Here is a 72,089-nt window from a genome sequence, read left to right on the forward strand (position 1 = left end):
CCACCAATACATTCCAATACGATTTAACGTGGTCAAAAATTCCTCTCACGTCGGCCAATGCCGATTTTTCAAAGAAAAGACTTGCCAACTTCATTGTGCGAATACATACACAGAACATGTGGTTGATATAACATCCATTGACACAACTATACACGAACAAAGGCTGCACATTTTTAATATCTATAGACTGCCATTCTAAAGATGCAATATGTTCATAACTTACCTTCAAAAGATACTCATCATAACTTACCTTCAAAAGATACTCACAAACAAACTCCTCCATAATTATAGTAGGATACTTCCACATAAACATGGGCAAGAACTCACCAAATTCAACTAAATTAGAAATAATGTTGTGTACTTTTGAACACAAACTAAGCTTCCAACATCCTACAACTATTTATGGATCCCATGTAGACCACATCTGGAGTGACATGCCCCTACAAGCATTGCCTCATGAACATCATATGCTTAATGGACAGACCATTCCATAACGTATGCGTACATCCAATAAGACATCCCACATTACAACTTCATCCACAACACAAGTCAGGGATCCCCACCTTGTTTTAAACACACTCCCACACTAATTAATAGGAGTTTGCATTTTTGCATGGCAAGTGGAAAAATAAACAAGGTGAATGATATTTAATCATTCATAAGGCCTGCCCAAGATTAACAAGATGAATTTCATTCATGTGGCCTGCCGTGAGAGAGAGAGAGAGAGAGAGAGAGAGAGAAGAAGAAGAAGAAGAAGAAGAAGAGAGAGAAGGGGGGAGAGGGCTTGCCTAGAAAGAAGAAGAAGAAGAGAGAGAGAGAGAGAGAGAGAGAGAGAGAGAGGAAGGAGAAGAGAAAGGAGAAGAAGAAGGAGAAGAGAAAGGGGAGAGGGGAGAGAGAAGAAGAAGAAGAAGAAGAAGAGAGAGAAGGGGGGAGAGGGCTTGCCTAGAGAGAAGAAGAAGAAGAGAGAGAGAAGAGAGAGAGAGAGAGAGAGAGAGAGAGAGAGAGAGAGAGAGAGAGAGAGAGAGAGAGAGAGAGGAAGGAGAAGAGAAAGGAGAAGAAGAAGGAGAAGAGAAAGGGGAGAGGGGAGAGAGAAGAAGAAGAAGAAGAAGAAGAAGAGAGAGAGAGAGAGAGAGAGAGAGAGAGAGAGGAGAGAAGAAGAAGAAGAGAGAGAGAGAGAGAGAGAGAGAGAGAGAGAGAGAGAGAGAGAGAGAAGAGGGGGGAGGGAGAGGGTAGGCCAAAGAAGATGAAATCACTAAATGCATGCATCCCTTACAAGGAGGATACTTGGACCAATCACCTTAAAATAAAAAGAAATGTCTTACAAAATACCTAGTTTTCCTTTCTTATCACACATCTTCACTAAGGCCTTCCTATGGCAAGCCAAAAAAGCAAACAAAAAGGAAATGGTGTGGAGAAAGACCGAGAGAGAGAAGGTGGTAATGATGTATAAGAAGACTTGAGGAGATAAAGGAGAGAGAGAGTCAGCCACTTTAAAGTATGCCATTAATTCTAAAAATGCAAGGTTGCTAAGGCTAATAATAAGGCTAGATGTATCTGTCAAACTAAAAGTACTACTATCCTCGGGAGGATAGGCTTCTTCATCTTCATCTTCATCTAATCATCCGATTTCATCCTGTGGATGCTCACCAAAATTGTGCTTTCATGTCCTTGCATTCTGCGAGGTCTTCTAGGCTTTCAATTTAGAGCCCCTTCCATTGCAGCCATATGGGTGTCGAAGAGCAAGATCCGGCGTCGTTGGAGTGGAGCCCCAACTCTCCTGCTGTTGCTGCTCATGCTTTGGAGAATGATCCGGAGATAGATGAGGAATCCGCCCTGCAATGGCTGCTCGCTCCCCCGCACACTAGGATGCAGGTTGGGGGCACCGAATTCATCTGGTGCCGCGCGGTGAGCGGGGGCACGGGTATCACCATCCTTGGCTTGCTCTTGTCCCGCGCGCTCGATGCGACCTCTCTGCAAGGAGCCATCGACAGGCTACAATCCCGGCATCCTCGTCTACGTCGGTCCGGATTGGTGTGGATAGAGGGTAGGCCTGCTCTCTCCGTCAGCCCCGTTCCACGTTGCGAGTGCTCCTGCTGCAGTCGAGGATTGTGAAAGTGCAGAGGCGAAGGACAACAATAGCCCGATTGAATCCACCGGATTTCACAGCTTAGCAGAAGGTGAGATGGTCGTCGAGAATAGTGAGGAGATGGATTGTGAGGAGGAAAAGCCTGACCAGTGGCTGAGGCTGGTGGAGATGGAGCTCAATACCAACGAATGGCCTGAACAGCACCACTGCTTGGATCCAAAACCCATGTTTGACGTGGTGCGGCTCCACAATCTTCCGCAAGCCCGCTCCCTGCTGCTCTTCAGATTGCATACCGCGGCTATCTGTGATCGCACGTCCGCGGCCACAATTGTTACCGAATGATTGCACGATGTCTGCTCTCAATCGGGGCTATCCATTGAGAAACATGCGATGTTACTGGAGCTGCAGACCTTCTGGGCAACTCGCTTGGCTCCCGGCGCCATGCAGCATTTCTCTTTCAGAGCAAGCCCGCCATTCGGAAATTTTCTGTCACACTCTGAGCGTCGACCATACACAAAAAGCTCCTGCAGGTATCCATGGCATCAATCTGCGGTATGCGCTTTCTTTTACTGAAGATCACGATTCACGTTCATCGTTTTTATCCCACGTAGTTTCTTTGAGTCGGGAAGAAACGTGACATTGATGGTGCTTCTATGGGGCACATGTGCACGCGGCACAAAACTAGTAGGGTCCGGGCTTTGCGTGCAGCCGGGTTGAAAGCCACGGCCGTTTTGAAACAATTAGGTTGTCGCATGGTGACGCTCATCGACTGTCTCGCAACATCTCGGATCCCATTCTGCAGACTTCGACATTGAGTCCACTAGTGTTGTATAGCTCGCAAGTCTCTAAGGGTAGTTACACACAGCCAAAGGGTGCCCTAGAGGTACCCAACTTGTGGGCAACCAAGAAAAGCTTTGGAGAGTGTTCAAAGGGCGGGGGGGTTACACATCGCCCAAGCAAGAATCTTTATAAAAAGGGAGCATTTAATGGGAAATGATCGTGTACTTGAATCTAATTGGTTGAAAAATCGGTGCCCAAACTTGGGCAGCCAAAGTTGCCTGCCCAAGAAATCTCTTATCATGGGCATGAGGTGGCTGACTCAGCTTTTGGACTCCCCTAAATTTTTGTTGTGTGTAAAGGGGGGAGGCACCCATCCACACCAATGGAGCATCCTGATTGGCTCCCCCCATTTATGATGGGCAAGCACTCTTTGGTGTGTAAAGGGCTTAAAAAGCAGGTAGCTAATGCTATGTTTTCATGATGGTGTCGATGCAAGCTTCTACCACTTGGCCATCCTCAACACGCATCAGCTGAACGAATCGGAGGAGTTTTGGAAACTGGCCAGAAAATGCTCGAGCGCATTGGAGATTGCGATGAGGAACAGGAAGCACTTCACCGACATGGGGGATGTGAATTTTCTCATGTGCTAGGTGATTCAGTTTTCACAGCTCACGCCCTCGGCATCGTTGAGGACATCTCTAATGGTGGTGTTCGAGGAGCCTGTGTTGGACGAAATGGAGGAGCTCAAGAAGGTTGTGGGTGTGGAGGACTACATGGGATGCTCCTCCATCCATGGCGTCGGACCCAACATCGCCATCTTCGACAACATCAATGGAGCAAGGGGCTCTCAAGAGCACCTGCATCTACCCGTCTCCTCTCCATTCTTGCACCCAAATAAGTAGTGATGTCGAGAAGGCCATCGCTCTTGCCCAGCATGGAAAAAGGCACTAATTGAAGGCAACATATTTAGACATGCAGCAGCTCGTTGCCAATTTCATGTCTAGGATAAGGGGGATATTTCTACCACTATATTAGAGTAGTACCCCGCGCTACCGCCAAAGCTTAAAGGGTCATTGTTTGCTTGGGTGTAGCCATTTTTTGTGAGATTCAGGGACTTTTCTGTATATAGGTATCTGGCATGACCCATAACGTATGCATTGCTCAACAGAATTCGACAAACTTTGTCTTCAAGTTATAGCACACATTCCAAACTTGAACATGAGACCAAAAAATAATGGAATAAGGATTTGGAACGAGATCGTTAAGCATTACAAGTACTATATTGCATGTGATCATTCAAAAGTACACTACGTGAGCTTCTCCTCGACCTAAGCACACACCTAAATGAGAACATTAGGCATGGATTAACGGGCCTCTAATGTTGTGCTAAAGTGATGCACGTCCCTTTGAGGGCATGCTCCATAACTTTTTTTTGATTTGTTGAAAACCAAAACGGATTGAAATTTGAGAATCCAAACTAGTGGGACTACTGCACGATGGTCTTAAAACATTGATAGTTATTGGTGTCTAGATTCACCCTAAAATAGAAGAAGTTGAAAATGTGCAATTTGTGCATGTGCAAAGATCTATTAATAAATCCAACATTATTTACAATTTTGAATTGTTTCTTTTTCCATGCACTTGCTTGTTATATGGCTCATAAGCATGCCAAAGGTCATTCCATTTTATAATACACAGGATCAAACCTGATAGCGTCCCCTTTGGCCTATTTGTGTTTTGAAGCATTTGAGGCCACATTGCACTTGTTTGGGATATCCAATTCTGCTGATGTATATCGCCGGAGGGGAAAAAACCGACGGCTGAAAATTTTGCTACTCCTGCGAATTTTGAATTTTCACACCTCTTGCCCGTCAAATCTTGGAAGATTAAGTACCTGCAACCTGCCCTCGCCCTGCAACCTGCACGCGCCTCAACATGACCTTGTGTTGTCTTTCGTTTGGCATTGTCATCTTTTGGGTAAGTTATCTTCTATTCTTTTCCTGCCTCACAATCTAGCTTCTCTCTATTTTGGTTTGACATTGCTATCTTTTATTGATCATCGCCATAGCAACATGTAGCTCGCCAGGAGAAGAAGACAGAGGCTATGAGACAAGAAAGCTGAAAAGCTTGGTCAGGGTACAAGTAACAGAATACTCCTTGCAAAGTAGCAATAGGAAGCATTTGCAGATACACGCATTTGATCATTGCCATCAGAGCGAAGAGCACGAGCTTCGATGTCACGATTGGTGGTAGCATTCGAGAAAGCAACATCAGGCCATTCAAGTGAATACCAGTCTCGAGTCTTCATAAGATTTACCCTGCACCTTAAAGTTCATAGAGTGACAACCCTACTGACATCTTGGAAGATGCACGTAGAGCTAAAACAATGCCTAATCATCCCAATCCGAGTAGTCTATGGCTTCAACAGAACGCAAGAAAAGGAGAGACAACCAAAGTGTAGAAGTCATTGCAATAGTGGTGAGTTTTGGCACAAAAATACAAGAGTTTCTCCAAATAACAAGGACATCTGTAGAAAGTGGATGGGACGCAAGATGCTTGATGAGCACATCATACACATGCTTGATACAAGGGAGGGTAGTGGTTGCCTAAACCATCCTGGTGGTTGTTTGTGATTAAGCTTTGGGATAGTTTACTTGTTTCATTTCTTGATACAACGTAGGTCAGTGGTTGCCTAAACTAGCCTGGTGGTTGTTTGTGATTGAGCTTTGGGATAGTTTAATATGCTGGCTTGGACTTAATGTGATTGTCCTAAACTAGCCTTGTGGTTGGAATATCATGCAACCATGGCTGGTTCAACTCAAACATAGAACCAGACTGGCTTGGACTTAATATGACTGTTCTAAACTAGCCCAATGGTTGGAACATCATGCAAAACTCAAACACCAGTTATGTGATTGTCCTGAATCAGTGTGGTTGAATAGAAAGTAACAACAATATAGCTCACAACAGAACAAAAATATATTGTTATTTAACTTAACCAGCCCGGTGGTTGGAACGTCTTGCAATTGTGGCTGGTTCAACTCAAACACATTGTGGTTGAACATACATTAGCTCAATGGTTGAAATTATTGTATTTCTTAGTACTTAAATTGGTTAAATTTAATTTCCTACTATTCGATTCATATACCACTTAATTTCTAGACTAGGATGGATTGGATTTAATGTGATTGTGATTGTCCTAAGCTAGCTCGGTGATGTTTCAAGTCAAATGACACTATCTGATTGAAATTGTGGTTGAACAAAAATAAAGAAATAAAAAGCAATATATTGGTATAGAAATGAAAAATAATATATTGTTATTTTCTAATTGTGAAATTCAAAAATGAAAAGCAATATATTTGTTATTGTCTAATTGTGACCATTAGGCTAAACTAGCCCGGTAGTTGAAATAGTGATTGCCCTAAACCAGCCCGATGGTTGAAATTGTGACTATGTCCTAAACCAGCCTGGTGGTTGAAATTTTGATTGTCCTAAACCAACCCGGTGGTTGAAATTGTTTTGCTTTTCTAGTATCTTGTTATATATGATTGTATTAAACTAGCTCGGGGGTTGAAATTGCTTTGTTTCACGTAGGTTGATTATTTTAATTAGACCGCGTTTTCGCACATACTGTATTTTGTTTTGTTTTCTTCATAGTAGTGCAAAAAGGGGGCCTGCATGTTGGATCAGCAGACGGATTGTATCTCAATTTTATGGATTAGAATCCTGACATTTCAATTGCATAGATGAGCTTTGAGCACTGGTATGTCAGGAAACTCAAAGACATGAATGTTGTTGTTGCCAATTTGCAAAACACACCATTAGGGAAAAAGGGAACTCATTTTGGGGCCCTGTAAGAAATTCACTATTTTTTGATTTATTTCTCTCCTAAAAGACCTCAAAAATAGTAAAATACGGAAACGTGGCTCAGATTTGTCAGTAAGGACTACAGAACTGTCAATTCAAAAAGGAATAAGATAATCTTTTGTCTGACTAACACGATTTTGTATTAAATATCCTCTTAGATTTTTTTTTGTTTACCAAAGATTCCGCATCTCTTTGGCCGACGTGTGCAGGTCTTTCATTAAGAGTCCATCACTGAACTTAGTGATTGCAAGTTTTCAAAATATTCACATGGATACCGCCACACTTCCACGATTCATGTTACAAAACGACTATGAGATTGAAAAACAAACTTCGCAACCTGAGGAGCACAAAAAATGGCCGATACTAGTGAGTCACTATCTGAGAAGAAGCGATTACACCATCTTCACATCGACTTGGAAGAACAATATGCTCCAGCACAAAAAAGACGAAAGGATACGGTGCTGAATGCTCAACAGCGGGAAAATATGAGAAGAGAAGGGCTTCAACATATTGACTTATGGTGCGACGGAAGCATATATCCAAAATGTCAAGTAAAAAACTCTACACCTCCATTTGTCAATCCCACCACATTACTGAGGTTTGCCGGCGATGGACAAAATGGACTTCTTGGTTATATTTCAGCGCAATCTGCATTTGCGGAAACGTATAAAATGATGTACCTACAAGAAAAGGGGGCCAAGATGGAGGAGATAGCCATTCGTGCAAAATTGGAGCAGCAGTTGCAGAATGAAATCGAGGAGCATTCAAAGAGTAAAAAAGAATTGACAAGAGCAAGAAAGAAGAGAACCGTGCTTGGAGACAGACAACGTAGTAGAAAGATTAAAAACATTGCAAATTTGAAGGCTGGGACTGGTGGATGCAAGCGACGAATTCAGGAAGCAAGGTTAGATTGAAATTTATCATTTTGTATACTCAAAAAGGCTCTCTTCCAGACTATATCTATTTCGTTGATTGTCGCAAAATAAGAATGGAGGTGCTGAATAATATAGTCATATAATGTTGTTATTACAGGAAATTATTGGAGCCTGCAAAAGAAAATATGGACCCGAACCTTCTTCCTGTTAAACAAATGAAAGGATTGCTTTCTTGCGGTGTAGCAAAAGGTTTGATTGAGGAAAAAAAATACAAAACAGTCAAACGCAATGTTGTAGAGGACTTTGTATCTAATAATCAAGTTGATGGCACTATAATCCAAGAGGCTCTTGATGTTAGTGGAGTTAGCAGGAAGGGATATAGTTCGATTTTTCATGCGATATCCTCAACTTTAAAAGATCAAAGGATTAAACGAGTTTTACTGCCAAATCCAGCAACCATGTGGAGGATAAGAGGTCATTTGAATGAAAGTATAGATGAATTTATTGGGCAGTATATCCATATTGAAGAAATATTTCATGGTGTTAAAGGAACCACTGTGTATGATCCTTGGAACAATATATTTTTAGATCTGCAACAACTTCAAAAAAGAATGGTCGAGTTTTATGGAATAACATTTGAGGAGTGCAAAGGCATTTTGAAATTTGTTATCAAACTGGATGAGTGTGAGGTTGTAAAGGAAAAGAAAATGGAAAGAGTTACTATTACATTGATGAATGGAGCGATTGATACATCATTGACTGAAGCGAGTTCGAAGTATTCTAGTGTGCAGTCAGAGAAACACATATGGTGGTTAGGCTCGTTCCAAGTATGATCATGGGCTGTTTTATACTTGATTTTGGTCATTGTTTTCAAATCTGATATAGTAATACTTTTGTTTTCTATAATCTCGCAGGTGAAGACCGAAGACCATGAAACACTAGATTGGGTGTTTCATCACACGGAAATACCAACAATAATCAAAAGACGAGAATCTCCATGTTGCAGGAAAAGGTGATTTTCAAGTAGAGTGGCACATGGCCGGGGATCTTAAAACACTTAAGTGCATGTATAACATTAGTAAAGGAGGCAACTCAAAGTCTCCTTGTCTTTACTGCAAAGAATCAGCTCAAGTAATGGATTCAAAATGGTGGAAGAGAGCACCTAATAGAGATAAAGTTGACCCTGACTTCAAGGCCATTCTAGACATTCCACTATGTAATGTTCACATCTGCACATTGCATGGTCTATGTCGAATTATTGAGAAATTTGTATTTTTATATATTGGATTTGCTTGGAAACTCCGTCCCGAAAAAAATAGAAAGGATGCTCTTCAAGCATTAGAAAAAGTGTTATCCGATATAGGTCTGCATGGAGGAGATGTTCAAATCACAAAGGATTTTAAAAAGTCTACCAATGGCAAGGAGGTACCAATCAAGCCCTCTATTGGTGGTGTTAAGGCAAGAAGATTCTTGTCTCGACCCAAACACAGTAAGCAAGTAAGGCAAGGTAGAGCAGTTTCAAAGATTAATTATGGATTGTGGAAGCAAGTCCATAATGCTGTGAAAGATCATGAGGCAGATGGGGAAGCACGAAATAGGAAGGCAGAGGTGTGGAGGTCTCTTGATCAACTCTTCATGTTCTGTGACAAAGTAACATGGACAAAGAGTGATTACAAGAACTTTGAGGAGGCAATTAAACATTTTGGGAAGTCAATGAAAGACGCGTGGACAGCCTGCAATATAACTCACTACATGGTAAGGTTCTGTCTTTTTTTTTTACTTAAGTGTGATCCTCTTTTTTTTATTACTTACTATGCATTCTTATGTCTTACAACATATCATATACAACCACCTTCCCTATTTTGTCAAAAAGTATGGATGCCCAGCTATTTGGTCTACCCAAGGCATGGAGAAGTCTCACTACATGGCACGTAATGCATTTTTTAGACACACACAACACTATGGAGGGAGTCAGAAGGCGAATAGTCTGAAGGAAGTCTTCCAATGGTTTTATCGAGGCATACTACAAAGGCTGCATGCTAAAAGAAAAGTTGCTAGCTCCAAAATCAAGCTTGCTTTTCTTCTAGCCCAAAAGCAAAGACGAAGACAAGCTCTAGACAATTCAATTGCAGCAGAGAGACATAGACAGTGGAGGGAATCGAAGATATTTAGAAACCATAAATGGACAAGTAAACATGAATAGGACTCATTTGTAACTTATTGGGGTTATGTCCACATGTTTTCAAACTCATTCAATAGAATTTTTTTTAGTGGAACAAGTGACTCTTGGTGTTATGCATGAAAAAAATTTCAATGTGAAACATATGATCTGAACTTAATACAATTTGTTTACAATTTCAATATATTGTTAAGTTTAATATTTAACGACACCACTCTATGTAAATGTACAAATCATTTCATCATCAACTTATTAATCATTTATACAAGATCATACCAGATATCAAAGACTTTATACAAATCAGTTCAAATTTAATATAATGTTTGTGCTATATTCGATGACTAAATCCTATTTCTCCCAGGGCCTGTTCATCGGAACTCTCTTTTTGATCTTGATTGGAGTCTTTTTCTTCTTTATTGGCTTGATGTCGACTGTCTCTTTATCCTTTTCTTCAGCTCTCTCCACCTGTTCCTCTTCTTGGACTGTGTGGCCTGATGCGATCATGGGTGGCTCTCGAAACCTTACAAGCTGGTGTTTTCCATAGCCCTCTAGATATTTGGGGTCCTTAACACCACATGCTAATGCATAAGAAGTGTAAGACAAAAAGTAAGCGGTCCTAGAGGCCTGCTTATTCACATAATCTCCAAATATATCTATGGCAGACAACCTCTCTATCAAAATGATCTTTTCCTTTTGCCATGAAAGAGCATGTCCACCTAAGGCCCTGGACAAACATTTTAGGAAGTAAACAATGGCTTCTCCATTGTTGCTCAACTACCTATGGTAAATCAAGATCTTGGCACTGCCTAGATCATGAATATAATGAGCTGGGCCTGACATTTTGCGAAACCCAACCTGCCTGCTTCCACTTGATCTCTAGAGGAATGTGTCATCCTCAATTTGTAGCTGCAACATATCAAAGGATTGGAGTGAGACAATACACAACCTACAAAACTAAAGTTAAGCAGAAGTCAAAGTATATGATTTGAAGTACCTTCTCATTTTCATCAGCAACAAGCAGTTCATCTTTCCAAAGATTTATCCCTCTCCCTTCTTGTACAGCCTCTTCTCTAGTCTTTTCTGTGTATAGAGCTGAGAGATTCATAGCTTCCTGTGTGAGCTGGAAGGCAGCTTCATCTGGCTCTTGGAACTTTTCAGCCTCTTTGAAACAAAATGAAAGGGCCTCTACCGGATCAAACATTGTTTCCAAAGCCAGAAGTGATTGGTCATCCTCTATGCCAACCTCCTTGTCAAGCCTTGAAGCCTGGGCAATAAGGGAAATGGCATAGTCCTCCCTCAAATCAAACATACACTCTATATCATGGAGGAAAACATAATCCTTTCCACCAATCAACACACCTGGAAGCATGGGCACTGCATAGTTGCTGCTCTGAACATCAAAATCTTCAACTGGCTCTGCTCCCCTCAGAGTTTTATTCCTCAGTTGAACAAGGTCAAGAGCAGCCACTTGCAGCCCCTCATCCTGAAGGTTGATATCTTCTTCTTGCTATGCCATTTCAGAGCCCAAAGAAACATCCTCCTTTTCAGAAGCTTCAGATGTGTCTTCTTCTTCTGTTTCCTGCCCTTGTTCATCCAGGACTCCTGACTGAAGACAATGTACATGAGAAATGCCATGCTCTCCTCCAGCACTCTGCACTTTCTGGTGTGCAAAGTACAGTTGAATTTATAGTGATCAGGCAGGCTGTCAAATCTTCTGCTCACATGGTACCTCAGCCTGTCATTGGAGACAATATGATTAATGTGCACAAAAACCTTTTCACCTCCCACAATTCTTCCTGCCTCTGTCAGTTCTTTGAAGGCATCCCAATAGTCTGAAAGAAAATCTTTGTGTTGCTCCAGTACAGAGCTCATTGAGAACTCCATGTTGAATATACTATGGTATAAATGGAAGTTACTCTGAGCCTTGCATTTGTGAAGAAACTCAAACAGGAGCGAATCTGGAGAACTGTCCTCTTCTGGTTCCATTTGTTTTTTGATGGAAGAATCAGCACTCTGCTCCAGCCTCTTCTTTTTGCCTGTTCAAAAACTTATATACTATGAATTCTATATGCTGACATATGCAATCAGTGAATGCATTGTATATCACCAGATAATTCCTTCATGACATCTCATCACTCACCTGGTGATTGCTGAGGTTTTATTATAGCAGCAGAAAAGTCTAGCTTCCTCTTGAAAGGTGGGGCCTGGGAGCCAGCTGTTCCAAAACAAAAACATTTCTCATCATCAAGGAAGATCTCCACAGGGCTAAAGGTAGCAAATTAATGAGGTAGAAGTGAGAAACAAATAATACACAGGAATTTGCAGCAAAATGCGATATGGGCTGTTTAGAGAATTGTAAACCACTCTCCTCGCATTTTGTTGCAAATTCTCAAATTCTGGTCATGTGCATGTCAAATCAAGAACTTGGTTCATCTCAGTGATTCCTGGACACTATGATCTCATATGCAAGAGAAATAATGGAATGAGTGATACTATTCATGAGGAATGTGTCAACAATAGGAATTTGCAGCAAAATGCGATATGGGCTGTTTAGAGAACTATAAACCACTCTCCTCGCATTTTGTTGCAAATTCTCAAGTTCTGTTCATGTGCATGTCAAATCAAGCACTTGCTTCATTTCAGTGATTCCTGGACACTATGCTCTCATATGCAAGAGAAAAAATGGATTGAATGAAAATTTTCATGAGCAAGGAGTCCACAACAGGAATTTGCAGCAAAATGCGATATGGGCTGTTTAGAGAATTCCAAACCACTCTCCTCGCATTTTGTTGCAAATTTCTTCTTTCTGTTCATATCAACCTACAATCTAATTTCTGGGTGATTTACCACATTGTGGAAGAAGGATGGAGCTGAGTGAAGACATTGGGACATAAAAAATCCAATGGATGGAAGAAATAAATGTTGAAAAACATTGAAACCAAACTAGAACTCTGACCTTTTTTTTCCTTTTCCATGCTGATTGAGTTGCACTGGTAAATCTCCTGCTCTATCTCTAGCTTGAACCTTGCACTCTAGGTAACCTGGAGATCTGGTAGTACTGTCTTCAGGATGGCTGCAGTCTGGATGGAGTGTGCTGGGTAGGAAAGAATCAGAGAGAAAGGATCAGGAGAGAGTCGTGGCAGGGATGAGAGATTGGAATCCAGGGGAGGGAAAAGTGGTTGTGGTATTCATGATGAAATAATGAATGGCACAAGTTCCAAGGAATAAAGTGTACTTTCACACGTGCCAGATTTCAAACTCCAAGAGATCTGGGTCCCATCCACACGTGTGAAAAACGACTAGATTCCACACGTGTGGGATTTAGTGATTCTTTAATTCATTTTGCACTTCTTTGTGGTATCCTGTTTTAGAACTCTTGCCCTCCAGTCTCTGCTCTCTTACCTCCCTACCTCCATACTCTGCAGCATCAGCATCTTGTCCAGCAGCACAGAATCATCCTCAGCACAGATTACTCCTCAGCAGCACAGCACATCCACAGATAGACTCCAGGTCAGGAACAATGGGTTCTCCCCTTAGTCTCTGCAATCTTTTTGCCTAAAATAGAAAAAATACATACTGTATGGAAATGCATAGACTCAAACCAAGACAAAGAAATCACTGTAGGAAAGCAGATCTTCAAGTGTGATATTTCCATGTGATCTTCTTGAATAACCTCCATTCATACTGTATTTGGTTGGAGAAACATAGAAACCACTGTAGGAGTGTACCAGCATGTCATTTAGAAAATTTGCAGCAAAATGCGATGTGGACCTGTTTGAAATTCCAAACTGCTCATATCGCATTTTATTGCAAATTTCTCTATTTGGCTTCTTCCACCCCTGTGATTGCCTTCTCTTTGTGAGAACATGTTCTGGTTTTTTGACTTCCATAGCTGTAGTCTTCTTGCATAAACTCCATTCATACTGTATTTGGCTGGAGAGAGAAAGAAATCACTGTAGAAGTTCACCAGCATGTCATTTCAGAAATTTGCAGCAAAATGCGACGTGGACCTGTTTGAAATTCCAAACTGCTCATATCGCATTTTATTGCAAATTTGTCTATTTGGCTTCTTCCAGCTCTGTGATTGCCTTTTCTTAATGAGAACATGTCTGGTTTTGTGACTCCCCTTAGTCTCTGCAATCTTCTTGCCTAAAATAGAAAAATTACATCCTGTATGGAAATGCATAGGCTCAAACCAAGACAGAGAAATCACTGAAGGAATGCAGATCTTCAAGTGTGATATTTGCATGTGATCTTCTTGCATGACCTCCATTCATACTATATTTGGTTGGAGAAACATAGAAATCACTGTAGGAGTGCACCAGCATTTCATTTAAAAAATTTGCAGCAAAATGCGATGTGGACCTGTTTGAAATTCCAAACTGCTCATATCGCATTTTATTGCAAATTTCTCTATTTGGCTTCTACCACCCCTGTGATTGCCTTTTCTTTGTTAGAACATGTTCTTCATGTCTTTGATATCTTTCCAATCCTTTGTATGCAATTTTTCAGAGTGATGGCAAGAACCAAATCAACTGCAAGGCAAGTTGGCAAAGGACCAGGTCTTGCAGCAACAGCAACTGGGACAGGTTCCAAGAAGTTTAGTGTTCCTCCAAAGGGAAGAGCTTCACATGGCAGGAAGGGTAAGCCAATGAGCTTGCTCAAGCAAAAGGCCAAAAGATTGAATAAGGGTGCAGGTGTGCTTAGGGAAATAAGGAGGCAATAGAAAGCCATAGGTTTTGCAATACCCAAAGCACCCTTTCAAAGACTGGTGAGAGAAATTTGTGACAGTTGGAACCTTGGGTTCAGGTGGAATAGAACTGCCATTCTTTCCTTGCAGGAAATGGCAGAGGATTACCTGGAGAAATATTTTGAGGATGCAATGCTTGTAGCAGCCCATGCTCACAGGGTGACTTTGATGGCCAAAGATTTCAACACTTTGTCCAGAGTGAGATGGAGATATGACAAGCTGGTTCATCCTGTGGAATGGCAGGACATCAAAATGAGAGATATATTGCTAATTCCACCTACAAGGAAGGTCAAGGTTGATGAGGTAAAGGTTGTTGAGGTAACACACTCAAAGAACACCAGAGGGAAGGCTGCTTATGAGGACTCACTGAAGCAGCAAGTAAAAGAAACAAAATCTGTGATAGATGTGGAAACTGGAAAGAAGGAGCTACACATACATAGAAGGTTGAAGGAGCTGGGCCCTGATGTAGTTGTACATATTGAGGATGAAGTTTCAGTCAATGATTTTAATTTGACAAAACAATGCTTAGCAGCATTGGCTAACAAGAATGAGTATTGCTCAGATACTATCATTCTTGCAATGCTCTAGTAAGTGTCTTTAAATTTTACATTTTTTGCAAATCAATCCTCCTTGTAACTCTTTTATAACCTACCCTAATTATGTTCTGATCCTATGCAGCATGATGAGAAGCTGGCTTCATCCCTCTGTACAACATACAGTCCATATTGTTGATCCAGCCATTTCTTCTAGATTAAGAGATGCAAAAGAGACTCCCATGAGTATTTCCAGCTGGTTCAAACACTGCAATTTTGAAGTAATTGACATTTTGCTACTTCCATATCATAGCAGGTATGTGGGTGACTACTTCTTTTAAGATTCTTCTTTAATATTGGGAACTCTTGTAGCCTTTCATTTGCTTATGCTTTTTTCCTTATGCAGTGACCACTGGAGTTTTGTGTCTATTGACATCCAGCAGAAGCAGTGCTTTCTATTCAACTCTCTAAAAAACACACACAGAGAGCTGAAATTGTAAGTACTGTGTGTGCTTTCTGAACTCAAAACTTCATTATTTTGATACCATACTAACTAAATTATACATATTGCAGTTGTATTAGAAGGCTATTAGATGCATTGGATCATTGTCCTCCAAATGTCTCTCTGTTGGATTCAATAGAGCCATTAAGTCTAGAGGTAAAAAGTCTATTAAATGCTATGTCTTTGAACTTATTGAATAATTTTGTTTTGTGCTGATGCTCACAGTTTCTAACATTTTTTTCTAACTGTACAGACACCACAACAAAATGATTCAAGTAGTTGTGGATGGAGGGTGCTGATCAATGCAAAATATATACTTTCAAGCTACTTTGAAAAGGAACAGCCAGATCTGGTAAGGAAAAATACTTTTCATTTAGCTTGAATATAATTCATAATGATACAAAGTGTTCTAAATTATCCTCTGCCATTGCAGATGAAAGAGGATAGCTTCAGCCCCAACTATGTACATAATTTTAGAGCTCATACAATTTTGAGGTTTTTGAGCTATGCCTCCCCCAAACCTATTGTAGCAGCTACTGTGGAGCTGGGTGAAAGCTCTAAAGTACAAGAAGGTGTCATACACCTTGATCCCACATATGAAGCACCTGATGTTGAGGACCAGATGCCACAGGAGCAATCACAGAGTGCTGAGGAGGAGCAGACACAGGAGCAAAGACCTGCTGTTGATGTTGAGGAGAAGGTGGAGAAGCAGCAAAGAGAGGCTTCTGGGGCAGTGGAGGAGACAGGATGGAGCACGGACAGGATGGAGCAGCAGAGAGAAGATCCTCCAGAAAATGTAGAGCAGCCTCTGGATGAAACTGTACATAAATAGAAAATGGATGTTAGAAATATGTTCTACAGATTCAGCTAAACAATTCTGTACAAAATCTTACTTGATTGAATACAAAACCTTTCTTTATGGAGTATGTGTGATCTCAATTTTAAAATTTTCTATGTCTTTGCATTTAACTGAGCTCTCTCTTCTTCTGAGTAACTGCAAAAAAGCAATATGAATTAGAGTGGTAAATTAAACTAATAGCAATGCTTATAGAGACTAGGATAAATCAGATGGTGTACCTTTCTGTTCTTGTAGATAAATAAAAAGTCGTTTGAGATAGAACCTTCAGTCTCAAACAGAATGTCACTGCGTAATTGAGCTAGGGAGCAACATTCTCTTAACGAGATACTGGCTACCACATCACCATTCTCAAGAACATCAATATCAATAAGTTTATTTTGTGCACCAAACGACTCTTCATCTTGGTCCATTGGGACAAGCTTTGAACCTAGCATTCGACTGCGCTTGTAATAAAAAGAGAAAATAAAATTTTGTGATGCAACCATGTACTTCAGTTGCATAGAAGGTTGGACCACCTCACAAAACACTGAACTACATGTCTTCTTATCCCAACCTTTATCCAAAAATTGTGGCATGCATGCCGAATTTGTTGCTTTAACTGTGAGCATTGTTTTTGAAACCTTTACTGGAAAGGTATTAAACAAGTCTACAAAAACTGTGAGAGGCATGCACAAAGAAATTTTTACTATCCTAGTGGCAATATTGGGCCTCAGAGCTTTCTGTACTTCTGTAAAAAGCTTCGCCCTATATGCCTCTGTAACACTAGAATGTGGGTGAGGCCAATCCACCGAATTCCACGCCGGAAGGTCTTGTTTTATTAATACACCATGTGTGTTAGCTTTGTCCAGCAACTGATAAAAATGATCAGTAAAAAATATACCCGATTGAGCTAGCTCTGTTGCACATCGACCTTGGTATTGTTGTTCTCCTATCGATCCATGCAGAACATCTATAAATCCCAGAATACAATCGATGTTTTGCCATGTCTCATACGATGAAGGATATAAATATGAAATAAAACAACACAAGAATGTCAATAAGTTAAGAGAGAAAGCTTCATCTTAAAAATCCATACACCTCATGAAGGAAAAAACCACAATAGAAAAATATACAATTAGGCCTGTGTTGCGGAAGATTTTTTGGATAGTCTCGCAAGACAAGTTCTTTATGCATGTACACGTGCTGAATCAAAACTTCTTTCACGGATATCTTCCCTTTGGTGATTTTAAAATCTCGTACTCTTCCCTTCCACGATGCCAAGAAAATGTTTTTTGTCTGGGGTCTTTTTCTTTTGCTAGGTTGCATGAGCACCCATGCTCCTTTCGAAACACTAAACCTTTCCCAAGTTCCTTCTGTTTTGACTGTACTTGAATTCTCTACCGACGAAATAGAAGAAGCAGGTCGACGAGGTAAGGATGTTTGGTATAATTCTGCCTTCGTAGCATTATCATCCACAGAGCGTCTTGCACAAGAACGGCTGTGGTTTTGGTTCACCATGGAGATTTTCTGAATCTGTAAGAATAGCAAAGTAATGTAACTAAGATAACAATTTGAAGTTTCAAGAAAGAGAAAGTGGGCAAACAGACAGTTGACGAGAAACATCTTACTCTATGCCAAACAGGATCAAGGGAGCAGTTTTGGAAAAGGAAGGCAGTTGCACAATGAGGCAATGGTGTAGAATGGTAGACCTTTCGCACGAAAGGCGGCACAATATTTGAAAATTCAAAGGAAGGTGGAAGCGGGAAGGATCTTGTCAGATAAAATGTCAGTTTAGATTCTATCTTCTTGTCCAAAGATCTTCTACGAATAAAAAACCAATCTCCTCATTAATGTAGCACGCTTGTACTTACATAAAGTATTGTTTCTTTTTTCTATTTTCTCTTATTTTCGTGAATTTTCAACGTTACGTTGGCCTTCTATTGATTGGTTGAGAGGTTATTTTTCCAAACCGTAAAAGGCCCCAAAATGAGCTCCCTTTTTTCCTAATGATAGGCTCTGACCTGTGCAAGCAAGCTATGAATGACTTGAGATCAAGTCTTATTGGAGCATTGCTCCATGGGGATCTATGCCCATGTCTCCCCGATGAATGTGCAATCTGTAGGCAACTTGGATTCTCATCATATGTCCCAAACAACCACCATGCTTGTTTTTATGAATCCCAAATTATAGATGAGCTTTGAGCTTTGAGCATTGGAAACTCAAAGACATGAATGTTTGTTGTTGCCAATTTGCCAAATACACATAGGCTTTGACCTGTGCAAGAAAGCTATGAATGACTTGAGATCAAGTCGTATTAGAGCATTGGGGGATCGATGCCCATGTCTCCCCAATGAATGTGCAGTCTGTAGGTAACCTATGCACATATGATCACATGATGTTGAGCGTGATCTCTCAACAGAGGACTATAAGTCGTGGATTGGAATGCCGCAAGATGCCCTTGAGATTGGATTGCGGAGGCTCGGCCTTAGGTCTGCATCCAATCAATGTCTACTTGCAGACTTTCAGGGGTGCAAATCCATGAACTGAGTTCCTCGGGCTTTGTGATTTGCATCACATCATCATGCATTAGATAATTAGTGGACTCTGTGATGATGTGGCACCGGGCTTGAAAATTTAGTAGGATCGGATGGATAGCTAGAGTCTGTCTCGAGTCTGTAGCTCTGAGGGGTGGAGAAGAGAGAGACTAGAGGGTTGGAGATCTAAGGAAAAATATGACATTGCTAGGATGGGGTGATAGTGATCGGGGTTATGGTGGATGATTGTTTGCAGGGCATTAGGAGGGAGTGAAGTTGTGAGGTCTAGGTGGAATATGAGGTTTTGTGTGCATGGTGCGAGTGTGTAAGTGCGAAGTGCATTTGTAGTGCTTGGGGGATGGCGCGTGGTGTGAGTGTGTAAGTGGTGAGTTGTGTGGAGACCTCCTTGTACATTCTAAACTCCTGCTGCTCTCGGTCTTCCAAGCCTGATTCTTCTAATTGACCCAAGGTGCATTTTCGTTTGTTCTCTTCTTGAAGGGACATTGTCAATGCCCGTTCTTGTGCCAAGAGATCATGTAGTGTTTGGATCTAGCGTTCCTGGTTCTTATGTGTCCTGGCGTGCTGTGCCTCTGCTTGCGCCTTTGCTCCAATGCTACTTCGAGGCCAGACTCCACTTTGTCAGCCTAGTCCATAAGAGTTTGGACCAGGGATTCGCTGGTGGCGAGCTCATCCTTCAGCTTTGTCATTGCCAGATCGATCTCTTCAGCCTTTGTGCAGTAGTACTCCTCTGCTCTGCTTATGGCCGGGTGCCCTATAGCTTGGGTGGAACCATGATTGTGTGGTTGTCGTGCATGGAGAGCTGTGCTTGGAGGAGATTTGCTGAGAGCTATGAGGCCTGTTCTTGCCTCCTTTGTAAAATTTTTTGTGCCACTTGTGGAAGCTGCACCATGACTTCGAATAGGTTTTGTTCCATCAAGTCTGCACACGAGAGCTGCTCAGTTGACATGAGCTATAGCCACTTGGTGCCCAATACTGGGGCGTGCTGCAAAATTGTAAAGCCTCTACTAGTCTTGCCCATGGAGAGGAGTAGGTGCCGGTGATAAAGGATGTGGTCTCTTGGGCTGTTGCTGAGGCTGAGACATAGGGCATAGCCAGAGTTGCCGTCGTGGCTTTGGCTCCTGGGTGGAGGCCAATGGTGACCGTTTGGTCACCTAGGAGGCCCTCGATTATGATGGGCTCTTGTTAAACCCTTTTGTCCTTGTCCTGAGGCTTCTGGAGTCATAGTTGTCAGCTCAAGAATTCTTGCATCTAGCAGTCCTTATATTGCACGAGCAACTGGCTTGGGTCCAAATGCACAAGAGGCCGATCAGAGTGGCACTGGGCTCTGTCCTTGCTCGCTTGGGCTTGACCTCTGCTTGGTCCTATGGCGGACTTTTCGCCGAATGACAGGTGGATGCTACTTGAGCAAGTAGTATAGAATTAGCATATAGAGCATTGGGTTGCGGATGACTTCCTCGTGCATTTTGAGGTCATCCCTCATCTAGTTGCAAAAATAGTCGGCCCAATTTGTAACCTGGGGATCCACCAACCGTAATAAGATATTGGGTAGGGATGGACTGATGGTGGTCTATGTGCTTTACTTGTGTTAGCCATTGTAGGGATCTTGCCGATCTTTCCACCTTTGGCTTGTGAATGGTGGTGAAGTGGATTCGGCCTTTGCTCTTCTGTCGGTCGTACTGGCAGACCTTGCTGAGGGCCTCCGGCTTCTTTGTTGCATACTTTTTGCTGACCACCGGTAGACTGAAGGTGGCACGTACCACATCCTAATTGAGGTGATAGTGGTTGGCAGTGCTTGTTGCATCTCACAGGGTGCCAATATTGGTATTGATGTTGTACGCAGGTTTGCCACTCTACTCATGCCTACACCTCTTAGTGCATCTTGCACCTCCAGCTCCTTAAGTGCCGCATAAGCTACTGCTGTGTGCTAATGGAGGGTGTAATCGTGACCCTCGTAGGTGAAGCGCGAGTGAATGCCGCATGTGTCTAATTCTTGGACCCAGGCTTCTTCGAGCGGTGAGTGCATCTGAGAGCGCACGACCTTGTATTTGCCTTATGTGGGGCCCGAGGTGCACTTCCTTGATCTTGAGGGGGGGGTGCCTGCTGTTGTCGTACCCTCCTAGGTGTCCTCTCTCCTAGACACTTCCTCCTCCCCTTGCAAATCTTCGATAAGGAATTCGGAGGGCATGCTGATTGTTGCTAAAGGCGTGCTCTGAGAATCGGAGGGGCCAATGGCCTGTGGAATAGGGCAAGGGTGGAGTCCCAACTCACTTTTGAATTCAAAGAATTCATTTTCAGGATCCATGGGAAAGAGTGAGGGTAATTGAGTGATGAGGGAATCAGTGGAAGAGGAAGAGTGGGAGGATGTAAACAAAATGTGTTGGATGGCTATGGATTAGGGCAGGGGGCAGTGAGAATTCAAGGAAATTTTGCAAGAGTCTGGGGGAAACTACTATGGTGACGACCTAATGGGATAGGGTCTCTTTATATAGATTTTGTATCCCCACTACTGGTAGGATCTTCAGATGGCAACGTTCAGCGGGGTACAAGGATGGCAATAGTCAACGTGATACAGGGATGGCAACGACCAGTAGGATGAGTCAATGGTGACGGTTGTCATGATATGGGGATGGCGACAACTGGTGAGATATGGTTTTGGTCGCGACTAGCATGATATGGAGATCGCAATGGTCAGCGGGATGAGTTGATGGCGATGGTCGGCTTGATACGGGGATGGCGACAATCGGTGTGATATGGGGATAGCGATGACCAACGAGATGAGTCGATGGCAATGGTCGTCATGATACGTTAATGGCAACGACTGGCAGGATACAGTTTTGGCCACGACTGGTGTGATATGGAGATGGTGATGGTTGGCAGGATGAGTTGATGGTGATGGTCGACGTGATATGGGGATGGCGACAAGTGGCAAGATGAGTCAATGGCGATGGTCAACGTGATGCGAGGACGACGATGGTCGATGGGATGACGCTATAGCCACAACCAGCAGGATATTGACTGTGTAGAGAAGGGGGAGGGAAAAGAGGAGAAAAGTGTGAAGGACTAAAAAGGTGGGTGGGAGATAGGAACGAGTGGGGTGCACAAGTGCGGTGTGGAATGGATTGTGAGGCCAGCGTGCAAGATGGCAAAAAAAATGCAAAGGGATGTACTGACCCTAATCACCTAGTGCTGACCGTGGATGTGCATGTGTGTGTGTGTGTTTGGCAGTGACTTGTGGGCTATGGGTGCGTTAGGTGAGATGCCTGACTCACCTAGACCTGGACTCAATGATTATGAGGAATGCGGTGTGGATGGATGCCGTGTTGCCACATAGTGTGTTTAAAGCCACGTAGAGTAAGTGTCCAACTTGTGTCTTCATTTTGAGCTATCAAATTGAAAAAAAAAACCAAATTTGAAATTATATTTTCTGCAAAAAAAATCAAAATCTGTAAACGTTTTTTGAAAAAGCCTCATTTTTGCTAGTAATTGGGGGGGGGGGGGGGGATATCTAGAAAATCCCCATTTTGAGATATAAATTTCAAAATATCCACAAAGTAGAAATGTTTTCTTAAAAACCCTAATTTTTTGCTATTAATTTGTTTTTTTCTCAAATTTAAAAATATTTAGATGAAGGTGTGGCTTAAGCCACACCTTCAAAGGAATCCTTCTCTAAAACAACATATGGCGTACGCCATATGTGAATTAATCATTTTGCTCAGTTTTGTATATTTTCTCTAGATGAGCTACATGTTCAAAAGAAAGAGGAGATGTGGCATACGCCATATGTGAATTAAACATTTTGCTTAATTTTGTATTCTTTCTCTAAATGAGCTACATGTTCCAAAAAAAGAGGAGATGTGGCGTATGCCATATGTTTCACATTACCTTCATTTTGATTTTGGACTTTTTCCCAAAATCTCGCTAGAAGTTGGAAGCCTTCCCATAGCTTGTACTTGTGAAATGACTTGTGAAATGACTGACACTCTCTCTTTATATATTCCTAACCCTTTCAATAAAACTTTTCCTGCCCATCTTTCCCTCTCTTTTATACAATTTTTAATTTTTACATTTTTTTCTTTTAAAATGAGCTCCTGAGCATTGAAAGGATCTCAGACCTGAGCACTTTTTTGGATCATGGATGCAAGACATTGGCAGCTTTAACATTTGTGGGATTTGCATTTCTGCATGATTTTGCAAGCCCTCATTGGACAGAGTGAATGATGTAGTGGTGAGCAACTTCAAATTTGCAAAGATTGGGTCTGCACATTGCTCCGGAGTTTCCTTTCTCATAGCTCTATTGCAGTTTCCTTTCTGGTATCTTTGCCTCCATTCTCCCATGCTAGCACAGCATGACATTGCAATATATCCGAATTAAGACTTCTCATATGTTTTTACCTGGGGGATATCATAGACTCCATCCATTGCTAAGTACGGACAGTCCTCTTTGTATCAATGCCATCATTGTTAACTAGGAATTCAAAAGCTGTGGGCATCGACCCACCATTGTAGCCATTGTTGCTTTCTGTGTCGCAATCGATAAGCTCTTGCTCCAAGAGAGAGACGAGACATTCAGTTACAATCTAGTTGATACCTTCCAAAGCCCAACAACTGCCACATTGCCCATGATTCTTAATGTGATTCAACGCTCCTCTTTCCCTAACACATATAGAGTGCTATAAAGGAAAGGGTTAGATGCCCTAACCCTAAATGGGTTTGTATATATTCTACATTTTCAGCTAAATCTACTGTACATTTAGTCATTTGTGGTATGCTCTCTAGCTGTTCCCTCTCTTCTCATCTCCACTCTTCTCCTCTCCCCTCTTCATATTTTGTCATGGTATTAGAGCATGGTTCTGCCTTCCGCTAAGGCACCATCCTTCTTGTAAGTGTGATTGATTGAGAGATCGAGAGATTGAGTGTTCTTTCACTTCCGTTGAGTGATAGAGAAAATTTCATCCATTGGTGAGAGAATTCCATCCATGAGAGTTTGAGAGATTTCTGCTAATCTCCTTCCATTCGATTCATTGTTCTTGAAAGAAATTTATGACATTCCACTAGGGAGAGATTCTTCCATTGCAAAAGGAATTCTATCCATCGAAAGATTTTGAGTTGAGAGATCTATGGTGAGAGAGAGTGTTCATGTTCATTTGTACTTTGAGTGAGAGAGAAAGGTTTGCATTGAGAGAAAGAGCTAGTTCTTAGAGAGAAAGGGATCATGAAGTCTTTATTTTGAGACAGTCGAGAGAGATTTCTATATCAAGAGAGAGTTTCCTTGAGGAAGAGAGAGATCTTTAGAGCCTACAACAACAAAGGATTGCAATGCATCAACTAAGGCAGAATCTACAACAACTGCAACAATCGAACCTCTCGAGACTTAGTGCCAATGAGCTTTACATTGAGATGTCACTCTCAACTAACCCTTGATGATCAAAGGCCTCTCTACAAGCTACTAACTGACTCTCCACTCAACTGAATCGACCAGCTAGTAATCCAAACAAATCTCCAAGGCTCAGGGGATGATTGGCTCTAGCAAAATGTAACACTAGCAAGTGACTCAGCACCTTCAATTTGATTGGCAATAGAGGGGGTACCAAAAGAAGATGATACAACTGAAGGTGGAGGAGATAAAGAAATTGATACCATACCAGGACAAAAAGAGCTTCAACCCTTCAATGAAGAGCAGTGTGAGCATTTACAAAAACACGCTTCAAAGATTTGGGAAACAGAAGAGGAAGCAACAGGTCCTTGAAATTGTCCTTTTATATGGTGTTCATGTTTTCCATATGTTATCTTGCTATATTCTCCATATGATCTATTAATTTTGTTCCAAGGATCTTTTAATATTACTTGGAAATTTCTTCTATCTCATTGCCATAATTCAAACATGAACATATGTATTCTTGAATATGTTTCGTGATGAATGAATTAGTGTAAATTGTTGTTTCTATCCTTATTCACTTCATATGAATGCTCAATTATGTTTTGGCCGCTTGGCCAAATCTTTTCTTAGTGGGAACACTTGGGCAATGCTAGATAATGTTGGACTCCACTCTATCTATTATGCAAAGGTTTTTGACATTGTAAGGATATGTAGTTTTGGGGATTAAAATAACTTGAAAGGGTATAGATTCAATAACTTTAGGGGGATACTATGCATATGCTTTCTTTTTTTTAGTAATCCAATTTTGTTTTGAAAAAGAAAAACATGACTGCTTTCACTCAAACAAATTTCATTGAGAGCACACAACCTAAAGTTTGACAATTTGGTTTTCCAACTCAATCTTCAGTTTGTTTCTACTTATGAGTTTCGTTTCCTTGTTTATCAACAAATCTTAGCCATCTCAATTTCACATCGCTAGAAGCATTGCCTGTATATGTGACACCTAATTCAATGATTCATTATGTGCCTAATTTGAACATTAGCATGCAAGTTCCAAGCTCAACATGGTTGATTGAAAATGTTGAGGATGCAATGTCTGGAGTTAATGTTCCATTGACAAATGTGGATGCAAGCTTAGAAGGTAAAGGAGAAGATGCAATGTCATTGTATGAAGCCAAGGTACAAGAAGAAATCTTAGAAGATAAAGGAGAAGACATAATGTCACCCTCAGAAATAATGTCAAAAGAGGTGATAACAAAAATAAGACTAGCAGTGGTAATAGATTTGAAAGGGTTATTGCTCGAGCGTTGTTTTTCGAAGTCAAACAAACATGTGAGCTTGCACAATGGGAAGCATTGGCTTGTTCTCCATCCTAGGTGTTTAGAGTTTCTACAATGGTTGCTTGATCACTGCCATGTTGGCATTTGGTCCACTGGAGGAGAAAAGGGCATGGTGCAACACATGCTAGACACTTTGGAGCATCATGTTAACAGAAAGTTACATTTCTTCATGGTTTGGGGTGCGATGGCATGCCACAAGCATACAAAGAGTAGAATCATTCGACCAGATAGGATGAATGTAGAAGCGGAGTTTAAACCATTAATGAGAGTGTGGTGTTGTTTCAAAGAGGAATGCAAACCAGCAAGAACAGTGTTCATTGACGTTTCGCCTTACACGGGTTGTGTTAATCTAGCAGAAAATTGCATTTTCCCTACAAAATTTGATATAGATTGTGGTGATTCTACTTCATGAGTTATTACCGTACCTACAGATGCTAGATGATGCAGTAGATGTGCGTAGTGCCATCTCTTCTAGCAGATTTGGTCAAGCTCCGATTGTCGAAGGGCATGATATGTTCTATTATTTTCAACCAGTGATCCTTGAATTCAAAGAAGAAAACAAAGAAGTGCTCGAAAGGATGAATGTCGAATCCCATATGTCTACTCGTAGTTCAAAAAAAGACACAGAGAAAGGTATTGCTTCACCTATAACCAAAACTAGAGTGAGAGGGACTTGTCCTACTACAAGAAGTATGGTGCATGCTCAACATGTTACATTGAATGAAGAGGAAGAATGCATGCTAGGAAAAATTGCCAAAATGGGGCCGTTGAAAGATAGTGAGGCGAAACGCTTTGCTATGGTTCTTGGATGCAAGGAAAGGGGAATCACTGCTGATGCTGCAAGGGCATTCTTAGCCAACTTGATTCAATTTTATTGCATAGATAACCCTTAGTGAATCTGGGTGATCTTGTTAATCAGAGTTACAGACACAAATGCTCAGCTAAAACATTTGTACCTACATTTTGATTTATATTTGGACACTATTTGGTTAGATTCGATTTGCAAAACATTATGTTTCAATTTGTTTTGTGAAAGAATTAATAGACATTGAGTTAGTACCTTGTGGCAAAAATGCTTTGTGCTTTGTGATGTGAGTTTGTATTCCTCCACTAAAAGAATGATTCTTTGATTTTAAACATATGATAGGTGTTGCAGATTGTCCTAAAAAGTTGAAGAGCTATCTTATTACAAATTTTGATCCTGCATCACCTCAAGGAAGCAGCACAATTCCTATCCACAATCCTAGGGGTTAAGTGCGGCAAGAATCGATCCCTTTCACTCTGCACATTTGTTTTGCTGAGTAGGAAGCTAAAGCAAGACTGGATATAGCACTTAGTCATCTTCTTTACAAAGAAACTAAATGGTTCATCAGGCCAAAAATGTAAAATTCCACACTTATTGGCTATAATCATAAAAAAAGAGCTACAAGAAAGAGAAATGACTCTGCGAAGTAATATGCCATCCCTATGGCACAGTGTGCCCTTGGCGAGGAGAGACTATACTTCAAGCAACTTTGGATCGATAGGCCATGTAATTGTACCATACTTGCCAACCTTTGGATTGCTAGAGTGGTAAGAATGGAGAGAGTCCCTGATGTATGTGGTCATTGTAGGACTGTCCTCCAAGGATTTTAGGCTCTCATGCAAACTGCCTAGACCCCTTTGCTCTAAGTAAGATGTTGCTTCCTAGGAAAGAGCATAAGTTGATGTGGGTGGCCAAACAAGTTCCAATGACTAGGCCCCATCAATGGTTGTGTAGGCCAGTGGTGATTGGGGTGGCATTTGTTCTTCTTAGTCATGCACTGAATCCTCTTCAGAGCTATCGCTCTGGACCACAAATGCCTATGGTCACCGTGGTTGAGAGGATGTAGATGGGTGCGAACTCTGGAGGGGGTCTCATGGTTGAGGCGGTGGGCTCTTTCTACGCATCCTCTTTAGTGGCGGCATCTTTTCTGAACCTGCATCCATGTGCATGTGGTGTACCATTGATCATTAGATTGGTTGGCATGTAGATATGACCTTTCTGTGTGTGTGTGAGAGATCTTATTTTTATAGATGCTTTTAGAGTGTGAAATAAAAGTGTGTGGCACAATTATTCATGCAATCACCTATGTGTCTAAGCGAAAGCGTGTGAGTGCAGCCTAGGTTAAAATCGATTGATGCTACCTATATGTGCAAAGACATACATATGCAAGTGAGTGCTCGTGAGGTGCTCGTGCTATAATCTAATCCTAACTAAGGAAGACTTGGTTTCCCAAATCTTTATTTTTGTCGGGGATGGCTTGCGTGTTGATGTAGTAGCGCTTTAGTCGGCTCTCATTTATTATTGTGTTGAATTGGACTCCATCACTCTATAAAGCCCTCTAATTACAGGGCATCTCCATTCGAGGCGTTCAGACGAATCACCCAGAGAAAAGCTTTTTAAAAAAGTACATCATGCGATGCAAGAAAAAAACAAATATCCCAATAGGGAAAAAGGCAAACTCTTGTCAAGAGAGCTAGAGAAAATTCAAGGTTGAGACTGAAAATGACACCTCATCCCTATGGGGGACTTTGAGAAGAATGGGGGCCACTCCAGTCCCTGAAGAAATAGTTCTTTTGGAAGAGGTTGCTCATGAAGACCCATACATGCTCCCCAAATGACCACCAAGGTGTGTACCATATCTATGAGCTTATGAGAGAAGCATAAGCTCATTCTCTATTTCCGCATAAGCTCCTTCTCTATTTCCGATGCCTATGCTTAAGCATAAGCATAAGCATAAGCTCATGCTTATGCTCATGCATGAGCATGAGCTTATGCTCAAGTTTCCGCATAAGCTCATGCTTATGCATGAGCTTATGCGGAAATAGAGAATGAGAGAATCTTATGCGGAAACTCATTCTCTATTTTCGCATAAGCTCCTTCTCTATTTCCGATGCCTATGCTTAAGTATAATCATAAGCATAAGCTCATGCTTATGCTCATGCATGAGCATGAGCTTATGCTTAAGTTTCTGCATAAGCTCATGCTTATGCGTGAGCTTATGCGGAAATAGAGAATGAGAGAAGCATAAGCTCATTCTCTATTTCTGCATAAGCTCATTCTCTATTTCCCACTCTATTTCCCCCTTCTCTCATTTCCCCCTTCTCTCCTTCTCTATTTTCCCTCATCTCTTTCCCCTTCTCTATTTCCCCCTTCTCTCATTCTCTATTTCCTCATTCTCATTCTTTTCTTTCCTTTCCATCTTCTTTCCCTCTTTCCTTTCCCTCTTCTTTCCTTTCCCTCTTCTTTCTTCTTTCCTATGCCTATGCCTATGAGAATGCTTATGTTTGTTTTTGTTTTTTCTGTTTTCGTGTTTGTGTCTATGTTAGACATGGGATCACGTTGCTCATCCCCGACGAGTACGGACAGCCTCGCAGGAGGAGAGCTCACGATCTATATGCTCCAGAGGACTTTGATTCCTCTCAGGCGACTACCCCGAGGACTACCCCTGGTCCGACTCCTCTCGGACCTAGCACTACGACTACCCCTGGTTCGACCCTCTTCCACGTAACACTGCGACTACCCCTCGAGGAACTCCTTTGCTAGCTGTGCATGGCTTTATCGGGAGTCCCGACGAGTTTGTAGCACAGATGAGCGATGAGGAGGCAGCGAGATTCTTCTCTCTGCTCTCTCAGAGGACCTCCGCAATTCCTTCCCCTACACCGACGGGTGGACGTACTGCCCAGCCATCCCCTCGCGCCCCTTCGACCGCAGGATCATCACCTGCGCATGCCTCCCGCAAGGGAAGGAAGAGTAGGACAGGCGGCTCATGTTGTGCTGACTCGGGAGATGTAGACGACTCAGCACACTCACGCTCCTTTAGGTCTCCACTTGGTTCGGAGACACAGTATCAGTTAGGTCCCTTTCCCTCTCCTACTCCCACTGCTACTCCTCGCTCCGAAAGCGGTCGCGCAGCTTCCACTCCTTCACAGACTCTGCTACCGTCAGTCCCCCTTACTCATCAGGGGATCTCTCCTATCAAATCACATCTGCCGGAGAGATGATAGAAGATAAAAAGGGCAAAGCAGTGATGGCCGCCATGAGGAGGTTGATGAGTCATCACTTCAAGAGCGGCATAAATACCGATTGGCGGTATCAAGATGCCCAAAAGAAGCAGGCGGTGATCGATGAGTTAAAACAAAGATACCCTAATCTGCCAAATGTGGAGTTTAATGACAATTATATGCTCGACCGCATGGGTTTGGTCCTAAAGCATCGTAGATCAACCTTGCGTACTTCCATTACAAAGGGGTTGGCTAAACCCAGCTGGGCAGACAAAGCTGATTGGAAGTACTTCAAGAAGCAACATAGGGACCATACCGAAATGTTCGAGGGTCAGAGGAGGGCTGCGAAGAGACGGCTGGACGTCGTAGGTACTTCGCACTTTGGTGCAGGCGGACGGTATGCGTTCGAGGCAACCGTGGTAAGTCTACTTCTTCCCATTTAATGTATTATTCTATTTGTTTTACTTACATATTACATGCACTTTAGCTAACTCTAACTCTCGTAAATTGGATCCACAACAAGCTGCGATGGGTCGTCTTCCTACGGATGCAGAGATGCGGCACGCATTTCGGATAGGAACAAAGCCGTGGTTCTTTGAGAAGAGGCAATGGGAGCGACAGTCGATTGGGCTGAGGTGGCTGCTCGCACGGTATAAGTTTACTCCTACTTGTAATCTCACTTTTTAATTTAAGTTCCAATCTAATTTTCGATTTATATGGTTCACTCTTAGGGTCAAAACTCAAGCGTCCCATCATCGGAGGCAAGCAATCAACAGGGGCAAGGATCGGACGCAGGTGCCAAGGATGAGGGAGAAGACGCAGGTGTCGAGGACCAAGGAACAGGCCAACAAGACGAAATGATTCGGATTCGGATGAGTAGTGGTAGTAGCATTTTGTATATCCGCTCGTTTGAGCAATTTTGTATCGCCCTTTAGACAAGGTAATTTTATTACAAACACTGTTGTATATGTCCGACATGTATATGCATTTGTTACTCATCATTTCACAAGAATAATTTTGTATCACCCTGCAAGCAACTGAAATTTTGTTATAAAAACTTTCTTTTGTAATTACAAAAAAAAAAAAGGATTAGTGGGGCTAAACAGGGCCAAAAGGAAGCCCTGTTTAGCCCCACTAACCCTTTTTTTTAACTTCTGTTAATCGTTGCTATATAGCAACGCTTACTAGTGTCGCTATATAGCGACGATTAACAGTGTCGCTATATAGCGACGTTTGCATCGTCGCTATATAGCGACGATTGCCAGTGTCACTATATAGTGATGGTTTATAGCGATGCTCCTTTTTCGACGCTTTTAGCGACTTTTATAGCGACGTTTGCACCCGTGAAAAAAAAAATTTAATGTAAAAAGCGTCGGTATTTCCGTCGAAAAATGGCCTATGCCTTGTAGTGTAAGTAGTAAATTGTCTTCTTTGAAAAAAAAAAGGTAGTAAATTGTCTTTGTATTTATTCATCCTTAGATACGATGGTGGCCTCTTTTTGAAATATAGAAGAGTAAAACTTGGTTGTATACTACTTGGGTACATAACTTTAGGGGTTGACTATACATTTGGCATCTCTATATAACTTCAGTTTTAAAGTAATAATTCACCATTTATCCATCCTTGGATATGACTCTTTTGGGCAGGTTCCAAGTACTTAATCCTTCAAGATTTGATGGGTAGGAGGTGTGAAAATTCAAGATTCATGAGAGCAGAAAAAATTTCAGTCATCGGTTTTTCCCCCTTTGGCGATACACGTCAGCAGAACTGGATATCCCAAACAAGTGCAATGTGGCCTCAAATGCTTCAAAATATAAATAGGCCAAAGGGCATGCTATCGGGTTTGATGCTATGTATTATGAAATGTCAATGACCTTTGGCATGCTTATGAATATATAGCAAGCAAGTGCATGCAAAAAGAAACAATTCAAAATTATAAATAGTGTTGGATTTATTAAAAGATATTTGGACATGCACAAATTGCACATTTTCAACTTCTTCCATTTTAGGGTGAATCTAGATACCAATACCAACAACTAAAAATGTTTTAAGACCACCATGCAGTAGTCCCACTAGTTTGGATTCCAAATTTTCAATCCGTTTTGGTTTTCAACAAATTTAAAAAAAGTTATGGAGCGTGTCATCAAATGGGTGTGCATCACTTTAGCACAACATTGGAGGGCCATTAATCCATGCCTAATGTTATCATTTAGGTATGTCCTTGGGTTGAGGAGAAGTCACATAGTGTACTTTTGAATGATCACTTGGTTGCATGTATGTACAAAACAAAATTTTGATGTTTTTGAGAAAATTGCTATATCCTATAGTCTTTACAATGCATGCTTCACATGCAACATAACACTTGTAATGCTTGAATGGTATCACTTCCAATAATTATTCCATAATTTTTTGGTCTCATGTTCAAGTTTGCAATGTGTACTACAACTTGAAGACAAAGTTTGCCAAATTCCATTGAGCAATGCATAAGTTATGGGTCACACAAGATACCTATATATAGAAAGTTATGGGTCACACAAGATACCTATATATAGAAAAGTTATGGGTCATGTAAGATACCTATATATAGAAAAGTTATGGGTCATGTAAGATACCTATAATAGAAAAGTCCATGAACCTCACAAAAAATGGCTACACCTAAGCAAACAATGACCCTTTAAGCTTTGCCAGTAGTGTGTGGTAGTGCTCTAATATAATGGTAGAAGAATATAGTGCTACATGTCTGGAGCTTAATATGTTACCTTCAGTTGGTGCCATTTTCCATGCTGGGCAAGTGTGATGGCCTTCTGGACATGACTACTTTACAAGGTGCCATCGACCATCAAGCCACACACATGCACACCCACATAGTTTCTCAAATGGATGAGCCAGCCAAAGTAGCACATTGCTAGGCTACCATTCATGGGAAAAGGGCATGTGTGAAGGGCAATCATCAGCGTTGCCCACTAAATTTAACCAACGTCCTCTACCTATCTTTATAGGGCTATATGAATTCAAATTTCCTCTATCATTCAGTAATGGCTATGAAGATTTTCTCGTACCTATGGCTGCAGGTAGTAGGCACTTCTTCTCCCTTTCCACTTTCAAAGCTTGAAAACATGCATCAATTTTGATAGCAGTGCCCCAGCTTTTTGGGTTCTGTAGTTTCGATAGTAGCACCCCAACATTTTGGGTTTTGTATCTTATTGCACTGTAAGTATGGCTAGTGTAGACTCAGGCCTCAAAAAGGTACCGACAATCTGACTATCCTTGGGAAATATCTCTGCCATAGTGCACCCCACCTTTCTACATTCATAGCTATGGGACGCTCCACCATCCTCCAACCACTGATGAGTGAACTTCAGCTAAATACAATGAGTAGATATGAAGATGGTCTCATTGTTTTGAAGCTAAAAGTTGGGGAAGGAGAAGAAGTGCCTACTTGAAGCCATAGGAAGTAGAAAATCTTTATGTTCAATCATGGCTACAAATATTTTCTCCTTTCTATGACTTTAATTTAGCTCCTCTTCTCCCTCTCCACTTTCAGCTTCAAAACAATGAGACCATCTTCATATGCGCCAGCTCTATTGAGCCGGAGTTCACTCATCAGTGGTTGGAGGATGACAGAGCACCCCATAGCTATGGATGTAGCAAGACGGGGTGCACTATGGCAAAGCTATTTCCCTAGGAGAGTCAGATTGTCAGTACCCTTTTGAGGCCTGACTCTACACTACCCATACTCACAATGCATGCAGTCCTATAAACATAGGTGGAGGACGTTGTATATATTTAGTGGGTGATGGTGAAAACACTTGGTATGATTGCCCTTCTCATGGCCCTTTCCCATGAACGGTTATATAGCAATGTGCTACTTTGGCTGGCTGATCGATTTGATAAACTATGTGGGAAGAGACCTAGGTTGTCCAAGGAAAGCAAGATTTTTTGGGTGGAGATGTTTGAATTGGAGATCCTTCCTGAGGTTTAAGACTTGGTGTTGTTGATAAAATCCATAAAACAGAGCCATTTTAAGTCAGAACCTATGGGTCCACTAGTGGGAAGAAGGCTAGAAGAAATCAACCAACAAGTGGTGAGGCTAAAAGACAAATTCAAGCGAATGTACCCTTTGTCTGAAGGTATGTAAGAGGCTTCTCTTCGAAGTTTTAACCTGGCACATCTAATAGACTACTACCATTGAAATGTGATTTTTCTTGATTTCTTATTTTAGTGCAGTTCATTGCATTTCAAACTGATTTGCAAGTAATGTTAGTGAGGCAGAGTTAGCTGAAGAACGTATCTCAATTGGTCTAGTTGGTGAAACACATGGGACAAATGAGTTTCCACCAACATAGAATCCAATCAAGAATATTGGGAACTTAAGATCGAGGCCGTAGAAGAGGATCGGCAAGTCAGAGAATATTGTGAACTTAAGATCTAGGCGGTAGAAGAGGACTGGCAAGTCATTGAGAAAAAACAAAAGTCGGGACTTTCACCTTCAAGAACAAAGCATTAGACGTTCTTATTCATCTTTTTTTTGCTTGCTCATGTAAATCTCATTGTGCTTTGACGAAGCCTTCTACTTTGACGAAGCCTTCTACTAGAGGATCCTCCTCCTCATCTTCAGCTTTTTGTTTTCACTCGAAACAAAATCTACATAGGAATCAAAACGAGTTCATTTTTTATAAAAAATTTATGCACTTGAGTCTTACATCATCAAGTTCGGCACACTAGGATGAATTATTTGTTCGAGTAATGGATAACATTCAACTAATGGTCAAACTATCACACGAATGGTTATTCTCGAGCGTTTTATATTTCCAAAGTTTCTTATCAATTTTAGGTTCTTGCACTGCTCTACGTGCTAGACGTGCAAGGCGAACCAGAGGCGATTGAGATAACGGGCTGCAATCGATGGCAGCCATGTTGGAATCTTAGGTACTTGCGCACATGTTCTTTGATCTCATGTTCAATTCAGACAATGATCTCTCAAGCACATGGAGTAATTTCTGGTGCTATTATAGTGTGGGAGCTCTGAAAGCTTTTGAATTTGCCACGGGAAAGCAAGGACCACCACGATGTAAGTGAGGATGCAAGCACCAGGGGTGATCTTGACTCGAAATTGCAATTTGTTGGGATTTATTACACGACAGTGTATGAATTTTCCTTCAGATCAGCATTCCCAAAGCAATATTTAGAAGCTACGGCGCTCTGTTTCTTCCTCTATGTCCTGCTTCTCTCATCAGAAGCTATAGCGCTCTATTTCTTCCTCTGTGCTTAGCTTCTCTCGTTAGTATGAAGGTATGACACTCTGTTTATTCGTCTGTGCTCTGTTTGTCGCATGGTGCTCCGATTTCCTTGAATCCTTGCAGGATTGGCCATGGCGGATGCAACTCCACTGCCTGCACATCTTTTGTTTCTCATCTTAGTTGTAAGAGTTATGCTCGATGTACCTTTGTTTCGATCGCATTATTATATTAGTACGTCCATTTTTATACGCTGGACTGTGCAGACGATACCTTGCGGATTTATTCACGGATTTGGGAGAGAGTTGTTTCCGTCACATTTATATAAACTTGACTTTGGTTCATTTGCATTTCTTTGGGAATATAGCGACTGTTTGGTCTTCGGGATCGTTCAACTGTAGCGATTCATTGGGATAGTTGTGGCAGGCAACACCATTAAAGAAATATTCAGAAGGCAAAATTTTTATATGGATGTATGTCAATTATTACATAAATTCACTGTGCGATTGCATGCAAGCAATCGGAGTACTAATCACTCATGCACCATGCATAGAACGTGAGCATAGTGTCACACTATATCTTAGGAGAAATGTTTTGTTGCTTGAAATCCTATTAGTTTTATAAGGAGTAACTTCGTCACAATTGTGAGCATTATTCTTTATGGACTACATACACAAACATGTATTCATGACGAAAAACTAAGTACAAACACATTGATCAACAGTTCTAAAATAACATGTAGAACTAATGTGTTCTTAATTGCTGGTTTGGGTGGAGTGGATAAAATACAATGAGCTTAGATGATCGAACACTAAGATCAAAGCATGCATGTGAGCTAAAGAATTGTTGCAAACAATAATGCAACATGAATCTCAAACAAATGGATGTGCTTGCCTTATAAGATGAAGGAGTTTGATAAAATAGATTATCTCGTGTGTCCATGTTGCAAACAAAAGAATCAAGAAAGACTTAGTGAAGCCTGAATCTGACTAACAAAGTGGCCACACTATGCATGCATAGGCCCAAACAATGGCCTCATTAGACATATCACACCATCCATCCTTCTAAGCTGTCATCACCCACCCACAACCCCAACCTCATGTAGCAACCCATGTGGCTTATCTATCACATGCTTTCCTTGTGCATCCCAATCCAAATGAGGATGATGATGATGATCAAGTTCATGTCATGCCCACGTCTTGCCATTAGCCCCCAAAAATGTCAATCAACTACATACGCAAGCCAACTTGCAACCTTTCATTTCCTTTTCTCCAATTCAAAGGTTTAGACCTTTTATTTTTATCCATTCTAAGTTTTATCATTGCCCTTGTTCACATGGCCATAGCACTAGCACACTTGAGGACCCCACATGCTATACTAGAAGTTAGTTCACATGATAGGCTAGGCATAGCTCTCCATTTGTAGCACCACATTACTTAGGGTAGATCACATGCAGTAGTCCATGTTGGCCAACACCACATTACGATCGAATATGGCACTAGTGCAAGAACTCACTTCACCTGGGGATCTGCACTAGGGTGAAACAATAAAACCAACATCCTAATCATTGTCATAAAGTGAAGATGTACTTTTCGACATTGCAACAATGTAAATACTAGGAAACAAGTACTCATCCATACACAACTACTGAATAATGAAGGATCCCCAAGGTATTGGTTATCCAAAACAAAGACCACAACACTATTCCATAACCCATATTCACATCACTCCTAATGTCTAGTTCATACTAGAGCTTCTTAACTCTTCTTGCTATCCAAATATCCTTGTAGAAGAAATGATCCTAGATAAAATATTAGACAACATATTGTCACTTCTTGAGCTTTAATAACAAACCATTATGCAGCTATCATGTTATATATGTACAAGGTGGAAATGATGCATTCTCTAATGTTACACATGCAAACCTATGCGTCCACTAAGTGCATGCACGCGTGTGCATGCGCACACACACACACACACACACACACACACTTCCCCTCGCCTTAACCTCCCTATAATTGGAGTATTTAAGATTGCCTTGGGGATGCTTGATATCTTTACCACCTTGTAAATTTTGAAGTATTCCATGACACATGATAGTAATTATGACACACACACATGGATTCCCTTGCCTACATGGTTGGAATAAGGACCACTTTGTCTACTAGCGACCCGTATCGATAGGAAGTGAGATCTAGTGACCCTCTTAATTGATGGATAGTGGTGTAAATATGCATAATGGATCCACTTGTACTATATTTATTATTGCATTATAGTTGGAAGGCAGACATAGTTTGGACCATTAAAGAGGACTGGTGTTGAGAAGTACTACAAGGAAGCGTTAATGGGAGAGATTAGTTAAAGATCTCTCAAGATATTGGTTGGGGACCTTTTTGAGAGAGAGGGAAGATTTACGAGATTATCCAAAGTTCTTCCTATATCACACTTACCTTGCCTTGGCCCACTAATTGATGGATAATAGTGGAGAAATGCTTAATGGTTCCATTTGTACTATCTGTTTAGACATCTGTTTAGACACTTGGACGTTACAATTGGAGGGTAGATTTAGGTGGGGGACCACAAAAAGCAGAGTGGTACTCCTAAGTACTACAAGAGGAGAGTTAATGGGAAATATCTATGGGGATCTCTCAAGATCTATTTTGGAGACTCATTGAGAGAGCGGGATACCTGAGAAGACTACCCATGGAGTACCCTCTCTCTAATCCACTTACCTTGCCTTGTGAAACGTAGAATATGAAGGCTTCCTTTTAGCCTCACCCCGGGCTCAAGGGACTACAAAGAACTGAGAGAAAAGTCTTCACTTGAGATGCATTATTCAAGGTGCAGAGAGATTAGGAGCCCGAAACCTCTATTGAAGGTACATGGCTCGAGGATTGAAGAGATTCTGGTCGAGTGTGCAGTTGTATGGAGAATATAATCCAGCCAGGTGGAGATTGAGAGCTTTAGCTTTCCCTCTTTGCATGGGTTGAGCAATAGCATTCATCTCCGACATCTCTATACATGACTGGCACTGCCCATTTTGTAGCATGAAGATATATTACCTTTGGAAACTCTACATTTAGAGATGGTTTATAGTTAACGTATGTTTTATTTAAGTGAGCAACTAGCAACTTGCTTTATACATTTCATTAGCAGACGGAACACTTTACATTGGGAATAGCTTGACTTGGCGATTCATAGCAGAAGGATACATACGGTAATCCAAAAGTTAGATTGCTATGGCATTTTGAATGTTCACTCAACGTTGCTCATGAGTATCTAAATTCAAGCATTAGGCACTCTCTATAGAGCATTATTTTTGCTGTGCAGAAAGAACGCAAGTATATGGAAGGATCCAAGTTAAACCTCTATGTATAGTACTCAGCCTCAAGCTAGCTTTCAGCGTTGCCTTCACTATAGGTTTTAGAGGGAAAAACCATCTCTCCGACTACCCTAAAATCATAAATGGAAGAATATTTCTATGAAGCTTTACAAAGTTACCAGATTGACCATAGAACAAGAGCTGTAGCTGTAGCACTAGCAATATATAATGGGTTCTATTCCTAGACTATGTTTTAACTATCGGACATACGATTGCATGCTATGTAATGAACTCGATGATTGTGGGAGTACCTGGCTGACTTGTAACCATAATGATGACCTTTGTTGATTTACTTAGTCACACTATATGTGAGTCATTCAAAACAAAATCTCCCTTTCTTTACATACGAGTTGTAGATTATTAGCAAGATGAACTTTTGATTTCCTCTTTGACATGAGACAAGAATTTGTATAGAGATGAAAGTTTCAATCATGGTTTTGTGCTATCAATGATTGTCTTTGCATCCATTGCTTAGCTTTCTTCAGCAAGGAGTAGGAATACTTGATGTGAAACCCTTCTACTACAAGGGAGATGATTCTTACCTTGCTATTATAGGATTTGTTTTGATGAGCATAGATGGGCATGGATGGATGTTGACTAATTTTTCCTTAAGAACGATCTAGCAAGACATTTTGGGATGGATATAGTTATTTTTCCATGATTGATCCAGCTCCATATGATTAAGAATGAAAGCATTGGCATGTAGTTGTATGCAGGTGTAAGTGTTGGAACCTCTCTAGCCCAAAGAAAATGGAAAAATATGTTTATATAATGTTTTTCTAGCATGATGTTGCAAGAGGACATATGTATGTTATGAAGGACAATTTTCCATATGTTGAGAGAGTCATTGGGCAAAATTTATAGCTTATAGGGCCATTACCTCATCCAAGGGTTAGGGATTTTCCACATCTATTTGCCTTAGCCTCTGTTCCTATTATGCACAGATTGAAAGGGGCTGTGGGCTCTAGTCAAATGCAGGGGTTTCACCTTCCTTCAGGAGGCAAGTTGTGCATTCAAATGTTTGCTGATGACTTACTTTCATTTTGTACATAGTGTTGAATGCATCAATTGTTTGAAGGGGATTCTTTCATGATTTTTTTGGGCCTCAGGTTCTTTATGATGCATTTGGAAAACATCCTTTCCTTAAGGACTTCTACTGAATAATTGTCTTATAGGATTAATTCTTTTTTGTTAAATGGAGAGGTCATTAGGTACCTTGGAGCTCCCCTTAGGATAGGCATTACTTTGAATCAGAGATTTGATTGGTTTAGAGAGTGCATTAAGTCTAAGATTAAAGCCTAGCATGGACTACCTCTTGGTTGGAATGCTAGAGCTTTGGTTCTTAGGCATATCCTTGTTGCCACACTACATGTGGCTTAAGTTTGTCTTTTCCATCGGAAGTCATTGTGGCTTAAGTTTGGATTTTCCATCGAAGTCATTGTGGCAGGATTTGGAGAGAAGCCTCTATAAGTTTCTGTGGATGGAAGAAGGTGGTAAGAGGAGGATGCATCCTATTTCGTAGGCATCCCTTAAGGCCCTCAAGTTGAAAGGTGGATTGGGGATTCCTAATGTGCAGCTAAAAGATTGCTCCTTGGTTGGTAAGCTGTTACCAAAGCTTTTTTGTCAGTATATTCCATGGGTGGAGATTGTTCATTGGTTTAATGAAAATAGATCTAGCTCTAAAGCTGGGAGGTGGAAAGGACTATCTTGTGATGATATATTATTTTCTTATTTTCCCTGTACTGTGAGAGGATTTGATCTAATTGGTGGTCTGGTTAATGCTTGGAAGATTGTCGTCAGCAAATTCTCATGGAAAGGATTGGGCAGTGTTACAATGAAAAGAAACCACCATATGCTATCAGGTGCAAAGCATGGTGACTAGAGTGATGGGGAAGAGGGAGAGAGAGGGAGAAAGTGATAGCATGGGTGAGGAAAGGGAAAGGGGAGTGATGGTGATAAAGAAGGGGGCTATGGCACAAGAGGCAAGGAAAAGGGGGATGAGAAGCATATATGGCAAGAGGGAATGAGGAGATAGATTCATCAAGGAAGAGCATAATTTATTGAAAGGGAGAATGGGAAATCAAAATACAAGAGTGGTGGCTATACAAGAATGAGCATGTCACATCAAGCAATAGCCCCTCCTTTTATAACCAAAGGGAGGCGGCTCCCCTAATAAATCCATCCTCCCGCATGCATGGTGTGTGTGGATGCATCTCCCTTGTGAGCTTGACGGTATGCATTCTCAATATCATGTGACAAATCCTTTTTCTCAAAAATGAAACCTTCTTATCCTTATTAATATTATAATACCTAGGAGGCCGACAAGTGGAGGATTGTCATGGCGTTCACCACAGAAACCCTCCTTACATCATGTTCATTCAATAAACAGATTTTAAGTACCCCTTATGTATAAATATATTCTATAACTCCACAAAGAAATAAAACCCCTTATGTTGAACTAGTGGGCTATCTTAAGTATTGCTTAATGAATTTCTAGATTAAATAAATGTCATGAGCTAGTGAGTTTGATCATGTTAATATCAATGTGCATCCCCCCTAAATGTGTAGGACATATTCAAAGAATAGCATGGAAAAGAAGCATTAAGAAATGACGAAGGACGTTGCATTTATCAAGAGGATATGAGACTTGCATGACTTATATTATTTCTACTAGATTCATTTTCACCTTAATCAATATTAGTAAAATACCTTTGAACACTTAAAATTTACCATCATGTGTGGATTCTTGAGCGTGCATTATCAATACTTAAAAGTATTTCAAGCTATTCTTATGAAACCAAGTGGCAAAAACTAATAAATGGGACCTTAATATGTATATTAAGCAATTCAATTTCTAAGTTGCACACATTAATGATAACCATATCGAATGTCTATCAAGTGGTTGAAGCATAGGGTTTGTGAGTGATTTTATTAGTATAGTCTTGAATAAACTCAAATATCTTATCAATCTAAGAAATAAGTTTCTTCGGTAGAGAAAGTTTTGTAATGGTTTAAGGATTAAGTTCAAGGAGCTAAAATGTATGATCTTTATACTAATGCCTATAGACCAGCTTTGAGATTAAGTTTGATGTACAATAGATACTTTAATCTACTCATGAATGTAAAAGTTGTAACTCATACAACCTTGGCTATAGGCTATTTACTCATAAAGGCTTCCCATACTAATAAAGTTTTTCATGCTATGATCGTAAGTCTCACAAGATAGTGCACAAAACTTAATCTAATGTAACTTTCAATGGGATTTGACTATATTATAATAGTGCTAAAGCTTTTTCAAAGAAACCTTAAAATCACTTTTTTGTAAGGTATTCTCAACGTTCAAATAGCTTTTGTAATAAAAAATGCTAGTTTAACTTATCAAAATCTATGGGCCCTCAAAGTTTGGAATTGCAACATGGATGTATCTACTTTGTAAAAAGAATGCAGCATATGAAATATAGTTGGTTAGAGGTTGGTCTTAATAATCACCTATGACAAGATATATGGTGATGGCACCAAGTTTCTTGGTCTCAATAATCACCCATGACAAGATATACGCTGATGGTACCAAGTTGCTTGTAAGCTTGTAGGTCTAGATATATATATGCCTTTTGTGGCTCAATGTCGTATGCCTTCCATAATAAGCAATTGAGTAAAGAACAATCTGCAAATTTGAAAAGAGCACAAGAAACATTGGCATAATTCAAGAGACCTTTTAGAACATACTATCATAAGCAAAAGTTATCATTCCATGAATGTTGAAAAATGCTTGTTGCTTACCAACATGGTGAATATGATAATGTTGACAAGTGCAATGATTCGCCATTCCTTTCGCAAAAAATGTGCGACTCCACCTCTACTCCACAAAAAGTAGAGTTAGGGGCATAATCTTACATTGATTTAAGGGCATAAACATATAGGTTTTAGCTTACATTGCGCTTTATATTGAACATCTTAGTTTTGGAATATTGATAGTTTGCACACGTAACTTGTTAGTTTGCTACAAAAAAGTGGAAACTTCGTATGACAACATCGAAAAACTATCAAATGAAACGAAACTTTACCATGAACTCTGGACACAGATACAGTTCATTTTTTCTTAGATTGTTATGCCATTCGCCAAGGGGAAAACATCGACAGTATCTTTTCCAAGGGAAGAACATCCAAAAAAGCTCCTTTTTCGCAAGACAGTGATAAGTGAGAAATCCTTTCAATTATTTTCCAGTGAGCTTCTGGGCAGCAATGTACTTGCAAGAATCGCAGTTGTAGCACTTGACTGCAGGGTTGTTCCTGTACAGCTTACAGTCTTTCGATAAGCTGCGCGGCCGAATCCGAAGATCGTAATATGATGCATTTCTTGGAGGGTAACCACATCTGATTCACCAGCAAGAAGCTCTCTTTTGGAGCAATTTATGACAACTAGTTTCACAATTTAAGGCGCAACAGTTCAATAATAAAGGTACAATCAACACAAACGTTGACGACATGTCGTGATGGGAGCTTACTCAGTCGGAGGTCTGCAACAACCTGCTTCGATCGAGGTCAGTACTGCATGTTTGTACTCTTTGAGAGTCTGCAATCGAACCTCATAAAACTGGATTATATTAGCGTTTGCCTATAATCACGCCTGGGTAAGCTTAATAGTTTTTAAACTCGCAAAACTGTACCGGGTACTTCCATTTAAGATCGCTACAATACTTTGCTTTAACGAAGCAGCTCTTCAGATGTCCCCAATTGCCTGTGTTGTTTAGCTGTTCCAGAAATCTATTCGTTTAGCTGATATAGAAGAGAGTCACGAGGCGCGTTTTGTTTAACAAAAGGCTGGGAAAAACAGATCGTAGAACAAATATATAGTTCGCAACGGCCAAATTTACCGTCTTTTGCAGCCAGCCAGAGTAGTCCTCCAGCTTGTAATCCCGAACAACCCTGCACTAAGACGGAAACTGCGAGTCATGTGAGCGATAGAATTTCTTCTGTTTAAATTTTAGAACTTTAAGAACGTTGAGCGTCTTAAATTACCGCTTGCATTCTGTAAAATGTGGTGGAGCACAAAATGCACATCTCTGTACGTTTAATGTATCATTGCGAATCATTTGTTTTAGACAATTCAACGAGAGCACTGGTAAAAATCGAATACCTATTCCCTTTTACGGACTGTCCGGCTGACGATCCAATGTTGCTGGTCGCTATGAAGCTGTCCGCAATCCAAACGATGTAATGTCAGCTGGGCGTGGAGCTTGATTCGCTTTAAATGGATCTCCTTGCTACAACCCTGGCTCATGCGGACATGGTGCGCAAATAGAAAGAAAATTTCGACCTCACGAACAGGAGGACTTGCAATGAAGCAAACAGTCGACAGCAATCTTAGATGTGAGGAGACTTACGCGAAAATTGTAAACCCAGCGAGCGCACCAAGGAGAAGACACATGAGAAACAAGTACTGCAGATGCTTTTGTTAAGGAAAGCGGAGCTGACAGGGGAAAACTAGCAAGTGACTTAAAATGCACTCAATGATCTAAATGTACGTGACAGGAATGAGCATCTATGCTTGATATGAAATAGAAGTATGCTCACTAATTCTTTGAGGATACTACCCAAAGTAGAAGAGAAATTTCTCTCATAGCGCCTAAAAATCCAATGAGCGAGCTGCAAGGAAGCAAACCAAAACGCTCAGTTCAGTGTGGAGAAAGTTGATAAGACGATCCAGGCCAGCTATTTTGATGCGGAGAAAGGTAACTGACACGCAAAAGATGAAACCACCACTGATGAGCACAGGCGTTGTTAGAAGCTTCTCGCAATCTCCGCTCTTCGTTCCCAACACGACGCCCATCGCGAAAACAACTAGCGATAAAACCTGCATGGAACATCATTTGACAAGATTGGTGTAGAGCATAAAGGCCGACATGCTATACTTTTGAAATGCCACGATATTTCATCAATCTTATGTGATATCTGTGCTTTGTGAATTACAGAAATGGTGCCAGGAGTGCCAAGACAAAACTCAGCGTTTGGAGTCCCGAATTTCGATTTACAGACGCATAATCGATGGTCAAGGGCTTATCCGCAAGAGAGTGCTAACTCATTTCCTCTACGAGTAGAATATGCACACTCTAATAAGTTGGGACTATCCTGGAGCGTGTAAAATGGTTTTATCAGGTGGTACTGACTGCGTTGATATCTAGCAGATTCGACGAGCTGCGTCTTGGGAAGCAGTGATGGATATGGGTGAAAGAAGAGGCAACCAAGAGGGGAGGATGGATTACCAGTGTGAGGAAGTTGACCCACTGGATAACAAAGAGGCTGGTGGAGCGGGTGCTGCTACTACCCATAGTGGAGCGGATGGAGGGATGATGGTCGATGAAGCGAGATCAACGGAGCATTGAAAGGAAGATTTGTAGGAAGGAAAGGATGGAAGAAATCCATGGAGGTGACGACTATCGTCAGCGAAACTTAACGTAAACTGCAGCCGCCACGACTACGAAGACGAGAAGCAATTGTAACGGACGTTATGAAATGTAAACTATTATTGTTGTTGTTGTTGTTGTTATCGTTATGAAATGTAAACTATTATTGTTGTTGTTATTCTTATCTTATGCTAATTTAGTCCCACACCCTTTTATTTTAACACTAATTTAGTTCCACACACACATTGCAGTTTGCACGGCGTTGCGATGCCCTCTCCCTCGTAACGCCCATATTGTCATAATAACCTACACCATACAATGTCTATTTGTCTATATCATTATGAGATGCTAGTTTGTTATTATTATTGTTTCTCGTTGTTATGCTGATTCAGTGCCACACACATTGCACTATGTACGCACGGTGTGTAAATTTTTCTATTTTTAATATAAACTTTTGAATTTATTAAACAAGAGGGTACATTGTCCGATAGCACTCTCCCATAAGGAGGATATATGTGGTCGTCGTCACAATCACCACAGTCGATGTCACGCCTCATGAGGTCATCGCAAAGTCAAAGGCACATGCTCTAATCACATTGGTCGTCATATTCATCAAGGGGCTAGGAAGAGAAAGGCCCCACGATAATTAGACCAACACGATTGGCATCCCTCCGCACCACTACATTAGAAAATATAGACACAAGATCACGACGTTTGGCATCAATGAGAAAATGGTGCGGAAAAGCTCCGACAATAGCAGGAGGAGCCATGCCAAGGGTGGAGGGAGGAGGCAAAGGGGGAGGGAGAATTGGAGAGAGAGGAAGGGCAAGGGCATAGGGGAGGCCAACTGCATGGATGCCACAAAACTTGAGAGAACTCAAGAGGAATTGCATCCCGAATTCCACAGGAACCTAAACCGTTGCTATATCCTGCCCTCTAAAGAGGGCAGTGCTAACAAAAATGGGGGGTCAGGCCCAAAAGAGACCCATAGAAAAATCAACCCATAAAGGGACTAAGCCCTAGGCCTACACTCAAGGAGCAAGTATAATCTCAATAAGAAAAGAAAACTAGGTCGGGCCTTCAAAACCGCCTCCATCTCAGCCAAACACTGGCTCACCATTGCATCCACGTTTACCACGAGAAAGGACACATCACCCAAGCATGCCTTCAAGGTCTAGTGACAAGAGACTCCCCTAAACCCATAGTATGCTTGTCCCTAAATACTAACTGATTTTAGATCAACCAAATAGCATAGCAAATTTCACCATGAATCACCGACCCCCAAGCTTTCATGCACGATGTGTATCCAAAAGTGTCTCCTAACAACACAAGCTTTCAATTAGAGCTGATCACAAATCTAGCCATCAACCCCGAATCCTAAAGAAGATTTTTCACTTTAAGCCACATACAATTAGGGTCCGTGGCATTTAGCCCTAAGCTACAACCATTGGTGCAAGACTTTCCACATAAGAAAGGAGAATTTCCCAATTCTACAAGAGCTCCAAATCTCACAACAAGCCTCCTATCCCACCAACTCTGGGACCTATCCTCATATACCACTATTAAATTATGGAATTCAGAAATGAAAAGCAATATATTGTTATTTTCTAATGGTGAAATTCAAAAATGACAAGCAATATACTTGTTATTGTCTAATATGTGAAGTTGAGATCGTCAGGCTAAACCATCCTAGTGGTTGAAATTGTGACAGTGTCCTAAACCATCCCGGTGGTTGAGATTGTGACTGTCCTAAACCTGTCCTAAACCAGCCCGGTGGTTGACTGTCCTAAATCAACCCGGTGATTCAAATTGTGACTATCCTAAACCAGTGTGGTGGTTGAAAATTATTTTGCTTCATGATATACTTTAATTAGACCGTGTTTTGTATTCTTTTAGTAGTAGCAAAAAGGGCGCTCATTGTTCTGTTGTTCTCGCATGTTGGGTCAGTGGATGGAGTTGTATCTCAAGTTTGTGGATCAGAATCCAGACATTTCAATTGGGCAAAGGAACTTTGAGTATTGAGGAGCTTTGAGCATTGTAAGCCCTGGTACGTCAAGAAACTCAAAGACAGGAATGTTTATTGTTACAAAACACACATAGACTCTGACTTGGCTCGGCAAGCTATGAATGACTTGAGATCTAGTCGTGTTGGAGCATTTCTCCATGGGGATCGATGCCCATGCCTCCCCAATGAATGTGCAGTATGTGGGCCACCTGGATCCTCATCATGTGTTGCAAGGGAGGGCAGGTTTTGTAGCTTGAGGTCTCTGCGAGAGCTAGTGGTTTGTCCAAAGGGAGACCGTGAGTGGCACAGGATTGAATGCATTCGTGGCACATGCAAGCATTGCAGTTTAAAGCTAAAGAAGAAGACATTCAATGTCTGTCCAAATGAAATGAGGGAAGACAACCACATTGCTCTAAAATGGAGGAGATTTGAAAATGTCAATGTTGAAGGATCCAATAAAAAGAGCTGGCTACTATCATATAAGAGCACCCACCAGCCAAGGGAGCTTGTAGGTCACGTGGTTCAATCCATCTCAAAATATGTGCTTCACAATTTCACGGCCAGCTGGCAGGATAAAGCAGTTCAGGACGTGCCTTGCCAATTTTCCCTGTGAAACTATTGTTTCTGTCATAGATTTTGTAGAAATTATTCTTTTCAAGAACAAGATGAGATACAAAGTGCTCACTGGTACAACAAGTAGATAACAATTCTTGTGCCTATCACATACAATCATTTGCTTGATTCTTCCACACCTGATGCCAATCTGCTTGTTGCTGACTCACAGGAGTCCAGGTCAGTGCAACGCACTTACCATTTCTACATTTCAGATGATAGGGAACATGAAACCCTATTTGTGCAGCATGCTTTTCTACAGCATTAGAAATGGCTGAAAAAGGAAAATTCCCATGCAAAAAATATAAAACATGGTGCTGCCTCTCAATTTAAATCAGCACATGGATTCTACTTTGTCTCAAGGTTCAAATCCCTGGCCGGTCTAGACATGATGTGGAATTTCTTTGGGTCTAGCCATGGCAAGGGTGAACATGATGGATGCAGTGCTATTATGAAGCAAGCTTTGTTTAAACACCAATTAGCATGCCCTCAAGAAAAACTCAATGATGCCCATGATGATGTAACATGGCTTACAGCCAACCTCTCCACAGTCGCATATTCAATATACAGTAAACAAAGCCTTAAGAATACTATAGTTCACAGAGTGTTCCATGAAGTGCAAAGGAGAAGCAGGGCATGATTTCAAGAAAATTAAAGGAGTTTGTGGTCTGCACAGCATATGGGGCTTTTCAAACAACCAACTAATTAAAACGAGAAAACTTTCTTATTTCTGTAGTGTGTGCATCATAGGGGATCATGATGATTGTGAGAACATCGCAACTACGAAGACATGGGAGCGGGTTCAAGTTTTCTCTCTACGTTCAAATGGAGTGACAAACAATGGAGAGACAAACAACTCGCCATAGTTTGAGGAGAGTTTCGATGACCTCACTAACTGTCTATAAGAGGGGGATAACTTTGCAGTTGTCATAGATTATGGGGAGAACGAGGAAGATGACCCATACTTTCTATTGTAGTGCACAAAACCTAAGTACAAGGTTGAGGAAACATTTAAGGATAGTTGGGGAACAACTTATGCAAAGTGGGATGTAGTAGTCATAGCTTTTTGGTACAAAAAAACATCCAAGAGAGGCCACAATTACGAACTCTCAGGGGGTTCAATATATGTAAACCCTCTATATCACGTGCGTTCAAGGCCCATTTTAAAACCCCTTAGTTGTAAATTTTTTCCATGAATCAAACATACTCTTTTCCTATTCAATATGTGAATACTCCCTTTAAATGGGACCCTTCTATATGTAAAAAATGTGTAAAAAATAGATTTTTAAATTCCCTTTTGTTTGCTACATTTACATATTTATGAGTGACCCCCTGAAGTATGAACTGCTACATAAGAGTCCACAAACATGTGTGTACTCTCATCTAGTAAGAGCTATTAAGTTCCAGATGCAACCTGTGTAGACATGCATGAGCACATCTTGGGGTGTCTTGGAGTGGTGGACGAGGATGACTAAGATAGTACTAAGAAAATGTATGTAGTCTCATTGCAAGGAAACAATATGTCCACTTGTCCTACAAAATGGAATTGGTATTGAGACTACTTCTTTTTAGTATATCCCAAACAACCACCGTGTTGGTTTTATTAAATTGTTTTGGTAAATCCTAAACGGTAAAACCCATGCTTGTTTTTAATATATCCCAACAACCACCGTGCAAGTTTCCCTTAACGAATCCACACATCCTAGAAATCCATTCATCTTATAATAATAGAAGGAAACCACTGCACTAGTGGCTGTTCATATCTGGCTGTTCATATCCTAGTACAAACCAACCACTGTGCTGGTGATAACTTATCCTACACTACTACCATGCTATCCCTACACTACTGCTGTACTATCTTGAAATTTGTTGCACAGTGCTATACTAAAACAATGCCTTTTAGACTGTTTATCGTTTAGTTAACCATCAGATTTCATTCCATGCTTACTTTTAGTATATCCCAACAACCACCGCATTGGTTTTCCATAACGAATCCATTCATCTTGTAATAATAGAAGCAAACCACTGCACTGGTGGCTATTCATATTCTAGTACAACCAACCACTGCACTGGCGATAACTTATCATGCACTAATCTTGCACTACTATCGTGCTATCCTAAAATTTGTTGCACAGTGCTAGTGCCCTTTAGATTGGGTATAGTTAACCATCATATTTCAATCACCAGGCTACTTAAAACATTTAAGTACTAACATGGAAGCAGGTCAATTAGGTATTACGAGCACCATGAGAATATCCACAAGTTCAAGAAATATCTACAAGATTTGTATTATTTCAAAACACAATGACATTTTGCTTTTTCAAGGAAATTTCAAACTCCCAACAATCTTATCAACCTCTCTATAGCAAGCATCTCCCAACTCTTTAGGCCAGTCTGCTGCACAATGGAAGACCTCTTCACACACTCAGATTACACTCTACTTGCTTGACTCTGCTGACTTATATGCCCATAGTAACTCCTGCTTTCACTAGGGGTCCTCTTCAACTTGGTCTTTGCGCTCTATACATCTTTGCACCTCTACCTTGCCAAACGAAACCTACATCATGAGCTTGACAAGTACCTTAAAGGAGCAAGAAAAACAATAGCCAGGGAAATTAATATTCATCATCTGTGCCGACTCCAAGTAATACACCCACCACTGAAGCATGTCCTTCTTCCAGTTATTTTCCTCCTTCTTCTTTGGGTCTATTTCTGCAAGGATGCCATCCAACATCGTTTTCAGATAGAACAAAATAATTCCAAAGTCTTTTAGGTATGCCATAGATTCGCAGTAGCTAGATCGGTGTACATAGTTTTGGGGCTAGATTTCGTAATGGACTCTTAGTTGTGCCCGCACTGCACTTAAATAGGGAGATACTTCATTGAGCCCGACCCTCTCATTCTTTTGTCTCATGTTAGTTGTCTAATCTAAATCTTTCATCTCACATTAGTTGTCTAATCGAAATCTTTCGTCTCACATTAGTTCACCGATCAAAATCTTTCAGTCTCACATTAGTGATCTAATCGAAATCTTTCATCTCACATTACTTGTCAAATCAAAATATTTCGTCTCATTATTATTACCGTGTTGGCGTGGATCAAAGGACACTATCTAGTCACTTAGGTGAGAAAATATTGCCCAAGTAAACTCTGGAGAAGATTGAGAATTGAATAGATTACACACAGCTTACATGGATTACAATCTCAAAGACTCCTTTACTTCAAATTACATCTCAAGGTCTCCTTGTTGAGCTCCCTAATTGCAGACTCGGACCTCCTTGCTCCTTTCCAAAATGGGGCTGGTTCCTTCTTACAGGGGCCTGACCCTTCCCTTCATGCTGCTTCCTCTTTCCTTGATTTGAGCTTCCTAGTTGCAAGCTCAGCCCTTCTTGCTCCTTTCCTGAAGGGGGTTGGTTCCTCCCTTCAGGCTCCTTTTCCTCGTAGTTAGGTTTGGTCTTGGACTTCTTTAATTTGAGCTCCTTTTCTTTAAGATCTTTTCCTCAAATGGCAAATTGAACTGTAGCATCTACTTTCTCATCATTAGATAGCTGTAGCAGGCAGGCACATTTAATCTGTCCATGACCTAGGCAATGGCAAATGGCATTCTCTACATAGCGATTTTGTATACACAAACACTCCAAAGCAAAAAACATGTACATGGTGGTTCCACATAGGCCATCAGATACAACAGTCATCTATGATGGGGGTATTACAGACCGTGCATTTCAGACCCTGTTACATAGTAGGATAGGCATCTAATTTAACTATTGCAGTCGTTAATACCATAGTCTTGCTCTGTACATGATGAAGTTGCTTCTTGATTCCTTCCCCCCTCATCCTAAGGCTGTGGATGTTCTCCTTCATCTCCTCTACTTTTTGCTCACTCTGTGCAATAGCTCCTCAGCATCTATTGAAGCTGCATAAATTGCTAAAAAACATCTAAATGGGTGGTTTCCATGACTTTCACTCTAGTTTGGAAATCTCACAAGACGACAGACTACTTTTCATAACTGTCGAAAGCCATGGCAAGCTCATGCGAACATCTATCCTAATCTTCTTACAGGGTCTTGTAGCCTGCTCTTTGGACTTCCAATAATGTTTTAGAAAAACAACCCTCACTATGGCTGCTGCAAATTGCTCCACCACGGTGGTTGGAACTTGCTCCACCGTGGTTGCTCTCTGCATCCTTCTTGGCTTGGGGAGCTACCTCGTTGTCTTCTCCACCTTGGCTGCTCTATGTCCCATCCTTCCTAGCCTTGACGCTCTCTTGCAGTTCCTGCATCACCTTTTCGGTTTATGTATTCTCCCTTTTCAGCTCCTCCATCATCTGGTCTTTTTCAATGTTCAATGCATTTTGCATGTTGTAGAGCCATTTGTAAAGACCCTCCTTTCTGATCTTCAAGGTCCTTTTGCATCTTTTCTAGCTCCTTCTCTGCCATGTCCCCGTTATTTCTCACTTCTTCGAGCCTATCTCAGAGCTCCTTCATGTGTTTCTCTGCTTCTTCTCTTCTATGCCTTTCCATGTTGACCAATTTTGTAGCGGCCTCAGCTTTGCTCTTGTGCCTACAAGGCCCTCGCTTGTGCCTCCTCTACCTTGGCTTTTGCACCGTCCCTGAGACTTTTCTCAAGTTACGCTATCTTTGTTGCATCGGTGGCTTTCTCTTGTAGAAAAGTCACCTTCTGAGACATTTGCATCTCGTATTGCTCAAAAATCCCTTTGAGGGTAGATGCCATCAGGTGCATTGCAACTCTAGTGGAGTGAGATGACAATTGGGATTTGCCATCCATGCAATTCTTCTAGTTGGTTAACATGCTCTTGGAGATCGCCCTTGAGAAAGATACGTCACATCCTTTCAATTGCTCTACTACTGCTTGAACCTGCCAGAACTTGCCGGTTCCTCTCGTATAAGGAAAGAAGTGAATGGTCTTCTTCAGCACATCTTGGAGGTCTATTGGCAAGCTCGAAATCTTGACTCCACCATCTTTACTAATCTGAGCGTTGGGGTATACTTCTAGAATATTCTCTTCCACTGCTTCTTGAAAAAGTGTGCATGAAAACTGCCTCCATAAATTCCTAGAGCATTTTCAATCACACTTTCATTGATGGTAGTCTTTTGACCTTGACAAACTAGTTGCCCCTCCTTCACATTCACCTCTTGCACCATCCTGGTGAAGTTTTGGAGAGCATCCAAATTGGGCTTTTGAATAGCAAGAGAGGAGCTCCCAATGTCATGATTTCAAGATCAGGGGAGGAGGGGCTCTCGCACTGTGCCACAAAGGGGGAGGAAAGATTGTGTGAGGTGCTCCCGAACTATGTAGGGTCCATTCTGAGAGGGGATAGAAGCTGCAGCAAGAGTGCAAGGAAGAAAGAAATGGTCGAGAGGGATAGAAGATGAAGCAGTGAAGGAAATGGAATAGCAGAGGCTTGAGATTGCAAGGGAGAACGAAACATTCAAGAGGGATAGAAGAGGAAACGATTAAGGGAATGGAATAGTGGTTTGTAGCCCGACTACACTGTCAAGGTGAGAGCCACCATGGTGGTTGTAGCCTGACTATTGTCAAGGTGAGAGCCACCGTGGTGGTTGGCCTGAATTTTGAATAATTCAAGGCAGCAGTACTGACTTGCATGGTAATTAATGATTAGAGGTGGTGGCATCTAAGATTCCCAACCACGTTTGTGGTGGTGACTAAGACCCACCAGGTTGGCAATTAATTACCAGCCATCGTAGTGGCCTGCAATTACTCAACTTCCAATTATCACCACCAAGCTTGCATGCATGATTACTACAAGTGCAGTAAATTATGGTAATGAGGTATTAGAGGTGATTAAGTTTCATGATTTACTTTTCTTGGAATTACTGCCCAATGGTGGTGGCTGTCATCAACCATGTCTGTCATGGCTACGATTGCACTGTGCCACAGCTCACCCACCACTGCACCTTAGCATGCATGATCACTACGAGTGCAATAAAAATTTACCAGTCATTAGGCTCACATGCTCAGTAGAGAACTAGAGTGCATGGTAATGAGTGATTAGATGTGGTAATGAGAATTACTACCTGGTGGTGGTGGCTCTCATTAGCCACGTCTATCATGGCTAAGATTCCATCGGGCTCGCAATTAATTACCAGTCATTGGAGTGGCACCACATGGCATCTTCTTCATGATTACTAGCCCGTCTGGGGATTCCACTGCAGTGACCTACAATTAATATGGATGGAACCCCGGGCTCCAACCACCCGGTGCCTTGAACTTTATAATATATATAAGATCCATGGCATTTGGCATTTTACTATGTTACTCTAATCCGCCCATGCTCTGCTACTTTGCTCCACACCTCTCCACGCTCCCTCCTCCAACCCTCGTCCTCACTGCATCTACTCCCTTTCTCATCTTCTACTCACATGCTCATCTTCAACATGCCTAGTAACCCCCCCCTTCGATGCACCTGATTGCCACATCACCATAGTGCTCCACTGGCACACCTCTTGCTAAGCATAGTCCACATCATCATTGCATGTGACTCACAGTGCCGCATCGTCATTTTGCATTTTCACTCTTTTTTGCCCCTCCACCTAGATCAAGCCGTATCTCTTGATCCAGGAGGAATTTGAGGGTGCTACAAAAAGGTGAAGCGATTGATTTTTTGTGCTCTATGCATTCGTCACATCAGATGCACATTTGGGTGCAAGGTACACTCACTTTTGAGTCTCATTGACAAATCCACTTCCTACATGCACATCAGCCTATCAATGCATCTGATCCAACACATAAAAAGAACAAAAGAAAATAAATTATTTGTTGTTCTTTCATCTATCGACGGTTGGTATAGATCTAGATCAAAGTATACTTGATCGCCATAAAGGAGATGCTTTGAATTTCTCCAAGTTGCCAATCTAATCCATGCCCAAAATTCCTGATTAGTTCCTACTCGGAGCCAGTCCCTACGCTCACATATGGTTTCACATCATCACATTACCTGAAACCTGATGTTCATGAGTTCAATGAGTAGACTTTAGAGTGTTCAGAGGCATTGCCAATTGATCAGTGAGAAAGATAGCACATTATTTGATTTCACACACACATGCCATCATTGTAAAGCCTATTTGGCTATTTCATGGCATTGTGCACTTTATTTAAGCCTTGTAAAGCCTCTTGGCTATTCTCAACATCATTTTCCACAAGCTCAAATTGGATTATATATTGTAGTTCTACCTTCACCGACAATTCATATTTTACTTGCGACAGTCGGTGTTTTGCAGTTGATACAAACAGTGATTTCAAAGACAGCTTGAGTTCATTTCTTGCACCATGTCTATGACTAGCAACCTCAATCTGAAGGCATCTGCTGCTCAGCTAGACAACTCCAATTATGGCACATGGAAATACCGAATGGAGACCATTATTGTACTTTAGGACAAATGGGAGTATGTCGATGGATCTACACCTAGACCATTGGATGCTCCATCCAGCTGTAGCTGTACTCCACCTATTGTCACATCACTAGCAGCGGGATCTATAGCGGGATCTCCAGTACACCAACAGTTTCCACACCTGTAGCAGATCCTACCATTGCCCGAGCACAGGAAAAATGGGACAAGAAAGATAAGTGTGCATATCATATGATCAAGCAGAATGTGCAAGATGTCATGCTAGGATAGCTCAACACTGTCAAGACATCAAAAGAAGGATCGGATATGTTCGTAGCTCTCTACGAGTCTAAGAACACTTTCAAGATTCTCACACTGATAAATTAAATCAACCAGAGTTTTCACAACAATAGTGAAACCGGTCATGCTTATGTACTCGGGATCAAAGACTACAACAATCAACTCACAACAGTAGGAGAGACCATGAATCCATCAGAAATGGTTCAAGTCATCCTGAATGGACTAGGAGAGGGATATAAGAATCTAATCCAAAGTATTGCCATCCAATAGCAAATTTGGACACTGGAAGAACTTCAGTCAATCTTACTTGGTGAAGAATTCAGGACTCAGGCCATTCATGCATGCATATTCACAGCTTTAGACAGAAGCAGAGGCAGAGGTAGATCATTCTACAAAAGTGCTCATCATCAACAACAAAGTAATCACCAAAGTTAGCATCAGCATCAGCATCATCCTCAAAAACATTAGAATCAGCAAAGAGGAAATCATTCCAACCAAGGAAGATTCCAAGGACAAGGGAATGCATCCACCAACGTGTCAAACATCCAGTGCAACTACTGTCATAAGTTTGGAAACTATGAAAGAGATTTCCGTAAGAAGCAGTACGACCAAGGCAGTCAATCCAGCAGCAATCGAGGAAATTTTTGCAAAAGAGGAAATCATTGTGATGGACATTCTAGTCACAATAATTTTGCAAATGGACATGGGAATGTGTTGATTTGATACATACAAATGTATGGGGTTATGCCGAGACCCGCAGCATCAATGGTTCACTTTACTACTTGACTTTCATCAATGACTACATCAAATATTGTTGGGTCTACTTTTTGAAAGAGAAGTATGAAGTGTTTTCCAGATTTCAAGAATTCAAAGCCATGGTAGAAAACCAGACAGGCAGAAAGATCAAAGTCATGAGATCAGATAGGGGAGGTGAATACATGTCTTCAACATTCATGAACTTTTGCGAAAGTCACGGCATTTGAAGACAATTCACTTGTGCAGATACTCCTCAGTAGAATGCAAGAGCTGAAAGGAAGAATGGTACTTTAGCAAATAGTGCTAGAGCAATGCTTAGTGAGAAGCATCTTTTGAATTAGTATTGGGCAGAAGCAATAGACACTGCAAACTACTAAGCATTGGGCAGAAGCAATAGCCACTACAAACTACTTGCTTAATTGGCTTCCTACCGAACCAATTTAGGGTATGACACCTTATGAATCATTCAATGGACATAAGCCATAGATTGGGCATCTCTGCATATTTAGTTGCATAGCATATGCCCACATAGCATATGATCATCGCAAGAAATTGGATGCGAAGTCATGCAAAAGTATCATGATTGGCTACAGTGAAGAAAGCAAATCATACAAGTTGTATGATCCCATCAACCGCAAGGTCATTATCTTTAGAGATGTAATCTTTGATGAGGAAACAGAATGGAAAACCTCAAACACACAGAAGATGGACGCACCGATTTCACAATCATCTATAGAAATGGTTGATGAAGAAGAGCGAGAATTGCCAGAAACACCCCAAGTAGAGCCACAATAGCTCAGACGGTCTACTAGGGAAAGCAGACCTCCAACTAGATTGACATATGCTTAGAAAGGCAAAGCAATTCAGGTTGAAACCACCAAGTTACTATGCTCTTATGACTACCATCATGGCTAAAAAGAGCCAGTGTACTTTCAAGATACAGTAGACAAACCGAAATGGCAAACTACTATGAATGAAGAAATGCATGCTTTGTACAAGTATAATACTTAGGAATTATGTGACCTTCCACCAAGAAAGAAGGCCATAGAAAACAAATGGGTATACAAAGTGAAGTACAACCTAGATGGAATTATTCAAAGATACAAAGCCAGACTAGTTGCAAAGGGATTTTCACAGCAATATGGTCAAGATTATGATGAGACACTAGCGATTAAGATGGGTTCCATACGGGTCTTGATATCACTAGCGACACTCAGCAGATGGAATGTGTACCAGCTCGATGTCAAGAATTCTCAATGGTTATCTAGACTAGGAAGTCTACATGAAACAACTAATAGGTTATGTTGAACCAGGAAAGGAGAATCAGGTTTGCCATCTTAAGAAAAGTCTCTATGGCTTAAAGCAAGCACCCAGAAGTTGGTACAATAGAATTGACAAGTATTTTGATGATCTGGGATACATGAAATCCAATCCAAATTATACTCTCTACTACAAAGTTCAAGGCGAAGACATTACTATTGCACTTTTGCAGGTAGATGATCTGATTGTGATAAGAAGCAAGGATAGCTTCATCAGAAAGCTAAAATAAGACTTATCTGCAGAGTTCAACATGAAAGATCTTGGACTTATGCACTATTGTCTTGGAATTGATGTCTAGAGAGATTCAAAACACCACCTTTATGAGTCATCTCAAGTATGTTGACAATCTCCTGAAGAAGTTTCATATGGCACATTTCAAGATTGCAGCCACTCCCATGGAATAGAGTTTGAAACTTACAAAAGATTCAGATAAGTCTACAGTCAATGATAGGTACTATAGGCAGCTCATCGGATCTTTTATATATCTAACTATCATACAGAGCCTAGATATTTATTATGCAGTAAGCTCACTTGCACAGTTTATGGCAAATCCAAAACAATCTCTCTCGAATGCAGCCAAAAGAGTCTTGAGATACATCAGAGGTACAAGACAGTTTGGAATAGAATATAGAGGAAGTCATCCATGGTTGCATAAATACTGTGACAGTGACTATGTCGGAGATCATGAGACCAGGAGATCCACATAGGGATACACATTTTTCCTTGGTCAAGGTGCTATATCATGGTTGTCAAACAAACATCCAACTGTTTCTTTGTCTTCGACTGAATCAAAATATAGGGCGCTCACTATAGGTGCATGTGAGGCTACATGGCTCAGAAGACTACTATCAGAAACAAATTACTTTGATGAGTCAAAGCCAACAACAATATACTGTGATAATCAATCGACTTAAGCATTAGCCAAGAAACCTAATGGTTGGTCATTGTCCTAGCAACCTGGAAGAACACTTCGAAAAAGAAAGCAGCTAGTATATCACTCCAAGACAAAGCACATTGATGTCAGAGTGCACTTCATCAAAGAAAGAGTGTTACCTGGTGACATCACATTGCAGCATTGTGATAGCAAAGAGAATGTTGTAGACACCTTTATCAAACCACTCGGTAAATAGCTTTTCGAGAAACATCGACAAGCTCTTGGTTTGACATAGAGGAAGGAAATTCCCATTAAAGGGGTGTGATGGAATGTAATGTTCAATCTTTCTTCGATTCCCCAGAATCATCATCTTGAGGGAAGGCCTACTTCATGATGTTGATCTTGAGGGAAGGTGTTGAGAGATCACGCTCAACATCATGTGATCATATGTGCATAGCACTAACACATATAGAGTGCTATAAAGGAAAGGGTTAGATGCCCTAACCCTAACCCTAAATGGGTTTGTATATATTCTACATTTTCAACTAAATCTAGTGTGTACAGTTAGTCATTTGTGGTGTGCTCTCTAGCTGTACCCTCTCTCCTCATCTCCACTCCAATCTCCTCTCCCCTCTTCATATTTTGTCATCCTCTTCAACAGGGTGCTACAAGCTGTCTAAGACTCACTCGAGTCCTTGTTGAGCAATTTTGAAACTATACATGTAGCATACCCTGAGGAACTCGCTGAGGAGGAAGGCCAAGAAGCCATCGCCATATTTAATTCTACCGCCCCACTTGCCAAAATGCCACCACCACCTCCTCTCGATCCCACCTAGCAAGCCACCCAACCTCCCCTTCCTCGGACAACACTTCTCGAGTATTCTTCCAACGCCTCTAACACCACCACTGCACAACACGGGACCTCCCTGTCCATCTCCTCTATAGCTCCAATCGACCTCCATGATGAAGATTTCAACACGTTGCTCAAAGAAACCAATTTTTTATAGGCGGTCGAAGATACAATGCTAATAGGCACAGTAGAGCCGGAACCCATGCCCATTGCACCTTAGCCCCTCTTTCCTCCTCGCCTAAAATGTCCAGTGGCACCTTGACTTGCATTTATTTCAAGAGTTGTCAGACAGTGCGCTTATGCACCATTGGAAGCGCCAGCTCGAGGGCTCCCACCTCCATCTATACGAAATCTTAGAGCACAATTCATCACCGAGTCCTTCAATGACTGGCAAGGCATGCATCCAAAGTGCACAAGAGGAGGATACAACCTCGCCCCCAATGCTCCAGTCCCAAAGACCAATGCAGATGCCAGTCTACAACCGCATACTACAACCGCATACCCCTTCTTAAAGCCAGAGCAGCTTTGGCGATACTACCATAGTGCCCATGTCAATCATCAGATCCACCCCCTGTATATGCCAATGGAACAGTGATGGACTTGGGAAGAATTCAAAGAGCTCCAACAAAAGGACCCTAATATGTTGTACAATTTTCCTAAGTACTTCCCCAAAGAGATGACTCAAGAGAGATTTTTCTTTTTCCTCCAGTCATTCAACGACACGTACGGCTTGGTACCCAATCCCACCATCATAGCAGTGGTCCACTTCAACCGCCTCCTCCTCTTACTCCTCTGTGATCTCCCCACCCAGAGTTGCCCCATCAACGACCGCCTCCACAATCTAAACAATCAGATTGTCTTCAATCTCGACAATAGCCCTATGCAATTTTAGGATTTCTGCCTCTACCTCCACGTCCACAATCACCATAGACACCACCTCTGCACATACGTGGATATGCACGCGACCCATTTTTGGAAGTATCGCTCGTACCTCACTCGGCTCACTCCATGACAGTTGGACCGCTATGCAGTCCTACAGATAGTCCTCACCACACACCTCCTCTAGTGCGGCTGACTTGAGGGCAAATCATCAAAATAGGAAGGGGGGCATGTTAACATCCACCGCGTACAGTCACACTGAATGCAAGGTAATCAGTGATAAGAAGTGATTAGGCTTCATGATTCAGTTCAATGCTTATAGCCATGGAAGGAGTATAGTACAAGATCAGGGAGTTTGAGCCCCAAATACCCCAAGGCCAAATATTGCAGCAACGTGCACAGATTACATGTTCCAGCTACCAAGTTGTATGTTCCAGCTGCAAGCTACAGTTAATTGTCTCACGGGAGTTAAGCCTCACTACTCTAGGTTTTGAGCCTCGTAGATGGGGTTTGAACCACAAATGGCTTAAGGCTTGGAGGCGCTCAAGGAGTTGGAGCCCCAAATAGCCTAAGCCTTGGAGGCGTGATGCTGACACAAGCACTATTTGGGAGCCAGTTAGGAACACCTCCTGATTCCAGGTTTGTCCCAAGCACTCTAATATGGTTAACACAAGTGTTATTTCCACTAGTAGGGAGAAATGGAAAGAATAGCAATATGCCTTGGCACCCTATGGGCCCAAGAGCCTTTTTATTGTAAAGATAGGGAGAGTGCTAAAAGGAAAAGGGTTGGCCCTCCCTTCAAAAGGTGACTTGTATAATAGGCCAAATAGTTGACTTTGGTCTTCATTTTTATTTGCACAAGTTTGAATGCAAGCTCTCTCTTCTCTTCCAAGAGTGTTTTGGGTGTTCCTCCCTTGTTTCCCTTGTAGTGCCCTTGTGTTTGCCACTCCATCCCCCTTCACTCTTCTCTTCCCTTCTCCTTCTCCCTCCCTTCTCCCCTCTCCCCCTTCCCTCTTTCTCTCATGGAAACACATTGCAACAATCTGGAGGCCGCTTGAGTGACACTTGCGGTGGACGGCTCGTGCCTTGCATTGCTCTCACAAGGAGTAGCTTAGAGTGGATGCTCCATCGGCATCTCTTCAACATCCCCATGACATGTGAGTCCTCATTGAGACCTACACATTTTTGGCGCTGCTGTCGAGGAGTGAAGGTATGCTTTTGCATTGCACTAGTCTTCCTTCGTTATCTACCCATTGCACAAGGCTTCAAGCTTAATTTCCATTGTTCCCATCACATCTTCCATTAAATTCCTAAAGTATGCTACAAGTGAGTCTTAGTGGAAACAATGCAACACCATGAATATTTCAGAGTAAGAAATTTCATTGAAACATTGGGGAACTAACCTTGCAGCTTGTACTCTCCTCTTTTGGGTACCACTATTGGCCAATAATGAATCCATAGATTGCAATTGTCTTTTCCTCTCCTTGAATCCTAAAGGTGTTCCCTTCAAATTTTGTACTCGTTCTATCGAATTCTCCCATTCTTTCTCCACAACACATTGAACTTGGACATAAATAGACATTTCCAAAGCTTGTTTTCTTTTAGTGAGCTTATGGATTGATTCGTCAAATTCCTATCGCTCCAAGTCTAGTGCATGGTCTTTGTCACTAAGTTCCTTGTATTGTGATTGGAGATCTTGCATACTACTATGCATTGCCACAATCATAATATTTCCCAAATGTGCTAGTTTTTTTACTTCAGCTCTCTGCACCTTGTTTGCTTGCATAGCTAATGTCTTTAATCGATTGCAATAACCGAGCAATCCAACATGTCAGTCACCAACAAACCAAACAATATCATGCACTATATGAAAAGTAGGGCTCTTTTGGGTGGCAGGTCTAAAGGATACAAGGTTCCATCCACCAAAAATCAAGATGCTTCTTCCCTTACAATGAATCAAAGACTATGGAGCACATTTTGAGGATTTCCCCTAAATCCCAAATGGCATGTGCTTGCATATTGAGCCTCTAGTTGTAAGTTCACATGGTACTTGTTGGATATGTCCTTGAATGGTGCCATGAGCACTCAAAGAGCAGGGGAGAGCAAGCAAAGGATAAGATAGCAAAAAGGGAGGAGTAGAGAGGGAGGGAGTAGTAAGGAAGAGAGAGGATGAGAAGTAAGTGAAGGGAAGAGAAAGAGGAGGAGGAGAGAGGGAAGCTAGTGCAGAAGGGAGGGAAGAAGCTCTATAGGAGGGAGGAGGAGGGGAGAAGGGGGCATGGTGGGCAAAGAAGGGGAGAGGGATTAGGACGGCTGGAGAAGGAGGGGAGAGGAAGGAGGGAGGAGGAGGACCCAAAAGGAGCAGGGCAGCTAGAAGAGGAGGGGAGATAAAGGAGGGAGGAGGAGGAGCAAGTAGGAGGAGGGTAGAGGAGGATAGAGGGAGATGGAGGGGGGGGAGAGGAAGAGGGGGAGGGGGAGGGAGGGGGGGAGGGAGAGGGAGGGAGGGAGATTCCAAATTTTAAAATTCAAATTTCAAAACGTGGCCCCCTCCCCTCATTGATGGGAGAAGACATGGGCTCAATTATGGGCTTAACCCACCTATGTTGGGCTAGTTAGGCCTCCTTGGCACCTTCCAAGCCCCTGGCATTATCCCACTAATCATTCCCTAATCCACTCCTTATGAAGCCCGTTTGAGATCCCAATTCTCCCCTAATGTAGGAAACATAGGATATTTGAGGAATCTAAACTGTGTATTTTTAGAATACGATACAAATGCACTCTCCTATCAAGAGAGGCAAACTTACACCGATCAATTGATCAATTCGATAATGTTGGTATCTAATGCACATGAGGCTTGGCAAGAACATGAAAATCATTAAGCTTAAGATCCTTACCAATTTCTCGACCATTCTGACACTTGTGCATCTTGATGTCATTCACCAAAATGCATTTTTCCTTTACAAATGCAAGATGCACTATTAATGGAATACAAAACTCCGTTCTTTTGAGGTTGGAAAATATATGAACTAAATGAGCATCACATTAGCTGAAGCAAAGAACTAAGATATGTAGGATAATTGGGATATTGCTGCTTTGAAAATAGAATTCACTTCTCTCCCTCATTGTTCATAGAATAAGAAGGAAATAGACACAACATTGCACTCAGAAAATAGAATTCACTTCTCTCCCTCATTGCTCATAGAATAAGAAGGAAATAGACACAGCATTGCACTCAAAAAAATAGTAATGGAAACATAATGCACAGAATAGACAATTAGTATATGAACTCGTATTCAGGATCCAAGATACAACAAACAAGAACTCACATTGCATACTTCTTCTCTCAGCCAGTCAATTATAATCTTTCTATATCTGACTTCACAGTTGGTATTTCAGTTAAAACTTCTAACCGTTAAGACCCTTGACCATTTTGATACTAAAGTTGGGTTACTTATTCTACCCCTTAACACCTAGGCAATCTGTGGATAGGAATTTGGACTAAATTCTTGACTTGACCCACGACTTTGATACTAAAGTTGGGTTACTTATTCTACCCCTTAACACCTGGGACACCCGATGGATAGGAATTTGGACTGAATTCTTGACTTGACCCACCACAAAATTTTAGATCTCTACTTTTAAAAAGTAGTGAACTCTTGTATCTCATGTAACATCCCATCAGACCAAGACTATGTAGTTATCTACTAGCATAGCTTGGTGCAATACCAAGCTACTAACATATTCCATACACTAGTCATCTAGAAGCACTCTCATGAAAGTAGGAAGGTATGGTGCAAAAATTCTCTGCATCCACCCTTGAAATGTGGGTGGGGCATTTCTTAATCCAAAATTCATGACATTGCTTGCAAATACTCCCCATTCTATGAAAAATGCTATTTTGTCCTTGTCTTCTTCAACCATCTAAATCTGATTATACCTATTGAATCTACCTAGGAAACTGTACACCTAGTAGCTCACTCTACTACGTCCAGCATTTTGTCACAAAAAGGTAGAGGAAAGGGGTTGATTATAGTGGTTGCATTCAATTTTTTGTAGTCCACACAAACTTGCAATTTGCCATTTTTCTTGGGAACTATGACTATAGGAGAAAGTCATGTTACTTTATCCACCAGGTATATGAAACCTACTCTGAGCAATTTATCAATTTCTTCTTTGACCAACATAGCATAGTTGGGATTCATTCGGTATCTCTTATGCACTATCGAAACTGCATCCTTTTTCAAATTAATATGGTGAACACATAGGCTCGGATCTATGCCCTTCATGTTAGTGTATATTTAAGCAAAAATATCTTTAAACTCCATTAGAATTGCATCGGTTATGTTTGAAAGTACCATCCACATGCACACTCAATTTCAATGTGTCTGCAGCTTTTCTGTCGTGCCCAAATTCAATTATTTCAACTTGTCTTCATTTCTGCCGTGCTGAAATTTAGTTCTTCTAACTTGTCTTCTTTCAACTATGCTATTTTTTGCATCTGCTCCTCATAGGCTTCTACTACCTTGTGAAAGACATATTTTCCCCATTTCTTTGGATTCTAGATTAACTAGCTTTTTGTCAAATCTTTGTTGCCAATCTTCCACTGGTTCTGCCAACATTGCTTGATAGGTTGCCACCACTTTTGCATGTTGCTATGCTAATAGGCCAACATTTACCCCAAAGAGTGGAACAATGGATGGACTTGCATCCAAATATTCTTGCTCCTTGTCATCATCCATTTCTGACAGCATATTGACACACTGTGTAATCAATGGTCTATTTCCCTGTTCCAATACCACTTTTGGGACCATGTCCACACGGAGTTTGTTTTTCTAGCTTAAGAGTGATGTTAGAGGCATCCCAATCCTGTTTCACCTTGGTTGTTTTAAACCATGGCCTTCCTAGCAACATCGGATAGGAGAAATCTCCCTTTTCCATCTGGAGGACCAAAAAACTTACTTTAAATGTCATGCCCTAAATTATAATTTGTTGATTGCAAACAATACCCAGTGGTTGAACTCATATTTGATCAGCCATTTTGATATGAAAAGGTGCTTCATCCATCTCTATTAAATCCATCTTCTCATACATACTATGCTAGAGGATATTCACACTTGAGCCCCCATCTAGCAATGTTCCCTGCATTTCTTGACCCTTACAATGTAGTTTGATTGCCAAGACTTAATAGCCCACATCATCTAGTTCTACTTGCAACATTGGTGGTTCTTCTAATGATGGATGGTAATCTGATTGACATAAAAATTATGGTTCCTTTTGCTCCCGTTTTGCCTCTTGCAGTTGCTTAAAGAAATTCATGGAACATGGGAGCCAAACTCAACATTAGATCCAATGTGATCTTTATAGATGGCTGCTTCAGGGCATGGAATAATTTGGCCAAGAGGTTTTCTTCGTTCTTCTTTTAGCTAGTCGCCCCCTACTCTTGAATAGTTACTAATTGGTTCTCCATCTCCCTACAACTTGCTAGATCTTCTGTCGGATCCTTTCTTGGACTCAGCATCTCGGACTTGTTGCCGAGCTATTGTTCGGATTAGGTTTTATATTTTTTGGATTGGTCTATTCCAACGGATCCACTGGGTGCCAACCTCTTGTCTTTGCATCTTTGTCTTGTGCCTTTTGGACTTCTTTCAATGCTGTTGTTCGAACTCCTTCCTAGTCCTTCCTCTTAAGAGCATTTCCTTTCACTTCTTTCTTTGCTTGTAATGTCTCTTGGATTGGTCCTTTTGATCTGGTCACTACCAAAACTTCTACACTCAATGCTTTTTTTGGTATCGTTTTGATCAGGATACTTCCCAAACAATCACACAGTTCATGCAGGTCATCCTCCTCTCAGTGTGTTGTTCTTCTACCAACACTACATTGGCTTGCAAGAGCTATTGTGGTGCTTGAGGTGGTGGTTGACCTTGATTGCCATATCTGACAATTGGGATTCCCCTTTCAACCCGGTGCTTTACCCGTAGAGCACAATGGTCTCGGATGATGACCATCCATTCCTAGGTAGTAGCCACATTAATGTATCTATTGTTGACTTCTGCTTCTCTTTATTTGTCTTCTTTTCTTCCTTTTTGGCTTTCTTTGCCGCCTTCTTTTTCTTCTTCTTCTATTTCTTCTTTGAGTCAGTTTTTGAATCACTTTTGGACTCATTACTGCTCAAGCCATATTTGGATTTGGAATCACTATCGAAATCACTTTTGGACTCATTACTGCTCAAGCCATATTCAGATTTGGAATCACTGTCGGATTCATCTTATTCTTCTTTGTAATCTTCTTTGGATTCCATCTCATATTTCTTCTTTTTCTTCTTATTTGTGCCTATGCGTCTTTCAACTCTTTTGGTTGCATCAACAAGGGCATTGATGCATTTGCACCTACTGGCAGTACAAGATCACCAACCAAACTGTGAATTTTTTGTTTTAGTCACTTGTACAAATATTTTGCCATCATTTCAATTGTCGGTCTTTCTACTGCATCCAAGCATGCATTCAGGTTCAAAAACTGCTAAGCGTAATCTTTTACAAACAGTTTCTTTTTATTCAATTGCCTTAACTTTCTTCTGACATCACTAGGGGTTTTCCTTTTCGAAACCTCTCCAAAAATTGTGTCTTTAATTGATTATAAGTGGCGAAATTCCCCACTTCACATGGGCTAAACCACCGCATAGCTTTTCCAACTAGTGTGCTTGCAAGGTGTTGCAATTTTTCTGGATCGCCAAACACAGTGTCAAACCTACTAGCTCGCCACTGAGTTTTGAATTGAGCAACATGACTGTCTAGATCTTCTTTATCCTTACCATGAAACTCTAAAAATTTGCACTTCAAGCTTACCACCTATGGGTGTGTGATCAGGTGAAGCGGTGTATTCAGACTATGTGCTGAAGGATTTACAGGTGATGATGGTGTTGAATTTGTATTTAGGCTCCTGGGACTATTTGGCAAAGTATGAAAGGCTGGATTCTCTTCACTTGGGTCATGTTCTGCGTCTAAATTTTCTTTTCTTTCTTCATCGGATTTGTCTTTTGATTTTTTTCCTTTTTCTTTGGATCTTTTGTCTGAATCTGCTTCTTTGTCTTTGGATCTTTTGTTCAAATTTTGTTATCTTGCTCCAAAATCTTCGTCTAAGTCTTCTTCTTTTTCTTCATAATCTTCATCTAATTCTTATTCTCTTTCTTTGTTGTCTGCAACTATGTCTTTGGCTGCTTGTTCAAAATCTATTACTGCTTCATCCCCAAGGTCTTCAATGTTTGGAAGATCTGGTTGCAGTTCATCTACGTCTCCTTCTTTTGTTTGAAGTAGGTCGAATGGTACTCGACAATTGATTCTTCTTGAACCAACTTGATTTAATCCAAGAATGCTTAAAATCGCAGGGTCTCCCATTGACTCATCTTCTGGGCTATCAACCTTAGTTTCTTCCCCTGTTGCCATTTGGATCATGTCTTCTTGGCTTACTAACAATGTTTGTGCCATCTTGGCACTGACTTTTACTTCTTCATCTTGTTGTTATTTCCCTTGTTGTCTAAGAAGTCAGAGTTGCAAATGTGTGCGTTGATATATCGGATTGTCCTTGTGGCAATTTGCAGACATTCATTCTTCGGTGGACACATAGCCATACCAAGAACGTTGTGGTACTCAATTTAGATTCATGCACAGTATACCTGAGCTGGAACTCATTCGGGATTGTTGAAGCCCGCCATCTTTCGAAAGAATTGGATTGAGGCAATCCCATCTGCCAAACTTAGTGTACTGCTCTACCTTCCCGAATGTGGTGTACGAACAACCACATTGTTGCCCTGATGGGTCGACAATGTTCATCACTCACAAGCGACCAATTTTGGTCTTCTGCTTCCCGGAGAGGTTGATGGGTATTCGAACCCATAGGATCGCCAATGTTGATGAAATACAAACTCCATTCTTTTGGAGTTGAAAAATATATGAACGAAATCAGCATAATATTGGCTAAAGCAAAGAACTAAGATCTATCGAATAATCAGAATATTATTGCTTTGAAAACAGAATTTACTTCTCTTTCTCATTGCTCACAAAATAACAAGGAAATAGATACAGCATTGCACTCGAAAAAACAGTAATGGAAACATAATGCATAGAATAGACAACTAGTCTGAACTCGTACTCATACAACAAAAAAGAAATCACATTGTGTACTTCTTCTCTCAATTAGTCGATTACAATCTTTCTATATCTGACTTCGCGGTTGATATTTCAATTAAAACTTCTAACTATTAAGACTCTAGACCATTATGATACTAATGTCGGGTTACTTATGCACATGCAAGTTTAGGGCATTATTCCTTCCTGGCCACACATCCGATGTTCGATGCACAAGATACTTGTAAAAAATGGGCCAAAAACATGGAAAAAACTCAACTTAATACCCCTGCCAAGTTTGGGACCATTAGAACACTTGGATGTATCAATATCGATCCCACGTGTATTTTTCCTTCACGTATGCAAGATGCACAAGTATATTTGGAACATTTCAGATTCTCGGCCACACATTCAGTGCCCAATGCATATAAGACTTGGCAGAAAACACTTGAATGAAGACCCGTTCCAAAATTTTATTACCAATCCGACACTTGGACACATCAATGTCGATGACCATTTTGGATTTTTCCTTCACATATGCAAGCAGCACATGCGAATTTAGGAGATTCTACCTTCCTAGCTGCACATCCAATGTCCAATGCACATCATACTTAGTGATAATATGGAAACCACTCAGTTTATGACCAGTGAAAATGTTTTTACTAATCCAACGCTTGGACATATCGATTTCGATAACCATTCCATATTTTTCCTTCACATACGCACCATGTACAAGTGAATTCGAGATATTCTGCCTTCCTAGACACACATCCGATGTCTAATGCACATGAGACCTAGTAAGAACATGGAGCCCACTACGCTTAAAATCCATACCAACTTTAAAACCATTCCAACACTTGGACACATCATGCACATGCAAATTCGGGGCATTTCGCATTCTTGGTCGCATATCTAGTCTCCAATGTAGATGACACTTGAAAAGAACATGGTAATCACTCAAATTAAGACCCATTCTACCAAGTTTGGTACCATGCCTACACTTGGACACATTAATGTTGATGACAGTTCCATATTTTTCTTTCACGCACAATGCAATGCAAATTCGGTACAATCCACCTTCCTAGCTGCACATCTGGTGTCTGATGCGTATGATTTGAGAAGAACGTTCAAGCCACAATACATGTTCCAAGTTTGACACCAATACGACACTTGAGTAGACCGATGTCAATGATCGTTTCATATTTTTCCTTCACATATGCACCATGCACATGCGCACTCGGGACATTTGTCCTTCCTGGTCGCACATTTGGTGTTTGATGCACATAAGACTTAGAAATAACATAGAAACCCCTCATCTAATCCCACTACCAAATTTAGCACCCTTTTGATTGGGAAACATAAGAGTACTAAAGGATTGATTTACTAAACATAGGAGCACTAAAGGATTGATTTACATCTTCCTCATGAACCTGCACTATATTCGATGGACCTTAGTTACCTTTCTCACCCCATTCTTGAAAAAAAATTGTTAACCTCATACACTCCCTAGGGGGATAACTCTATAAAAGCCCTTATGACATGTGTAAGCAACCATGCATTTAGAGTAATCCTTTTATTTAAAATTTTGCATTTGTATACATAACTTCTCACCCCCTTCCGTACATATACATTTTTTCATATTGACCTTTAAACTCCCATCTTTATGTTTATAGAAATTCAATACATAGGGTAATAATTCTTAGTGTCTTGGTGTATGCAAACAACATATAAGTCACCCAGTGTAGAAAAAACCTTTATTAACTAGCATGCTATGTTACATGCTTACAATTTGAACTCCCATGCCATCTCCCCCCCCCCTCTCTCTCTCTCTCTCTCTCTCTCTCTCTCTCTCTTCCCCCTTGCCCCCCTTCTCCCCAACCCACCCTTCTTCCTTAAGGGGGATTCACTACTAGAAACCCTCAAGGAAACCCTCACATGAATGTTTGTTCAAGGGGTAATATTAGCATGCCTACTTAGATATGCGTCCTACCCATTTTCTCATAAACCTTTAAAAAATTTTACATTTGTGGATAAAGAAGCCCTTTTAAATATTTTTGTAAAATTTTCATATTAAAATACCCTTTGCTTTGAACCCATGTATTAGGGTTATATATATTTAGATGCACCCTTGATGTTTTTATTAACCTTTGGTAAAAACTTGTTAATCTTTTTTTTACAAGAATCTCAATCTTTCCTGGATAGGTTATTCTAGAATAGCCTTAACTATTCTTGTGTCCAAACAAATTCAATTATATTTCTTAATCTAAAATGTTTTCCAAATACTTACATGTTCTTTCTAAGACGTGTATATCTGATCAAAAAGCTATCAAGAAATACTACTACAAATTTACCCATATCACTATATATGAGATTATTAAACATCGCTAGGTAACAACCTTGAACTCGTAATGAATAAACAAGTTTCAAGATCCAATTTAGAATTTAATCCAAGATTGGTGATCTCCAAATCTAAGATGAACCTTTTAAAATTACCGAGGTCCTTAAAGTTGATCAAGAGCTTGTCATTTTAGAGTTGTTCCACTAAAAAATTGTGTAATCCTTTATAGTTGATACAAAAGCACATAAACTCACCTTCCTTTTTATACAGAAAGGACTAGACGTTATGTACTCAACTAATTTGTCTTTTAACTTTTGTAACGAAAGCTCCAAGATGGGAGTACTTGCAAGAAGAACTTCTATACCATGATCTCCTTCATTTTAGATTTTCAAACAAATAACATCAACATAAGGGACAAATCACATATAAATACACAATCCCTTGAACTTCAATACAAAACTTGGAACTCCATATGACAGATTAGAGGAGAATTGGGAAAATGTGTTTCCCTTGCAATTGTTACTCCACTTCTTTCTTAATGAGAAAAACATTCGTTCTATCTAGGTAAATAATCTAAAAATTCCTAGGTTTCTTTCTACATTTGCATTTCCAAAAGAATACCTTGGAGCATCAAGTTCATACTTTTGCGTATATCCGTTTTGTAACATAGACACATAATTTTGGGTAGCAAGACTATGTGGAAATTATTATGTTTCTATCCACACAAATTGTCATTTATCTGTCCATGCATGTGTATCAGATCGCAATAATAAAAAGTAGGATTCCACATATCTAAAGGAAGGCACTATTTTCATATGTCTTTTTTCTTTTCTATTTCACCAAAGCACTTGGAAGAGGAAGTATTTCGAGCATGGTAGGGTAGTTGTTGGAGGTTTTAGTAAAGTTTCTTTGAAATGTTACCCATTGTACTGTCTTTTTTTAAATACTTGAAAGAAATTTTGTCCTTGATATCTTCTAAACATCGTAAAGGTTTAGAAGATCCAAATTGCACTTTCTTGCAAGTCCTCTAAGATTGTTAGGGAGAAGATATTGGCTTATAAACGTCTCTTTGCTTAAGAGAATACTTTTTAATTTTAGAGGTGGGGTAGAAGAGATTTTACTATGCGTTTCTATTTTTCAACATAGGCATTATAAATATGTGCATAGTGTAAAGGTTCCCCCAATGTTTCTAGTGCATGTTACAAAGTTTTATTTAATGCGAAATTTGTTTTGGTAGCTGATATTATGAGCACTTAATCTCTTTTAGTTTTAGCCTTTATTGTGAATGTGGTGCCTTTCCCTTATGATATAATATTGTTATAGTTAAGATATGAAACTTTGTGGCTATTTGTGGCTATAATAAAGATGCTTATTTATGAAATGTGACTTATAATGCAACCTGCTAGGCTAACCACTCTTGTTAATTGATAAATCAATCTTGCCAAAATGAATTTTAAACAAAGTTTTGTCACTCTTAGGTAATTGATATTCTTATAAACACATTGTAAAAAATACTAGCTCCTTGAAATCAATTTTATTTTCATGCACGCTAGATAAAGTTTTAAATTTGAGTGTGAGCATTTTGTAATCACATGTAATAATTTTTTGTGCTCCTTATATTTTTTTATAATAGTCCTATGAGTCTAAATTACCAAAAAACACATCTACAGCGAGTTGTGATTTTTTTGCCAAAACCTCAAAAGGACACTTTTATGTCTTGTTATGCTACCAAGCTAATGTTAAGGCACTTTGGCTAAGGAGTCACCTGTAAATACTAGTATAAGGAAATGGTGGCATACTAGAGGTTGCGAAGGAATGATCATAGAGAACAACTAATTCCTCTAACCTCCATTTGGTGAATCGTTAGTCACTTTCAAAAAAACCATGAGTGATTTGGCAAGGAGGCTACATGGAAAACATGTATTCAATTATACAAG

At 40.8% G+C, this 72,089-nt stretch overlaps 2 pseudogenes; one reads left to right on the top strand and one right to left on the bottom strand.

Moving 5' to 3' along the window:
- The first annotated feature begins 1,860 nt into the window (after nt 1-1,860).
- On the top strand, nt 1,861-3,817 carry LOC147887736 (uncharacterized; annotated as a pseudogene).
- Nucleotides 3,818-19,588: 15,771 nt separating this feature from the next.
- LOC147887737 (tetraspanin-10-like) lies at nt 19,589-44,656 on the bottom strand (annotated as a pseudogene).
- Between the last annotated feature and the right edge of the window lie 27,433 nt (nt 44,657-72,089).

This window comes from Dipteris shenzhenensis, chromosome 22 (genome assembly GCF_047967505.1).
Source record: "Dipteris shenzhenensis isolate YYH24624 ecotype China chromosome 22, Dip_SZ_1.0, whole genome shotgun sequence".
Lineage (NCBI taxonomy): Eukaryota > Viridiplantae > Streptophyta > Polypodiopsida > Gleicheniales > Dipteridaceae > Dipteris > Dipteris shenzhenensis.